The 72,089-nt window shown below is 44.5% G+C and overlaps 1 protein-coding gene across 1 annotated transcript; it reads right to left on the reverse strand.

Moving 5' to 3' along the window:
- Positions 1–44,025: 44,025 nt before the first annotated feature.
- LOC125508949 (protein argonaute 16-like) lies at positions 44,026–55,003 on the reverse strand. Its single transcript, XM_048673769.1, is given in 24 exon segments — positions 44,026–44,383; positions 44,385–44,503; positions 44,603–44,634; positions 44,739–44,833; positions 45,068–45,141; positions 45,245–45,356; positions 45,435–45,498; positions 46,339–46,404; positions 47,427–47,557; positions 47,791–47,928; positions 48,044–48,159; positions 48,232–48,397; positions 48,503–48,616; positions 48,700–48,762; positions 48,844–48,951; positions 49,025–49,141; positions 49,249–49,405; positions 49,817–49,914; positions 50,054–50,151; positions 50,235–50,371; positions 50,450–50,668; positions 51,334–51,536; positions 51,636–51,813; positions 54,827–55,003. Coding segments are annotated over 23 exon segments (2,664 nt in total). The 5' UTR covers positions 51,804–51,813; positions 54,827–55,003; the 3' UTR covers positions 44,026–44,314.
- Between the last annotated feature and the right edge of the window lie 17,086 nt (positions 55,004–72,089).

The raw sequence follows: 72,089 nt of genomic DNA on the forward strand, positions 1-72,089 counted from the left end.
TCCTTTTCTCCCACAAGATCTTGATCTTCCATGCCACGCACGGGCATCTTGCTAGTACTCCTACAATATGTATATTATTGGGAAAGTGCATATACACTGGCCGAGATTAATGCAAACACGGCAGATTTTCATTACATTTCGAACTTTTATAGGACAAAAAAATAAATAAACCCGACCCTAAACCTATTCTACGGCGGCGACCGACGTCCTCCATCTGTGATCTCCATGTATGGGGGCGGGGTTCAAGACCCGTGAAGTGAAGGTGCGGTCTCCGGCGAGGAAAAGTAGAACACGGGAGACGGACCGGCCAGTTGGCACACCATGCCCTGCCGCCTCCCATGCCCTACTCATCCTCGGAGGAGTCCCCGACCTCGGCGGTGCCGGACGTTGGACGGCGGCAAGTAGGACGCGTGGCTGATGGTGCTCCCGTCGTCGGCCACCAGCGTGGCCACCGCTTGTGCGGCGACTTGAGCGAGGGCAGCGACCTCGAGCTCCATCCCCGAAGACAAGCTCTCCCACAGAGCGTTCGCGCTTGCGGTCATGGCGGATGTGGTTCCAGGTAGGAGGACAATGCGCTATGGTGTGGAGGTTAGCTGGGCGTTGCCGCTTTAAGTAGCGCATTCCGGTGAGGCCAAGCGTCCAGGTGCGTCATTAAGTCGCCGGAGTTGGTTCCGCGGGCACCGAGCCTCTTAATGATGACATATGAACGGACGGCATGAATGCGGGCAGCTGGCGCCGGCTGGGAACGCACCGCGCGACGGCGCGAGGGACGAGGGTTTTGGTGTGCCAGGGTAGTCAGCTGCGGTCGTGGCAACGTTGGAGATGCCCTTCGCTCACATGCGATCCCCGCATCTCATTGAAAAAGCAAGATGACCCGGCATGGTCTTAGGTCCAGAGGATGCAGTTGGCCGCGCTACACCACTCCGCGGACGCGTCGCGGCACCCCGTGCATCCTCGACGAGCCGGGTGTTGGGGTGTGTTTGGATTGTGGCCAAAGTGCACCTTGCCAAAATTTTGGTCATGACCAAAAGATTGGTCTTTGTTTGGATGGTTGCCATTTTTTGTCATGCCAATGAACTCTAGCCAACTCTAGTTCATTTTTCTTGCCAATGTCGGCCAAATCATGGGCAACCAATACCTCAACCAAAATTTTGGTCATGACCCAAATATTGGTCTTTGTTTGGATGGTTGCCATTTCTTTGGCATGCCAATGAACTCTAGCCAACTTAGGTTCATTTTTCTTGCCAATGTCGGCCAAATCATGGGCAACCAATACCTCAACCAAAATTTTGGCTACCCAATGCTTTGATGGGGCAACCTTGGGCACAAACTAAACATACCGTTGGTCGTGCCACAGCACTAACGCCACCCTCGGCAAACTGAAACCGACCGTGTCTAGCGACGATATGAGCGTGTCGCTCACCGCGGTCGCTGTGTCCAGAGGCAGTGCTGGAGCTGCGCCCCGTTGTTGGCCCCAACGACCCACATGAACGGTTGTTGGTGGCGAGGAGGTCGTGGACCAGCTCCTCCATTGGACTAGTCTGCGCTAAGTCGTCCCGACGGGTGTGCCCCACATGTCTGTTTCCCTGTTTTCCCGGCCATATTTGAGCGTCAGTGCTCCGCGTTGTGCATTAGGCCTTTCACTATGTAGGCCAAGCGAGACAACTTATTGTTTATTTGAGCCGTTCAAGTATAATCATGTGGTGTTTGCTTATTTCTCATTCCTCTCCAACCCTCTTCTCCATCGATCATGTCGCCCTCCAGTCGAGTCCATCCTCCCGCATGCCTCATTTGAACATTCCGCCGAGTATCATTCGCATGTACCCACCCTAGTCCTCTTTCAATAGATCTCCGGACCCCGAGATGAAATCGAGAGGGAACGAGTGGGGGCAGGTGATACCTAAGGCGGATTCAAAAATTTGAACCGGTGATCATAGCATCCGCAAATCATATATAAAGGGTATTCAATGTTTGTTTCGTTTTTGGACGTACAATATACTCCCTCCTATCCTTTCTAGTTTACATATAAGTTTTATGTGTAGTCAAAGTATATCTACTTTAATCAAAAAGGTATCAACATTCAACAACGCCCAATCAATATTGTTAGATTCGTACGTACTCCTAGATTTGTACTCGAGATGGTTTCCAATTTGACTATCGACAAGATTAATAGTACATGAGATGTATAATGTGAAAATTATATCATTGGAAACTCCTTTCACATACGAATTTTTTTTGACCGTATGCTTTGTGTAAGTTGCATGTCATATATTATTACTCTAACATTTGGTCAAAGTTAGCCTCGAAAAACGCATTAGACCCTGTATGCTTTGTGTAAGTTGCATGCCATATATTATTACTCTAACATTTGTGTAAGTTGCATGTCATATATTATTACTCTAACATTTGGTCAAAGTAGTATAGTGGAAGTGGATCCTCTGACGTAGGTATCCCTGCCTTACCCTCCCTTTCGGTCACTTACTGGAGGACCCCATGCTTGCTAGGCCCCGCATGTCAGTTACTCAATGGGTTCGGCCACGTCAGGGGATCCTCATCTGTAGTATACTCCCTCTGTTTTATTTACTCCGCATAAAATGGAGGGAGTGGTGGTATAATAAATGACGCAGGCAGGGGAGGGGGAGAGACGTCGGTTTGCTCTCAACTGCAGTCCCACAAGCGAGCGAAAACGCAAGATGAAGCGCGTTCCATTCGGTGAGCGACGTGGAGGGTCCAGCATGCCGGGCTGCAACGCGAACGTGACAAGAGCGATGTACAGTCAAAACCGATTGATCGGTCGTCACCGGAACCACTATTCACACCGGAACCTTCGCTGCTCGGCCTACGCCAGCCACTGCCCTAAAACCACACCAAATCTCTAGCCCATTCCCCTACCTTTTGATCCCCTAGCCCGCATCAAGCGTCCCCTAGTTCGCCGGAAAGCCATGGTGCGCCGCAAGATCACTTACTACAAGATGCTGACGCCGGAGCGTCGCGCAGAAATCGCGGCGGCGGTCGGCGCCACAGACCTTCGTTCCCAAGCTCGCTTTGCGGCGGGCCAATCCCCGAGTTCTTTGGAGCCAAGCTACGAGGAGGAGGAAGCCGATCCAATGTTCATGGCGGAGGTCGCGGCGCAGAAGGCCCCCGATGGGTATGAGACGATGGACGTCGACTTCGTGCCGGCGTCCGAGTCCCCCATGGTGCAGGCGGACCAGCGGTTCAACATGGCGATACTAAAGGAGGACCGGGAGGCAGAGGCTCAACTCGACGCGGAGTGCGCGCATGCCGCTGCCATCGAGGCTCTCCTGTAGGCGGAACCGGATGCCGTGGATGTGAACCGGGCGGCGGAGGCTCAACTTGAGGCGGAGCGCGCGGATGCCGCTGCCATCGAGGCCCTCCTGCAGGCGGAACCGGACGTCCTGGACTTGAACCGGGTGGCAGAGGCTCAACTCGACGCAAAGCGCGCGGATGCCGCTCTCATCGACGCCCTCCTGCAGGCGGAACCGAACGTCCTGGACTTGAACCAGGCGGCGGAGGCTCGACTCGACGCGGAGCGCGCGGATGCCGCTGCCATCGAGGCCCTCCTGCAGGTGGAACCGGACGTCCTCGACTTGAGCCGGGTTGTGCTCTCGTCCGTGCAGAGCGCTCGCATGCTCCGCTTGAATGAGTAGCTGGAGGCTGAGGAAAACCACGGTGCGGAGACACACGTCGGCAGCGACGGCTGGTTCGCGCCGGCAGCCAAAGACGACGAGGTCGTCTCTTTCCGCGAGCAGTGATAGTTTTTCTTTATGTTGTTGTTTTTATGGATCTTTTGCTGTGTAGAAACATATATTTGTTATGCAAGTCGCCTGACTTGGGTCAGTCTACCATTTCAGGCGGTTGGATGAATATCCTACGTCTCCTAACCCTTCTTTCCTTCTTCCTCACCTCTTCTTCTTCCCCAACAGACCACCGCACGGGCCGTACGAATACTCCCCAACATGCGGTTGGATAAACATACTCTATGAACGAAAATTATGTGTCAGCGGTAGGATGGCTGAGTTTGGCGTGTTCACATGTGACAGCACGTGTCAGTGAGGGTGCGTTCCCTTGGTTGGGTTTGCGGCGTGCAGGAGCGACCGTGTGAGGGTGAGGTGCGACCGCGGCGTGCAGGAGCGACCGTGTGAGGGTGCGGTGCGACCGCGATAGCCGTGCGCAAGTGTACCTCCTTCTCATTTTGAAAACTTTAGGCAAGCTTGGCAAAAATGTGTGGCGAAGTTTGGCAATGCAAGGCCTAGACCCAAACAAGATAAGTACGTACGAACTAGGAGTACTAGTGTTAAAAAAGAAAGGTTGGGTTTTCCTTCGCGGGATTTAATCGATACAAATCCTCGTTTCACGTGTAAATTAATGCGTATTTTTTTCTCCAAAGACCAAAGAGCTAACCATGTCACTCCTCATCGCTTGATTAATGCAGCGCCATGCAAACCAACCTTCTCACTTCCGCATGCATGCAGGGGATATTAATGTCCTTGGTTGCTAACCCCATCAATTTTGCCTCGATTAGTGTTAGTGGCCCTTTGCAAATTGTAATTTTGATATACTGGCCTTGTGTACAAAAAAATTGGAGGTAGTAACTATATTTGACTTCCTTCCCCATTGCGGTGATGTCGACGATATTTTTTTGGTGGTTTGGCAAAGTGCGTTCGACGGAGAACACCATTGAGGGAGACCACGGTAAGTCATTCGCAAGTGCCGCCTGCAAGCCGAGACAACCGCCTTATTTGCATCCAGGAAGTCCTTTACTAGTACTACTATAACTAATGCGGTGAGATGGCTTCTCGAAGAAGACGATGGAGAAGTGGAGTCAGCGAAGAGTGAAATGATGGTTGCTTCGTCCGTGCTTTTGTGATTTGACGCCTCACTGCTTTGTGATTTGTGATAGAAGGGATAGGGGAGTAGACTCTGTGCTCTATACTGTACTACATGCGTCCAAGCATGGGAGAAAGAGGAGAGACGTTGCATTTTTATATTCCTTCAATCAACCAGGGAGCTTCGGTTCCATCTTTTTGGCCTTGGCAACACCGTCCACAATGGTTCCCACGATGCCAAAAGCTATTTTCACATTTGGCTACACATTGTGGATGCCCTTAACCGTACCACTTGGTTTTGCTCCTGTGTGCTATCTATACAAATCTCAATTATATTGATCTAAAAAATTATAGAATCGAGATTAGTAAAAAGGAGGTGATTTTGCCGCGCGGATGGCGGGGGAGGTTTCTTATTTGAGCAATGCTACATCCACGTAATGGTTTACGTAAAGTTACGAACTGATGTGATGTGGGACTATTTGATTGGATTAAAGGAGAGGATTAGGCCCACCCCACCTGAAAATCAGGGGGGCATATATAGATTAGATGGAAAGTATACGTAGCAGCTACGTAGCCCTTTGTAAGTCTAGGATTAGGCTTCTTATTTTCGGAGGACGTTGTCCTGGCGGTTTGCTAACATGCGGTCCCACGTGTCAGTGCTTTACCAAGCCGATCCGCGTCCCACATGAGGCAGAACAACGGTAGAAGCAACACGTGGTTAAGTTGAAGAAGATGAGGGAGAAGCGGATTCAGCAACGAGTGAAATGATGGTTGCTTCGTCCCTCCAACTTAACTGCGGGAAAGGTGCAGCTTTGTGATTTGACGCCTCATTGCTCATTACTACGCCGGCGCCATGACTGGGGTGCTTCACCCCGGCTGCTCTGCACTGTATTCCGGTATGGCACGTGGACCCGGTAGCTTGATGTCCCACATGTCGGCGAAAGGGACTAGAAGATTTATGAAAGCGAGCGCTCCACTCTTACGACGTAACAATATGATATCTAGTAAAACTAAAAACACATATGATTTATTGTGTTAGAGTGTAGTAGTAGTGCTGTATTGCATAGTTGTTAGATGTAACATGCGAGAACGTGTAGAGATGTAGTTTTGGAGGGCCTACAGAGAGAAAAGCGTAATACGGTCACTGAACTTCAGAATAAGCTGATTACAGTCACTATATACGTTTTGCGGTGATTATACGGTCACTTGCTCACAGCTTAGCATCAAATTGCACTCTGTTGACCGGCCAAATAGTCTGCGTGGCGCCATGTTGACTAGTTAAATTGACCACATCCGTTGTGGGTCCCACCTGTCAGTTCGCATAGGCAAAAGGTCAGATAAACACAAATTTACGCAGGCGCGACAAGGCTCCAACCCGTGCGCGGGAATCACCCAGTTGTGTATGTGTCTATCAGGGCCTGATGTGTGCGCATGCACGTGTAGGTTGAGCACTTGAGCATGAGAGTGTGTGTTGGTCGTGTGGTGTACTGGTGTGTGCATGCATGCGTGCGTGTGTGCGTGTGAGTGTTGCGTGCATGCGTGGCTGCTTGTGTACGTGTGAGTGTTGCATGTGTGCGTGGGTGCATGTGTTTGTGTGAGTGTTGCGTGGATGCAGTTCGTGTGCATGCGTGTGTGTGTATAATCACCACACCAGCTCATGTGTGTTAAAACAGACGGCTCAGCATACCAATACAAGGCCACCTTGTCCGCTGTGCCCGCGGTCATGACTTCGAACCACCGTCCAAATATTTTTTTGTCATTTGTTTTCATTCTTACTAGCAAGATGCCCGTGCGTTGCATGTAACATCAAGATGCATTTGTATGACTTGTTTATCTTGTGAGAGAAAAGGATGAACGAGGGAAGGCCTTATTTGCAAATGTGGAGAGGTGTGTGGGTACCTTTTTGCAAAATTGCCATAGTTTCTTTCCTATCCGTCAGATATAAATCGGACGGCCTATATTGCAGGATGGCAGGCACACCTTCATCACCAACTTTGTTTTTATAAGAGTGTATTTTATGTATTTTATAAGAGTGTAGATGTAGAGTAGATACAAGTCAACAGGTGGGCACGATGGTAGTGAGATAATGTGATGCAACACTAGAGGTGCCACGTGGAGCGTTTAACTGGTCAACTAGTCATGTCATGAGGAAATACAGAGTTGTACGGTGAGCCCGTGACTGCATCATAACCACTAAACGTAAATGGTGACCGTAATGAGTGGATTCTGAAGTCCAATGTACGTATCGTGCTTTCGCTTCAAATACAATGATCGTCATTGCATATATCGCGATAGAAAGATGAAACATGCGTGAATTTTCTGGGGGCTTACTTTTAGAGGACCTGGAGATAGTTTTGTGTGCATACGTGAAAGGGGCGTACAGGGGGGTATGCGATGGAGAGAGAGATACTCTTCGTTTCTCTTTATTATGACTAATTTTGTATATAGTACAAAAATATACAAATTCACAGTGCGGAATAAATATCATTGTGGGCACCATGCAATGCAAATTAGCGTTCGTACTCCTCCATATAACTTTGTAATGTTGTATATATGTAGAAACTCTAAAATAATTTTTTGGCCACACTTTATTCAAAAGGAATGTTGTATGCGAAATAAACGTGAAGAGAGGGCTTTTTAGATCAATGGGGTACATGATGTAACATGTGTGAATGTGTAGTTGATGCATTTGGCAGGGCCTAGAGAGGTATGTGTGTGTATTACGTATTCGAGAGAGGCATGGATAGAGGGGCCGACGGGGGGCGTGGGAGAGATAGCACGAGAAATGAGAGTGGTCTAGAGAGAGAGAGAGACGAGTATGACGTCACGACAAGAGATTCCATTCCCTTGAGTGTGTATATGCAGGGGGGAATAGAGGCACCAGGAGAAATTTTCTATGTGTGGTGTTTGTGTTGGTATGTGTGGGTGTGAGAATATAATGAGACGTGGGGGCAGAGGGTGTGTCACCGCGTGAGGTCTGGTGGGTCGAGGTGAGGCCCTTCGTTCTGTTCCGTACTGCGCCACATTGGTCGGCCCATGATGCATTTAGGAAGACCCATGGATGACTAGTCGTACAAGACAAAGATAGCAGAATTGTGAAGGACTCTGTGTCCACTGACAAAGTCGGCTAGGATTTGTAACCCTAGGTTCTCGGACTAAGGTAACCCCTTTATCTCTGATATTACTATTCATCCAACCTAACTTTAAGGGGCATCCTACAGAATGCTCTGCTAGAATCATACTCGTCGATTAGGAAGAGAGGTGTGAGACAATGCGTGAGAGACAGGCGTAAAGATAATGTGCGTACATGAGACACGTAGGCAGGTCCATGTATATAGAAAGGGTTGATGAGGATTGTGCGTGTGTATGTTTGCGAGAGGAAGAGTGCTTGTGATAAAGGTTAGTGAAAACAGTTGTAAATGGTTATGAGAGGGAGGGAGGGTTATATCTAGAGCATGTGTGTGAGAAAGACACCTCGGGAGAGAGTGTGTGAGCATGTATGAGAGACCACCGATGGAGAGTGAAACTACACGTAAAAGACTGCTCTACACATTGGTTAAAGATATAAATTGTATCCAAATATTAGGATGGGATCATGATATTTGCAATTTGCATAAGGAGCGGTCATTGATCCATCAGACATCTAGATTATATCGAATTTGAGCATGTCTATGTTATTATTCAACACAATTGATCCACATAGTTAGTATTTTGAACTCTAGACAATGCATCGCTTTAGCAATCGAATATAAACGTGAGTATAGTTCATGTTGTGTGTGTAAAGCACATTATACATACGAAAGTTACACAATGGACATTATAAATAGCTACTACCTATGAACTAGCATACATTTGAATTCAACTTAAGGTGGTTTAAAAAATTGAATTCAACATGAAGTCCATTCAATTATTTAAATTTAATATCATGGCATTTGTAAACCATACCTAAATTATGGGGGCACCAATCTTTGCTCTGATTTTGTACATAATAGCATATGTAGTCGTGTACAAAATAGATTCAAATTTAGCTCCTCCATTCCAACATAATCATAGTTATAGGATTTTCAAGTGTCAAAATTTCAAAAAGAAGCGGATAGTTTAATGAGGTTTTCAAACATACAAGGTCAAATATAACGTTGTATATTTAGGTCAATCCTCATAGTTCAAGAGTACTCTAAACGTGAGTGCTTGTGTTTCAAAATTTCGAACGAAGCGCCAAAAGAGCCTCTACTCACCCGAAACCGCATGAGACCAATGTTTGGTAGTACAAGGAAATTACTTTTCTAATAACTCCGACCCGTGAAACCTACCGGCCCGACGTCCAAAGGTCTAAACTGTGGTAGGTTTGTAGCTTCATCTAGACGCCACGCAACCGCATCTAAAAAACATGCATACACAATGGCCGCCTAAGCACACATGCGCGCGACCGAAATCGCTCCCGCCCACTATTTGGGACACCTGGGATTACCATACTACCCCGGACCCGCGGTAGGTCCGAAATTTAAGAGGAGGGAAAAGTTTGTACTTTCCCCAAATTTCAAACAAGCGCGTCCCATTTCTATTCAAAAAAGCCAAAAACAAGCGCGTCCCAGACCGAAACATGGTTCCCCCCCCACCCGTCCGATTCCCCATTCGTACTCTGTGGGCGCCAAAACTACCTCTCCACCAGCCGCGAAACCCTGGCGTCCTCCGTCCGCCACCCCATCCCACCCATCAACCGCCGCCCTCCTCCATCACACCGGAGACGATACCCCGACGTCGTCGTCCACTACAACGCCCTCCACGGCTAGTAGTTGAAGTCGAGACCAAGCCTTCCGTACCCGAGCCAGTTCAACCACGCCGTCCTGCGCCTCACCGCTGCCGCTCCAACTTCGCCACCCTCAACCGCACCAGAGTTGTTCCTGCTAAGCCGTCCTTCGCCGCCTCGGATCTGCTTCGTCTCCATCGACATACGCCCACATCAACACAGTCAAAAATTTGGCCATGGGTTTGTCCAAGCCTGCACCCTCCAGAACATCGGTTTCCCCGGTAAAAAGAAGAAAATTGGCGCGACTTGTGGAGGTGACCACACCGGCAACCGAAAAAGGTACTCCTCTTCCCTTATTCGTGCAAATCTTACGTCTCTGCTTGCACGGTATTCATCCCACAGAAGACACTAGTTGACCGCTTCTTCTTGATACTAGATGTTCCTAGTAACTCGCGATGCACAAGGTTTCTCCTCATATACTATTTCACCTTAGCTAGAGGTTCGTCGCCCCCCTGAATTTCAATTTCTGGCCACTTGATTCCCAATTAACGGAAGCATTCCCCGGTGTAACAGGCGCTAGTACGCCTATTACGCCAGGGAAGCAGCGCCTTGGTGTTTATCTTAGGGGCATGTGCGGCCTAGAGCTACTGGCGCCCGATCTGGAGGTCGGCCGGGATTAAAGGGATGGCCTGGGGGCGCTGCCAAGCACGGCGGTGGTGTGAGGTCGATGGGAGGGCGGGCGGCGGAGGCAGGGGTCTGGGCCGGTGGTCGCTGGCGGTTCGAGAAAGATCGTCAACAGTGACCGGCGGGAGGTAGACGAAGGCCATCTGCCCGTTCCTTATAGATCGGACGGTTCATTTAAAAAATCGACTAACCTATTTATTTTCAGTCGACTGTTATCTTAGATATGACCACATGTGGTGGTGTGCTAGAGGAGTACCTGCATTTCCTGTGCTCATATATTACAAAATCATACAGAGTAGAATCTAATTTTTTTGCCATGCAATGTTGTAGAGCTATCATATGTCTCCTGTCATTTATTTTTCAACCACCTGCTATCTGCTACTTTTACAGTGCACTAGTTCTGCACACACTTCACCCTTACTCTCACTGTTGTGTTTTTATGCAAGGGTATTTCAGACTCTGCTGCCATGAGAGAAGCCAAAAATAAAAGAGAGAAGTCGCTCCAGTTTGGTGTGCGGCTAGGCAAGACACGTTTTAACGCTTTAAAGGGTGTAGTGTCAGCAGATGGAGACGGGGAACGTAGCTCTGGAGTTGATGACCTCGCTCGCAATGAACCACCATCCAGGTGCTTGCTTTAACTTCGCGGTGTCATATGTGGTTGCATGTTCCATATGGTGTCTAGCTTGTATTCGAAAGGCCAAAGTTGGTAAGATAAGGAAAGATATTTTTTTACATGAACCACCATCCCGTGAGCACCAGAAGACAAATAGCTAGTCAGGGCACTGGCCGAGCTAGTGACAAGCCCAGCAAAGATAGGCATCACCTGGAAGCCAACTAAAAAGCTGCGGTGGTGGCGAAGCAGCCCACCTCCCACCAGGATCTTAGGTCCTAGATGATCATGCTCACCACTCCAGCCGGATGTCTAGCTTGTATTGCTTCCAATTTGGTTAAATTGCATTTGCTTAGCTTACACATTATACCTTTGAATATGACATGCCTTTCTGTTTTTGGTACATACTAGTACATCTGTGTATTAACCATGTTCTTACATCAAACTAATGTTCTTGTGTATCCCTCATCAATCACTTATGACGAGGCAGGCAGGCAAGGGGACTACTCCTCATTTAAAGAATGCAGCGTCAGCCTCCCGACATGATTCTCAAGAAACAGAAATGCTAGATGAAGATAGTGAACGTAGCTCTGTAGTTGATTACAGCATTTCCCCTACACTAGCATCGTAGGTGCTTGCTCTAACTTGGCAGCGTGATATGTGGTTGCATGTTGCATATGGTGTCTAGATTGTAATTCTTCCAATCTGGTTAAACTGCATGTGCTCTGCTTAGCTTATACATTATACCTGTTAATGTGACATGCCTTCCTATATTTAGTACATAGTACATCTGTCTATTAAGCATGTCCTTACATAAAACTATTGTTTTTTTGTATCCCGCATCAATCAACATGACGAGACACCTTTAGTATATGCAGTGCGATATTAGTTGCATCTTTCATATGATTTATAGCATGCGCTGCTTCTAATTTGTTGAAATTCCATTTATGATGGGACGCTTTTAACTTGGCAGAGTCATATTGGTTGCATCTTTCATGTGGTGTCTAGCTTGCATTGCTTCTTATTTGCTGGAATGGTTTCTGCTTAGTTTACACAAACAGTTGTGAACATGCCATGCCGTCCTGTTTTTCGTACATATTCCATCCTGGTATCATGTGTTTGCCTTACATCAAAGTAGTGATTGTCAGTATCATGCATGAGTTCTGAAGAGAGAATTTTATTGCTTTTTCTTGTCGGTTTTACTTGACAATTCAAAATCAATAAAGCGGAAGGAAGTTAGCAAGGCAGCGGATAAAGGTGCTCCTTCCGAACGGAGGACCTCTACAGTTTCTACTCCTCCACACCCCCAAGATGATTTCCAAGACAACACATGCATAGACACTCAACAAAGCTGTGTTTATGATGAGCACATCTCCCCTAGTGCAGCATCACCGGTGCCCCCTCTAACTTGGCACTGTTGTATGTGGTTGCATGTTATGTGTGATGTCTAGCTTGTATTGCTTCTAATTTTGTTGAATTCCATCTGCTTACTTTACACATTATACTTGAATAAGACACGTGTTCCTATTTCTAGAACATACAATATATGTCTATCACACCATGTTCTTACATCAAATTACTACTGTTGTGTAACCTGCAACAATCACTTATCATAAGACACGTTTGACTTCGGAGTGTGATATAGGTTACATCTCACATTATTTTCTAGCTTGTATTACTAATTTGTTGAAATGGCACTTATGACGAGACAGTTTTAACTTGGTAGAGTGATATTCATTGCATCTTTCATATGGTGTCTAGCTTTCATTGCTTCTAATTTGTTGAAGTGCCTTCTCCTTAGTTTATACATCATAAGCTGTGAATATCAATGTTGTGAATATGCAATGGCACTAATGACGAGAGACCTCTAACATGGTAGTGTGATGTTGTTTGCATCTTGCATATGATTTATTTCTTGTACTGCTTCACATTTGTTTAAACGCCATTTATGATGAGACACTGTTAACTTGGCAGAGCGATATTTGTAGCATCTTTCATATGGTGTCTACCTTCCATTGCATTGCTTCTAATTTGGTGAAATGTCTTCTTCTTAGTTTACACATCATAGTTCTGGTTATCTCTTCCGTCCTGTTTTTCATACATATTACATCCTCCTATCATGTGGTTGTCTAACATCAAAGTTCAGTTCATCTGCATCACGCATCAATTTGTTCTGAAGAACTAAATTGTTATTCGTTTTTCTTGTCGGCTTGACTTAACATGGCACAGAGAAAGAGGAAGAAACACAGAATGGCATGGAATGAGAAGCGGATGAATCCTGCAGATTCTGCTGGTACTGATGGTGCAATAGAAGGTCAAAGTCCAGCAGAAAATTCTACAAACACGGCATCCCATGCTACACGAGTTGCAAAAAAGACAAACAGAAACAAATAGCTGCCACCAAACAAGCAAAGACAGCCCTAGTTCTTGCAACACCTACCACAGTACTACCAGCTGCACGACGTACTCGTGCGTCAACCGAGCTAGCAACATGTTTCAAGCTCCCTTGCCACCTGACACTACTTCCCAAGCACTCTTGACACAAGACGAGTTGGCAATATCAGATGAAGCTTGTGAGCTTCAACAGCAAGAAGGTAGTTGCTGGAGTCAAGTTACAGTTGCATGCTTCTTTATATGTAGTCTCACAGTTTGATGTACACTAACACTTCCTATGTTTGTTGTTGGACTAGCACCTAGGCGCAAGAGGAAACAAACATCAGGGATAATGCTCGATAGGTTAACTAAATCTAGAGGAGGAAGAATGGAGATCCGTTTTGAGGCAGGTTTAAAAAGGCCATGTGATGCTACAGAGTCAGCCAAGTTAGTATCAGAGGCAGCGGTTGCTGTTAGGTGTCATGTACGTATCCTCCCAACATAGATTCAGTACAGGAATGACAAAGATGAAACCTAGTTCAACATCTTCCTCGACCATTTATCTGTAAGTATGGTTATGTATGGAAACTAGTAATATCGTCTTGCTCTGTCCAATACTTTCTAGGTTGCTGATAATGAGACTCCCATAATTTTCAACTAATGAGGTTCAAGTTGGATAGCCAAGATGATGCAACCAGACAAGCTTGCACCCATGTTTTCAAGTCTGCTCTGCGACAGTATCGGTATAACTTGAGGAAAACTCACTTTGAAGGCAAGGCTAACAGTGAACTTGCCCAAACATCTCCAGTGAAAAATATATCTGATGAAGATTGGAGAGGCCTTGTTAAACACCGGTCCGATCCGAAGTATCAGGTACATTATATATATGTCATCAGATCACATGTTGAAGTCCTATTTACGCATGTGCCACACAAATCTATCTTCTTGTAGGTGAACTGTTCAAAGAACAAGGCCAACCTTACGAAAGTGAAATTCCAACAGACGACAGGATCTCGTAGCTATATTGCACACTGCGAGGCTCTTGTATTAGCTGTTGTTTCACTCTTTTCGATGTACCATATTATCAGATCTATATTGACTTGTTCCAAATGCAAAGGAAAGCCCGCAAGGACCAAAAAGTACCTAAACCAAATGCTGTGGAAATCTTCAAGGACTGTCACACCAGCAAGAAGAAGGGCATAACTACACCAGTCAAAGCCACTGTTGTAAGTCCTTAATCCTCATGCCTTTTAACTACTACTTACTCTGACTTGTGCCTTGAATTGCATGGTTTGCAGCCAATGTCTATTACTCTTTTCAATTTTATACACAATTGTCTTAGCGTATCATTGCACCTTACAAGGTTTAAAAGAGAGGAATGATGTCCCTTTGATCTTGACCCGTAATCTAGTTCCATGCTGGACTTGCCCACACAACGTTACAATTGCATGTTTGTCTGTTCTCAGTTGTTTTGTGATATGAATGACGTCATACTATGCTTACCGTATTATAAACTTTGTCTCTTTATCCTTAGCCCTCAATACAATGTGAAGAAATAGACAATACATTAGCGATGGTACATGGTCATATGTTTGGAACCTGGTTTTATTATGTACTTTGCAATAAAATACAACTAATATTTTACATGGGTTCACCAGAATAAGTTCTGTATATAGACCAAAGCTATTTTGTTTGGTTTTTGCTGCCTCCTTAATATCTTCTATTCTGGTACTACTAATGTAAAACCTCAACTTTTCAGCGAGCTATATATGGAAAAAATGGTGGAACCGCCACCTTCTGAAGGTGGCGAGGCAACTATAACCGCAATGTCAGCTCTTGCTGCAGTGGGTCAGTACCTGTCCACTAACAGTGCCAAAAGCACGTTCCTGCGTAATACTGGGTTGGTTGTTAAGGCAATATCTTCCAAACTGCCTCATGATCAAGATATGCAAGCTCAAAGCAATGTTGTATCTGCGCTCCAGACACAAGTCCATTCCCTAACAGAGACCCTTTGTGAAATAAGGAGAAACATTGCTCAATGTCGTCAAGATATGCATGGTTTTGAAACCAGACTATCAGAGATTTGCTATGTTGTTCAGGAACCTAGGGGAAATGAAGGCGAGTGTTATGGTGCTCCATCGGACAATACAGCATGAAAACATAACAGTCAGGTCAAATGAACTGAGCTTCTGAACTTCTGGTAGTGCATTTATCTGCTAGACTCTTAAGTTTTATGCCAACCTTCCTTTAATTATATAGTTTTAATTTGTTTTGGTGCGATACAAAATTTATTCTTAACATGCAGCCACCACCTGAAGAAAACAGCAAGCCATTTTTGTATAGTGTAGGGTGTTCCCTATATTTGCACTGGTGGTGATCTTTGATGCCGAGTGGATGTAATCTGTGCAATCGCCTTAATAGCCTAGCGTTAGTTTCAGCCTTATTTATTTCCTAGTCTTCTTTTTCCCTAGTTTGCTAGTGGCCGCAACTACCATGGGCCATATACGGGCCGTCGGATAAATGGGTCTACATGGGCCATAATCGGGCGTAATTGGTATCAGCCCAGCACGGTAACAGGCCGTTAACAGGTCATAGGACAGCAAAGGCTTAATTCTGTCACAAGCATAACGGGTCGTTAATGGGCCAGAATATAGGACGGGCTGGAAACGGTGCAACGGGTTAACAGGCCAGAAACGAATCTTGCCATGGGCCGAATTTGGCCCATTAGGGTAACATGCCAGTAACGGGCCGACTCTTGCCATGGGACGAATTTGGCCCATTAGTGGAACAGGACAGTAACGGGCCGACTCTTGCCATGGGCCGAATTTGGCCCATTAGGGGAACAGGCCAGTAACGGGCCGGAAGTAATCGAGGGCCGAAAAGGAACCCAAGAACGTATGGGCCGTCAATAGGCCAAAAGCTAACACGGGCTAGAAACGGCCCATGTAAATCACGGGCCGTTAACGGGTATAAAGAAAATTATTGTTCATTATGGGCTAGAGTTACCGTGGGCCTTTACCTGGGCCGGCCTATTATGGCACACAAAAATCTTGTGGGCCTTTACCTAGGCCGGCCCATTATGGCCCGTGAAATCTTGTGGGCCTTTAGCTGGGCCAGCCCATTATGGTCCGCAAAATCTTGTGGGCCTTTAGCTGGGCCGGCCCATTATGGTCCGCAAAATCTTGTGGGCCTTTAGTTGGGCTGACCCATTTAAACTTGTTGGGCCGTGCCACGTGTCGACGTATCATAGGCGCCTTCTGTCCAGTGAGTGGATGACATCTGTCCCAACGATGAGACGACACGTGTTTCCTCTAGCCAATGATGATTTTACACATGGAAAATCCCCATTGGTCGGGGCTGTTAACGGGTTATCGGATCCAAAACCCGACCCGATAGCTTAACGGCGTTCCATTACGGTAGATGCCACGTGTCAGTCACCCTTGACGAAAGCACTTCTGTGACGCGTGATTTATCGTCATGGAAGTGGACACTTCCGTGATGATAATTTTGGTAATGTCATGGAACACTTCTACGACAGCACAGGTATGACTATCTTGATTCTGTCATAAATTTGTCATGGATGTACATGCATGACAAAAAAAGCGACCTACTGTGACAAACACGTATCATCACGGAAGTGTTTTTTTGTGAACACCATGGCAATTCTGCCGAAAACAGCGTCAGTCTGGGTTAGTTCCATTCAAATCATGCAAGTTAGAGTCCAAAACAAGGGCAAAAGTGTTTGGAAAAGTAGATACGACGGAGACGTATCAACTCCCCCAAGCTTAAACCTTTGCTTGTCCTCAAGCCATTCAGTTGATAAACTGAAAGTGATAAAGAAAAACTTTTACAAACTCTGTTTGCTCTTGTTGTTGTAAATATGTAAATCCAGCATTCAGGTTTTCAGCAAAGATTATGAACTAATCATATTCACAATAACATTTAGCTCTCATGTTTACTCATATCAATGGCATAATCAACTAGCAAGCAATAATAGTAAATCTCGGATGACAACACTTTCTCAAAACAATCATGATATGATATAACAAGATGGTATCTCGCTAGCCCTTTCTGAGACCGCAAAACATAAATGTAGAGCACCTTTAAAGATTAAGGACTGACTAGACATTGTAATTCATGGTAAAAGAGATCCAGTCAAGTCATACTCAATGTAAACTAACAGTAATGGATGCAAATGATAGCGGTGCTCTCCAACTGGTGCTTTTTAATAAGAGGATGATGACTCAACATAAAAGTAAATAGATAGGCCCTTCGCAGAGGGAACCAGGGATTTTTAGAGGTGCCAGAGCTCGGTTTTGAAATAGATATGAATAATATTTTGAGCGGTATACTTTCATTGTCAACAAAACAACCGAGAGATCTCGATATCTTCCATGCTACACACATTATAGACGGTTCCCAAATAGAATGGTAAAGTTTATACTCCCCCTCCACCAACAAGCATCAATTCATGGCTTGCTTGAAACAACGAGTGCCTCCAACTAACAAGAGTCCCGGGGGAGTTTTGTTTGCAGTTATTTTGATTTGATTTGCATAAAGCATGGGACTGGGCATCCCGGGGACTAGCCATGTTCTTGTGAGTGAGGAGCGAAGTCCACTCCTCTTGAGGATAACCCGCCTAGCATGGAAGATACAGACAACCCTAGTTGATACATGAGCTATTCGAGCATACAAAACAGAATGTTTATTTGAAGGTTTAGAGTTTGGCACATACAAATTTACTTGGAACGGCAGGTAGATACCGTATATAGGTAGGTATGGTGGACTCATATGAAACAACTTTGGGGTCTATGGAATTGGATGCACAAGCAGTATTCCCGCTTAGTACAAGTGAAGGCTAGAAAAATATTGGGAAGCGACCAGCTAGAGAGCGACAACAGTCATGAACATGCATTAAAATTAATCAACACCGAATGCAAGCATGAGTAGGATATAATGCACCATGAACATAAATATCGTAGAGGCTATGTTGATTTTATTTCAACCACATGCGTGAACATGTGCCAAGTCAAGCCACTCTAATCGTTCAAAAGAGGATACCACCCTATCATACCACATCACAACCATTGTAATAGCATGTTGGCACGCAAGGTAAAATATTATAAACTCCTAGCTAATTAAGCATGGCATAAGCAACTATAATCTCTAATTGTCATTGCAAATATGTTTTTTTCATAATAGGCTCCGGAACGATGAACTAATAATATTTACAAAAACAAGAGAGGTCGAGTTCATGCCAGCTTTTCCCATCTCAATAAGTTCATCATATAATCATCATTATTGCCTTTCACTTGCACGACCGAATAGTGTGGATAATAATAATAGTGCACGTGCATTGGACTAAGCTGGAATCTGCAAGCATTCAATTCAAGAGAGAAGACAAGGTAATATGGGCTCTTTGTTAGATCAACAATAATGCACATAAGAGCTACTCAACATTTTCATTATGATCTTCTCCTCTCGGCCCCCAAAGAAAAGAAACAAAACTATTTACACGGCAAAGCTCCCACAAGCAAAAGAAGAACGAGAAATCTTTTTAGGTTTTCTTTTTAATTATTACCACTACACGTATGGAAAGTAAACTAGCTAAAAAGCTACAACTAATTTTTTTTCTTAAGGTTTATCAAACACACAAGAAGAAAGCATAAAAAGGAAAATAAACTAGCATGGATATTACAGTGAAAAAGTATGAGCACCGACAACTAGCATGAGTGTGTGAACATGAATGTAATGTCGGTGAGAAATACGTACTCCCCCAAGCTTAGGATTTTGGCCTAAGTTGGTCTATGGCCATGGCTGGCCTGGCGGATATCCAAAGTTGTAGCTGGGGTCGTACTGAGATGCAGCGGCAATTGCCTGATGAGCTGCAACTTGGAGGCGAGCTGTCTCCGCCCTCCTCTCGTACTCAGTCGCCTCCCCCCTCGTTATAACTGTTGGGATCTACGGTAGGGTGCGTCGACTGCAAATTAAAATTTCCTACGCGCAGAACAACCAAGAACATGCTACGGGAGATGGATCACAGTTCGTTACCACTAGACGTGCAGTGCTGTGCAGCGGAAGAAGAGTTGAGGCAGCGCGTCCGCGTGGATCGTCTCCTCCTCGTCCGATCTCCCTCGTGCAACCGGTGGTCAGTTCCCACGTACAGGTTTGCCGGGGCGGCGCAAGTGCACCGCCTCTAACGATATCCGCACGTGCAGGAGGAACCTCGTGCGGCGGACTGCTAGGTCCGATCACACAACCGGCGGCAAGTGGAGGTGTCTATTCGCAACACATGCAAACCCTAGTGACAGCGCCGAAGCGATCAACCGCCTAAGTGTGCGGCACCTCCACTATATATATAGGCGTCCGTCATGGGCCCAACACTTGGGCCTCGCACGGACCCTAAAGCCCATAAGTCTACTCGGCCACAATCCGAATACAGTTCAGGTCACATCCGACCAGTGTCCTCGGATCCGACCTCGTAGGTTCCTTCCCTTAAGTGCGTGACCCCTTAGGTTCAAGTCCGCTTGGTCGCAGTTCGGATCAACTCCGAACTGCACAGTTGGTAGCGGCCTCTAGCAAGGCATGCCGAACACCAAGCAGACTATGAAGCTGGTTAGCGAACCTGTACATCATACTTCCATTCCTTTTGCCACACGATATATGTTGTCGAGCTCAAGGTGAGTCTGTCATCCTTGTGATAGCCCGACCTCTTTCTCGTTCCAGTGATGCCGACCACTATCCGGATTATCTCATAATCCTTGTCGCATGGCCACGCTTATCCTGGTCGGATCACACGAGGGGCCCAGAGTATATCTCTCCTGGTCGGAGGGGCAAATCCCATCTTGCTCGACCATGTCTCGCAGCATGGGTCTAGACAAGCCTGAAACCTACCTTTGTAACTACCCAGTCACGGAGTAGCGTTTGGTCGGCCCAAAGCAAGTCTGTCACCATCCCGAGTACATGCGTTAGCTCAGGTCTTAGGACGTAGAACATATGTTGTACTAGAGACTCACAGATGACATATCGCTGCGTCTCATAGTTGGGTCTATCCGACTCGGACCTTATCTCGACTCGGATCCGACTACATCGCATCCGACCAGATCCTTCCAAGTCCATATTATCCGGTTAGCATCCAATGCTCCATGGCTAGTGAGACCAAGCCATCAACCGTGTCATATGCTAGTCTAGTTGGCTGCGCGTCCACGCAGCCCTTTCAACTAGGGACCTTTTAGGACAGTCATCATACAATGCATAGTCCCACAAACAAGTCACGTACTTGCTGATACACATCATTGATAATGTCCAAGGACTATCTTTATTCATAAACACATAGGAAATATCATCATACATGATTGTCTCTAGGGCATATCTCCAACAATAACATATCTCCTCTTTGCCTGAAAGTCAAAGAAAGTAGGAGCAGGGAGAGCAACGTGATAGGTGCGTCTTCTGTCAAAGATTAGTCGGTACTGGAGGAATTGATCGTTCCTCTCAACAAACTGATGACGAACCATAGCATCATAATCTAGATAAGAAGGAGGCAACTCAATATCATCTCCACATATGGGTATCTCAAGAAAGTTAGCTATACGAGTTGCATAAATTCCACCAAAGAAATCTCCATGAATACGATTATTATGTAACCTACGTGCAACTATAGCCCCCAAGTTGTATTGCTTATTTCCTAAAACAGCACTCCTGAGAACGCTAAGATCAGGTACACACATGTGACATGCTTCATCTTTACCATTTATGCATCTACCTATGAAGAGAGCAAAATAATGTATAACAGGAAAATGAATGCTCCCTACGGTGGCTTGTGTTACATCTCTAGATTCCCCCATTGTAATACTAGCAAGAAAATCTCTAAATTCATATTTGCGAGGTTCACTTACATCACCCCACTGAGGGAGTTCACAAGCAGTGTTAAAATCTTCTAAGTCCATGGTATAAGATTTATCATAAAGATCAAACAGGACAGTTTGAGAATTGCGTGATGATGAGAATTTAAACCTTCTCACAAATGAATCAGTTAAATAGAGGTATTGACGGCACTTATCTGCCTCGAAGCTCTCCAGATCAGCATTACGCACATATGCATCAAATTCCTCTTTAATTCCTGCTCGGATCATGAAATCCTCTGATGGCCATTCACAAGGCCGCACTTGAGCGTCTCTTGGTGGTTCCTCGTCCGCATCGCGTATTGCGGGCATGGGTCCTTGTTTCCTTGAAGAACCACCTTGGTACATTTTCCTAAACATATTTATTCCTCTGAAAAATTTCTGAAATTTTAGTAACTTAAAATAAAAGTGAACCAAACTCAACAAAATTGATAGCAACTACTCCTACAAGTGCCTAGAGGATATATCATGCATTAAAACTACTTTTGACCATATAAATTTGACATGCAAGCTCAAGAATAGGGTCACCTAAGAAGAAAAAATTTGCAATGAATAAAGCACTAGAACAAAAACTAATTGGACCATTGGAGGAGTCACATACCAAAGAACAATCCCCCAAAGCAGTTTCGTGAATGGAGCTTTGAGCTAGGAGATCGAAAATGGCAGCAAGATGAGCTTGGACTCGGGTTTGAGCTGGCTAGTGATTTTTTGGGGAGGAAGGAGTGTGTGGTAGCTGGAATAAGTGGAGGGGAGCCACCATGGGCCCACAAGGCAGGGGGCGCCCATGGGGGTAGGGCGCGCCCTAGACCCTCATGGCCAGGTGCTTGCTCCCCCTGCTGTGTTCTCAGTGCCAGATATTCTCAAATATTCTAGAAAAAATCATATTTAATTTTCAGGGCATTTGGAGAACTTTTATTTTCGGGGTATTTTTTATTGCATGGATAATTCAGAAAACAGACAGAAAATACTATGTTTGCTTTATTTAATATAAATAACAGAAAATAAAAAGAGGGTACAGAGAGTTGTGTTTTCTAAATTCATCATCTCATGCTCATCAAAAGGAATCCACTAACAAGGTTGATCAAGTCTTGTAAACAAACTCATTCCAAATTGCATGAAACCGGAGAATTTTCGAATAACACTAGGTTACCTCAACAGGGATATGCATGTCCCCAACAATAAGAATATCATATTTATTCTTGACAATAGAAGAGAAAATTCAAAACCTCCAATAGTGATTGTTGAAATTTTTCCAATAGAACTGATACTGTGGACTTGAGGTTATTTCCTCGGAAAGTGTACCATATGCTCATTACCATTAACATGAAAAGTGACATTGCCTTTGGTGCAATCAATAACAGCCCCTGCAGTATTCAAAAAGGGTCTTCCAAGAATAATAGACATACTATCGTCCTTGGGAATATCAAGAATAACAAAGTCCGTTAAAATAGTAACGTTTGCAACCACAACAGGCACATCCTCACAAATACCGACAGGTATAGCAGTTGATTTATCAGCCATTTGCAAAGATATTTCAGTAGGTGTCAACTTATTCAAATCAAGTCTACGATATAAAGAGAGAGGCATAACACTAACACCGGCTCCAAGATCACATAAAGCAGTTTTAACATAGTTTCTTTTAATGGAGCATGGTATAGTTGGTACTCGTGGATCTCCAAGTTTCTTTGGTATTCCACCCTTAAAAGTATAATTAGCAAGCATGGTGGAAATTTCAGCTTCCGTTATCTTTCTTTTATTAATAACAATTTCCTTCATACATTTAGCATAAGGATTCATTTTAAGCATATCAGTCAAACGCATACGCAAAAAGATAGGTCTAATCATTTCAGCAAAGCGCTCAAAATCCTCATCATCCTTTTTCTTGGATGGTTTGGAAGGAAAAGGCATGGGTTTCTGAACCCATGGTTCTCTCTCTTTACTGTGCTTCCTAGCAACAAAGTCTCTCTTATCATAACATTGATTCTTTGATTGTGGGTTATCAAGATGAACAGCAGGTTCAATCTCTGCATCATTGTCATTACTAGGTTGAGCATCAACATGAGCATCATCACTAACATTATCACTAGATTCATGTTCATTACCAGATTGTGTTTCAGCATCGTAGAGAGATATTATTGGGATTCTCAGGTGTGTCAATAACAGGTTCACTAGAAGCATGCAAAGTCCTATCATTTTTCTTTCTCTTCCTTTTAGAAGGACTAGGTGCATCTATATTAGTTATCTGAGAATCTTGCTCAATTCTTAGGATGGCCCTCAGGATACAAAGGTTCCTGAGTCATTTTACCACCTCTAGTCACAACTCTAACAGCATTATTATTTTTCTTACTATTTAATTCATTGAGCAAATCATTCTGAGCTTTAAGTACTTGTTCTACTTGAGTGGTAACCGCATGTTTACTAATAAGTTTAAGTTCACCTTTAACACTAGCCATATAATCACTCAAGTTTTCAATCATATAAGCATTATGTTTCAATTGTCTACCAACATAAGCATTAAAATTTTCTTGTATAACAATAAAATTATCAAACTCATCTAAGCATTGGCTAGCAGACTTATTATGAGGAATATCACCTTCATCAAGTCTATAGAGAGAATTTACCTTTACTACCTGTGTTGGGTTATCAAGACCATGTATTTCTTCAACAGGTGATGAATTAAGACCATGTATTTCTTCAATAGGTGGTAAATTCTTAACATCTTCAGCTTTTATACCTTTTTCTTTCATAGATTTCTTTGCCTCTTGCATATCTTCAGGACTGAGAAATAGAATACCCCTTTTCTTCGGAGTTGGCTTAGGAGTTGGTTCAGGAAGTATCCAATTATTTTCATTAGTCAACATATTATTCAATAGAATTTCAGCTTGATCAACAGTTCTTACCTGAAAACACAACCAGCACAACTATCCAGTTAATCTCTGGAAGCACCGGTTAGTCCATTATAAAAGATATCAAGTATTTCATTTTTCTTGAGAGGATGATCAGGCAAAGCATTAAGTAATTGGAGAAGCCTCCCCCAAGCTTGTGGGAGACTCTCTTCTTCAATTTGCACAAAATTATATATTTCCCTTAAAGCAGCTTGTTTCTTATGAGCGGGGAAATATTTAGCAGAGAAGTAGTAAATCATATCCTGGGGACTACGCACACAACCAGGATCAAGAGAATTAAACCATATCTTAGCATCACCCTTTAATGAGAACGGAAATAATTTAAGGATATAATAATAGCGAGTTTTCTCATCATTAGTGAACCGGGTAGCTATATCATTCAATTTAATAAGATGTGCCACAACAGTTTCAGATTCATAACCATAGAAAGGATCAGATTCAACCAAAGTAATTAACTCAGGATCGGTAGAAAAATCATAATCCTTATCGGTAACAAAGATAGGTGAAGTAGCATAAGCAGGATCATATTTCATTCTAGCATTCAGAGATTTTTCTTTCAGCTTAGCTAATAATTTCTTAAGATCACTTCTATCATTGTAAGCAAGAAAGTCTCTAGCAGTTTCTTCATCCATAACATAACCCTCAGGAACAACAGGCAATTCATATCTAGGGGGATAATCTTCATCATCACTTGCATCAATATTATCAGTTTCAATAATTTCATTCTCCCTAGCCCTAGCAAGTTGTTCATCAAGAAATTCACCTAGTGGCATAGTATTATCAAGCATAGAAGTAGTTTCATCATAAGTATCATGCAAAGCAGAAGTGGCATCATCAATAACATGCGACATATCAGAATTAATAGCAGAAGCAGGTTTAGGTGTCGCAAGCTTACTCAAAACAGAAGGTGAATCAAGTGCAGAGCTAGATGGCAGTTCCTTACCTCCCCTCGTAGTTGAGGGAAAAATCTTAGTCCTTTGATCTTTCAAGTTCTTCATAATGATAAGAAGATATAAATCCCAAGTGACTCAAAGAATAGAGCTATGCTTGCTACCTCTTGAGCACTGCGTTGGTTTTCTCTGAAGAGGAAGGGATGATGCAGCAAAGTAGCATAAGTATTTCCCTCAGTTTTTGAGAACCAAGGTATCAATCCAGTAGGAGGCTACGCGCGAGTCCCTCGTACCTGCACAAAACAAATAAATCCTCGCAACCAACGCAAATAGGGGTTGTCAATCCCTATAAGGCCACTTACGAGAGTGAGATCTGATAGATATGATAAGATAATATTTTTGGTATTTTTGTGATAAAGATGCAAAGTAAAATAAAGGCAAAGTAAATAGTAAAGGAAATAACTAAGTAGAAGGAGATTAATATGATAAAGATAAACCCGGGGGCCATAGGTTTCACTAGTGGCTTCTCTCGAGAGCATAAGTATTCTACGGTGGGTGAACAAATTACTATTGAGCAATTGACAGAATTGAGCATAGTTATGAGAATATCTAGGTATGATCATGTATATAGGCATCACGTCCGAGACAAGTAGACCGACTCCTGCCTGCATCTACTACTATTACTCCACTCATCGACCGCTATCCAGCATGCATCTAGAGTATTAAGTTAAAAACAGAGTAAGGCCTTAAGCAAAATGACATGATGTAGAGGGATAGACTCATGCAATATGAAGAAAACTTCATCTTGTTATCCTCAATGGCAACAATACAATACGTGCCTTGCTGCCCCTACTATCACTGGGAAAGGACAACGCAAGATTGAACCCAAAGCTAAGCACTTCTCCCATTGCAAGAAAGATCAATCTAGTAGGCCAAACCAAACTGATAATTCTAAGAGACTTGCAAAGATAACCAATCATACATAAAAGAATTCAGAGAAGATTCAAATATTATTCATAGATAGACTTGATCATAAACCCACAATTCATCGGTCTCAACAAACACACCGCAAAAAGAAGATTACATCGAATAGTTCTCCACAAGAGAGGGGGAGAACATTGTATTGAGATCCAAAAAGAGAGAAGAAGCCATCTAGCTAATAACTATGGACCTGTAGGTCTGAGGTAAACTACTCACACTTCATCGGAGGGGCTATGGTGTTGATGTAGAAGCCCTCCATGATCGATGGCCCCTCCGGCGGAGCTCCGGAACAAGCCCCAAGATGGGATCTCGTGGATACAGAAAGTTGCGGCGGTGGAATTAGGTTTTTGGCTCCGTATCTGATCGTTTGGGGGTACGTAGGTATATATAGGAGGAAGGAGTATGTCGGTGGAGCAATAGGGGGCCCACGAGGGTGGAGGGTGCGCCTGGGGGGTAGGCGCGCCCCCCTACCTCGTGGCCTCCTCTTTTCTTCCTTGACGTAGGGTCCAAGTCTCCCGGATCATAATCTTCCTAAAAATCACGTTCCCGAAGGTTTCATTCCGTTTGGACTCCATTTGATAGTCCTTTTCTTCGAAACCCTAAAACAGGCAAAAAAACAGCAATTCTGGGCTGGGCCTCCAGTTAATAGGTTAGTACCAAAAATAATATAAAAGTGGATAATAAAGCCCAATAATGTCCAAAACAGTAGATAATATAGCATGGAGCAATCAAAAATTATAGATACATTGGAGACATATCAAGCATCCCCAAGCTTAATTCCTGCTCGTCCTCGAGTAGGTAAATGATAAAAACAGAATTTTTGATGCGGAGTGCTACTTGGCATAATTTTAATGTAATTCTTCTTAATTGTGGTATGAATATTCAGATCCGAAAGATTCAAGACAAAAGTTCATATTGACATGAAAATAATAATAATACTTCAAGCATACTAACAAAGCAATTATGTCTTCTCAAAATAACATGGCTAAAGAGAGTTATCCCTACAAAATCATATAGTCTGGCTATGCTCTATCTTCACCACACAAAATATTTAAATCATGCACAACCCCGATGACAAGCCAAGCAATTGTTTCATACTTTTGACATTCTCAAAACTTTTTCAATCTTCACGCAATACATGAGCGTGAGCCATGGATATGGCACTATAGGTGGAATAGAGTGGTGGTTGTGGAGAAGACAAAAAAAGGGAGAAGATAGTCTCACATCAACTAGGCATATCAACGGGCTATGGAGATGCCCATCAATAGATATCAATGTGAGTGAGTAGGGATTGCCATGCAATGGATGCACTAGAGCTATAAGTATATGAAAGCTCAAAAAGAAACTAAGTGGGTGTGCATCCAACTTGCTTGCTCATGAATACCTAGGGCATTTTGAGGAAGCCCATCATTGGAATATACAAGCCAAGTTCTATAATGAAAGATTCCCACTACTATATGAAAGTGATAACATGAGAGACTCTCTACATGGTGCTACTTTGAAGCACAAGTGTGGTAAAAGGATAGTAACATTGTCCCTTCTCTCTTTTTCTCTCATTTTTTTTATTTCGGCCTTTTCTCTTTTTTTATGGTCTCTTTTTTTGGGCTTCTTTGGCCTCTTTTTATTTTTCGTCCGGAGTCTCATCCCGACTTGTGGGGGAATCATAGTCTCCATCATCCTTTCCTCACTGGGACAATGCTCTAATAATGATGATCATCACACTTTTATTTTTCTTACAACTCAACAATTACAACTCAATACTTAGAACAAAATATGACTCTATATGAATGCCTCCGGCGGTGTACCGGGATATGCAATGACTCATGAGTGACATGTATGAAAGAATTATGAATGGTGGCTTTGCCACAAATACGACGTCGACTACATGATCATGCTAAGCAATATGACAATGATGAAGTGTGTCATAATAAACGGAACGGTGGAAAGTTGCATGGCAATATATTTCGGAATGGCTATGGAAATGCCATAATAGGTAGGTATGGTGGCTGTTTTGAGGAAGGTATATGGTGGGTGTATGATACCGGCGAAAGGTGCGCGGTATTAGAGAGGTTAGCAAAGGTGGAAGGGTGAGAGTGCATATAATCCATGGACTCAACATTAGTCATGAAGAACTCATATAATTATTGCAAAAATCTACAAGTTATCAAAGCAAAGTATTACGTGCATGCTCCTAGGGGGATAGATTGGTAGGAAAAGACCATCGCTCGTCCCCGACCGTCACTCATAAGGAAGACAATCAATAAATAAATCATGCTCCGACTTCATCACATAACGGTTCACCATACGTGCATGCTACGGGAATCACAAGCTTCAACACAACTATTTCTCAAATTCACAACTACTCAACTAGCATGACTTTAATATCACCATCTCCTTATCTCAAAACAATTATCAAGTATCAAACTTATCATAGTATTCAACACACTCATAAAAAAATTATTCTTGAATACCTAGCATATTAGGATTTTAAGCAAATTACCATGCTATTAAGACTCTCAAAATAATCTAAGTGAAGCATGAGAGATCAATAGTTTCTATAAAACAAATCCACCACCGTGCTCTAAAAGATATAAGTGAAGTACTAGAGCAAAATTATATAACTCAAAAGATATAAGCAAAGCACATAGAGTATTCTAACAAATTCCAAATCACGTATCAAGGACGAGCAGGAATTAAGCTTGGGGATGCTTGATACGTCTCCAACATATCTATAATTTTTGATTGTTTCATGCTATTATATTATCTGTTTTGGATGTTTGTTGGGCTTTAATATACCTTTTTATATTATTTTTGGGACTAACCTACTAACCAAAGGCCGAGTGTAAATTGTTGTTTTTGCCTATTTCAGTGTTTCACAGAAAAGGAATATCAAACGGAATCCAAACGGAATGAAACCGTCGAGAGAGCTATTTTTGGAACGAACGTGATCCAGGAGACTTGGAGTGGACGTCAAGAAAGAAGCGAGGAGGCCACGAGGCTGGAGGGCGTGCCCCCACCCTCGTGGGCCCCTTGCAGCTCCACCGACCTACTTCTTTCGCCTATATATACTCATATACCCTGAAAACATCTGAGAGCACCACAAAACCCTATTTCCACCGCCGCAACCTTCTGTACACGTGAGATCCCATCTTGGGGCCTTTTCCGGCGCTCCGCCGGAAGGGGAATCGATCACGGAGGGCTTCTACATCAACACCATAGCCTCTCCGATGATGTGTTAGTAGTTTACCACAAACCTTCGGGTCCATAGTTATTAGCTAGATGGCTTCTTCTCTCTTTGGATCTCAATACAAAGTTCTCCTTGATTCTCTTGGAGATCTATTCGATGTAATTCTTTTTGCGGTGTGTTTGTCGAGATCCGATGAATTGTGGGTTTATGATCAAGATTATCTATGAACAATATTTTGTTCTTCTCTGAAATCTTTTATGCATGATTTAATATCTTTGCAAGTCTCTTTGAATTATCAATTTGGTTTGGCCTACTAGATTGATCTTTCTTGCAATGGGAGAACTGCTTAGCCTTGGGTTCAATGAGTTTATCCCTCTACATCATGTCATCTTGCCTAATGCGTTACTCTGTTCTTATTAACTTAATACTCTAGATGCATGCTGGATAGCAGTCGATGTGTGGAGTAATAGTAGTAGATGCAGAATCGTTTCGGTCTACTTGTCGCGGACGTGATGCCTATATACATGATTATGCCTAGATATTCTCATAACTATGCACTTTTATATCAATTGCTTGACAGTAATTTGTTCACCCACCGTAGAATTTGCTATCTTGAGAGAAGCCACTAGTGAAACCTATGGCCCCCGGGTCTATTTTCCATCATATTATTCTCCCACCAACAAGTCATTTCTGTTGCCGTTTATTTTGCAATCTTTATTTTCCAATCTATACAACAAAAGTACCAAAAATATTTATCTTATTATCTCTATTAGATCTCACTTTCGTAAGTGACCGTGAAGGGATTGACAACCCCTTTATCGTGTTGGTTGCGAGGTTCTTGTTTGTTTGTTCAGGTACGAGGGACCTGCGTGTAATCTCCTACTGGATTGATACCTTGGTTCTCAAAAACTAAGGGAAATACTTACTCTACTTTGCTGCATCACCCTTTCCTCTTCAAGGGAAAACCAACGCATGCTCAAGAGGTAGCACACGCTCGTCGCATTCGCGTCGCACCCCCGATGGTCGGTCAGTCTGGCATGCCACTCTCCGAATGGAACGAGCGTCATATTGCATTTGCACACACATGTGGGACCACAATTGAGAACCGACCATAGGCACACTCCCCGGCCCCGCAAGTCGGGTGAGTTAATAGAAGAGAGAGAGAGACGAGCGATAGTACTAGGGAAGTGTTGTACAGACATTGGTGGAGGCCTCGACGCTGCTGCCTGGACAATCCCTGCATGACACGGAAGATCAGTTTGTCCATGCATGTGACCAGACTCCAGCAGACACGCCTGGATTGGCTATCGTCTACATATCGTGCAGGCTGTGTTGTACATGGCTGTAGTTCTGGTGAGAAATCTAAAAAAAGGTTTCTTGTCATCTCGCAAAATTAGGTTTCATGTGCTTCAGATCACTGCGAGGGTTGAACAGCGACAATTGAGTTCTTCCAAGGTGCTAGTCATGGGGGCCACATGCACGAAGACTACTCAGCTGCCATCTATGTCAAGCCGGCTATGTTAATTAGGGCATCTTCGATGGACCCCTTTTCTATGAGTTTATCTTTAATTTGAGCTTTGATCCTCGTCTAGTTTGTCCATCGGGATTCATGTTGTCCTTTGGGCAAAGGTTATGGTTTCTTGTCATGTTATAATCCGGTGCTTCTGATCAAAATGAGGACAACTGCGCCTCCGGGGCACATGCATGAAGACAATCATTGATGAGGTCAAGCCGGCTCTGGTAGACAAAAGAAAACTAGTAGTACTCCACTATATATAGGCAGGAGCCTCCACGCTTGCTTGCTAGTGTTGCTCTCTTCACACTATCTCGTCCTCTCCAGATCTAAACATGACAGCGGTGGCCACACTCTCTATCTCTTTGCTCACCGCTGGTCACAGATCCAGCCGGATCCTCTCTACCGGGGAAGGTGAGAAGGTGCAACGTTCACGCGGTCGTCCTCGGCGACGGCTCTTACGCACTGTTGGCGCGTCCCAATCAGCATGCCTTGCCATTCTCTCCCAAGCACCGCTGGCTAGGGAGGGCCTCCGACCCCTTCTTCCTCGCTATCGTAGTGTGGGCAGATCCGGCCTCCCGCCGCCCACCTAGCGATATCCCGGCGACCCTTAGGTATAACTTCCTTCGAAACCGGCCTTGCTCTACTTACCGAGCTCCTGACGTCGCTACATTTGTATCTTTTACTATTTCCCTGCCTCCCTTGTAGATACTCCCTCCGTTCCAAAATAGATGACCCAACTTTGTATTAACTTTGTACTAAAGTTAATACAAAGTTGGGTCATCTATTTTGGAACGGAGGGAGTAGGATCGATCGGCTATTCGAAAGCCACCTAAATATTTACTGTTAAGAGGTAAAACTAGTTCATGCACTCGAATCTAGTACTACTTGGTTAAAACAAGGAAGAAGGGGGGTGGGGTGGGGGTGGGGAAGATTTGTTACCTGAATCTAGGACTTGGTCAAAAGAGGAAATAATGGGGGCGAAAAGTAGCAGAGACTGGATATCCAACTGGTCTCTAGGTCTAATAGGGAAATAAAGGGAAATGCAGTACAAACTCAATATAAACCCGATCTATTGGTTGAAAAAGGAAAGAAAGTGGGGACTGGGGGACAAGTCAACAGAGTAAGTCCAGCACTAGATTTGCTAGTGTCACACAGTATAAGGTGGCTATACCGAACAAAAATGGGACCAACCCAGATATCCTGTTCTGATGTTTGTTGCCCCGAGCCACTCTTATGTAATGCCACTGGTAAAATGTAGCAATCGCACTACTAAAAGTAAGGACACGTTAAACCAATGTTGCTGGTAAAATGAAGCAATGGCACCATTAAAATAATGTCATATTTAACGGTTGTCATAGTTAATCCTAATTCCCACACTAATATCTAGCAATATTGTTGCTTTAGAAATTTCTATTGTCCTTGTAGGATTGCCATTCAGATAAGGAACATGCTTCTTTTCATTTGATGTATGTTTCATCACTTGTTTGTCACCCTCCTTTCCACCTTTTTTATGAAAACAAAGACATACATTTCATGCTTGATCTTAGTTCGTCTGGACAAATGATATCCAAATTATAGTTGAACATTCCAGGAGCTTCACAACCAACCTTGATGTTGCTCAATTTTATTGCAACTAATGAAGAAGAAGCTCTGTGGGTTTCGTTTTCTGATGGAAATGGAACCGAGGTTGGAGCCCTTTTCTTAAAAAATGAAGAAGAAGCTGCTAGCTCATGGGACATTGCTTCATTTTAGGTGAACTGCACCAAAAGGTCCCATGAATTGAATCATCCATGTTGGTGACTGGTGCCATCCCTTCTACGATGGCATTGACTGCAGACATGGTTCCCATCACGAGGTATGTTCCTTTTTGGTCTGACCGTTTGCCAAAGATCCTGCATGTTGAGTCTGCTCTTGTGCTACTATTTTGGCACTGCCATGATAAAGCAGTAATGTTATTATTTTCCACCTTAATCTAGTGGCACTATTAATTTGAGGCAATATTTTGGCACCGCTAGTGGCACTATTTTTTTATATATCGAAAGAGGGGGTTTCCTCCGATTTCATTAAACAAATCCAACCATAGAGAACCATTATCCGACAACATCTCAGTGTAAATGGGCAGTTATGCAACTACTACTAGAACGGACTGAGTACTAGCAGGAGACAAGTTCGCTACATAAGCTAGGCAGGTAGGGGGACGCAGCACCAGCTCGACCAAGTTTGGATTACAACCCAAATGCTACCACAGAAACATCAGAGGGGAAGATAGGGACTGAAAGAGCTAGCTTCAGCATCCTAGTCTAAGCACCCCCGGCCTCCATCCTTGCGACGCACGGTACACCTCGTTTGCCACCTGCTCGACCCTAGTGTAACTAATAAAATGAAGTAATAATACATTTAAAATAGAGCGAGTGTCCTCTCTATCATTTCATTTCCAATGTGGATAAATAAAGTGCTTCTCTTTGTTAGTATATGTTTCATCAACTAGTCCCGCTGTTAATGTTTAAGCGTTTCTGCAAACTGGGGTGCTTAATTTTAGTTGATCTGCACAAAAATAGAGATTGGAATGTCTCAAGGCCCCTCCTTGTACCACCGTTGTACACTGATGTTCATCATTGGAAGAAGGTGTATCGGGGAGACTTGGGTCGATTTCCAGTATGAGGCGTACCGTATGAGGCGTCGCAGGGCCCATCTCGCCCTTGTAGCATGCCATACTATGATACTATCGCAATATTTTCTTCTATTTATTAGTGTATATTTCATCAACTAGTGCCACTATAATGTAATCACGCCTTTTCATTATCTGTGCAAACAGGGTCATTCAGCTGCATTTTGGTGGAACTGCACAAATTTACGGATGGAACTGGCATTTATGCAGTGTGCGAGGTGCCAAGTAAAAATTACCGACACCAACCCTGCTCCATCTAAGCATTGGCATCCACCACCATCAGTGGGATGTGTGGCACTCACTGTGGACGGATCTTTCACGACAGCAAATCCTCTAACCAAATACTAGTATCTTAGACTTCAAAAAAAATACTAGTAGCTTATATTGGAAGTTTTCTAGTGTGTACTCTTTTCTGAAAGAAGCATCAATCTATTTTTCTTTATTTGTACACAGTGTCACAACTTTGACCCAAAGGTCCAGGGCTATTTTAGGGTGATTGGCGTAGTACTCAGAGACTGATTGTAAGCATGATTTTTATTAGTTGTCACACTGATTGTAAGCACGAGCAGATGGAAGATTAGGTTAGTGCGAAGCTTACCTTAAACCCTACCGACGCCATTGAAACGAGGCGAGCATCGAGGGAACCGTGGAGAACGGCGGGGAAGCGACGTCACGCCATCCGGCCTCCTCTTGCAGTGGGAGAGCGAATACTCCTGTGGCTCCGACTGGCTCTGCACCCTCACAAATGACACATCGTACTCGATCGATTCGTTATCCTCTGGGTGCTCGACCCTCGACATGTACGCCCACCACCTCCGCCTGACTTTCCCCTCGGGCGAATCTGTCTGCTCCATCGACCAGAGGAGATACTCGATGAACTCGAAGGACTGCGGCGTGACTGCCACCGAGGAGTACATCGCCACCCTCATCACCGCCGTCTCGCTCTTTCACATACATTGCCACATGGCCCTCACCGTCCTCGAAATCTCTCACTCATTGTCAAACCAAGTAAGGATCTCCTTCAACCTGGCTAACTTTGCCTCGTCGCCGCCAGCGATCTGCCTGATTCGCTGATGCTTCCTCTCCATACATGTCCTTCTGAGTGGTCCGGTGCTAGCTTTGGAAGATGGGAGGAGAGATGGTGGTCTTGCAATAGAGAAGAGGGAGAGGCGAGACGGTGGTTTTGGAATGGATATGATGGAGAGGAGAGGGGTGGTTTTGAAATGGAGAAGAGGGAGAGGCGAGACGGTGGTTTTGGAATGGAGATGATAGAGAGGAGAGGTTTCCCTGCCTTTCGGTCGCTGACAGGTGGGCCCCGCGCTTGGTGGGACCCATGTGTCAGTGTCTCAATGGCAGGATGGGCTACATCAGGGGATCCTCGTCCGAGGAGAGAGGAGGTGGTTTTGCAATGGAGAATAGGGAGAGGCGAGACGGTGGTGCTGGAATGGAGATGATGGAGAGGAGAGGAGGTGGTTTTGCAATGAAGAAGAGGGAGAGGAGCGTGTGGCAGCGATTTAGGTTTGGACGAGAGGGCCGGCGCGCTGTGACTAGATCAAAATCAAAATTAATTTACCCTTCAATTAAGAAAGCGGCCCCACATTAACTAGTCTTCCTTTTATTCTGGGTCATAATTGACCATAATTTTCACAAATAAAATATATGTTATACGTTGCAAAAATAATATAATTTGAAAGTACTTTCAGATACGAACCAAACGATACATTTTTGGTGACATGCATTCACATTTTACTTGTCAAATACAGTACATGGTCAAACTTTGACCCAAAATACAGAAAACAAAAAAATACTTCCAAGACCAGCGCCGCTCCTCTCCTCTTAAACCACCGCCGCTCCTCTCCTGTTCCAATCTAAATCCAGCGCCGCTCCTCTCCTCTTCCATTTCAAAACCACCGCCCCTACTCTCCTGTTCCAATCCAAAACCAGCGTACCTCCTCTCCCGTTCTAATCCAAAACCAGCGCTACTCCTCTCCTCTTCCATTCAAAAACCACCGCCGGCGAGTGAAGGTGCTGTGGAGAAGTAGATCGATGGAGGAGTACAACCGATACGTGAGGATCACAGACGGCGACCCTGTGAAGCTAGCTAGGATGTTGGAGATACAGTCTTGGTTTGACAACAAGGACCAACTAGCGGCGACGGTGACATCCATGGCCAAATATCTGCAATAGAGCGAAAAGGCGGCGATACTCCTGAAGGGAGTCGCGCGGGAGTACATAGAGCTGCTCCTCTGGGCCATGGAGCAAACAGATTCACCGAATTCGATTGTGGCGGTGGTGGGAGTACCGATCCCAGATGGAGCATCCACCAGAGATTGAAGGATCGATCATCTACAGGATGTCGTGCCAGAGCGAGCCGGTGGAGTCTTCATCGACCGAACCCAACTGCAAGAGGAGAAAAGCAGTTGGCCCGATGACGCTTCCCCGCCATCCTCTCCCTCGCCATTCACATCGTCTCACGGGGCGGCTGTCTGCCGCCGAGGAATAGGAGGGGACTGCCCCCCCCCCCAGCCCAATAGTCGGGCAGGTTGTGAATTGTCAGGAGGAGCTTAGGGTTGTCAGTATTTGCAGGTTATGAATTGTGTTTTGTGTTGTGTATTTTGAGAGTACTTCCAGATATAATGTCTTTTGAATTTTAGATTTGCAGTATTGAGCATATGAAGTATTTTATGAATTCTAGAGATCTATTTTTAGCATTTAAAAGAATGTAGTTTCATAGGAGTATAAAAGTGCAGACAATGTGATTCTCAGAGAAGAAACTGCGAGTTTTTGTTTCAGATAAGAAACTGCAAGTTCAGTTTCAGATAAGAAACTGCAACTTTCAGAGGCAGAGCATTTATATTAACACGGCCTTTTCAAACAGGGTTAACATCGTATTGGAAGTTTTATTCATGGTCGAAAATGGATCTACCAGCCAGTTAACATCATGCTGATCAACACTCATGCATAGCACATCTTCATCTGATGCACAGTCAAAAAGATATGCTATTTTCAAAATGGCCACACAATGTCGAGTGTGCGAAAAACACAGAAAACGAGGGACGAAGTTTTGGCAAGTGTTGGACGTGGTGTGCGTAGATGACAATGGGGACCCACATATCAATAATGGCAGAGGCAAAAAAATGGAGATATTTTTCCTGCATCAACTGGAATCGAACTCGGGCGGAACAACTGTCGGGTAGTGTCACTTGGCCACTAGGCTAGTTCAGTACTTTCGTTACAAATAAGGCACTGCCTTGGGTGGTCCGATCACCTCCTGCGCCTTTGTGCGCTCGTCGTGGCGCCGATGTATGCCGTTGTGAACATGGTAAACAAACGAGAGGAATTTGGAGAGGACTGTACGTGGAGAGGCGGACAGTCGGGATCCACCAGGTTTATGGCCGTACGCAAGCAAGTGCCTCATCGAAAAAAAAATCCTCCTAATCCTATACTGACGTTGAGGCCCATGGGTTTGTCAACATAGTTACATTTTTTAGGTGCTTCAGCGTAAGAGATAAATTCACAACGAAGCTGTGGAGCTGGCAGGTAGTATCATTTATTATCACTGGGGCAGCAAGTATCCGCTGGGTTTTGCGCTGCCTCGTTTAGGCTTTCTTTTTTAACATGCGCAGCCCACGACATGTCAGTTTGTATTTTTTTTGAAGGTCGTCATGTATCAACCGGTCTATGAACCTCTCATCCTAGGTTTTATTTTTCCTGAAACATCGGTAGCCCAATTTATGTATTTTTTTGAAGAAAACACAGAGGTCTATTTTATTTTTCTATGTAAGAATAGGAATGCCTGGTCCAACTTTTGTTTCCCTTCTAATTATATTATATATATTTAAATTATTTTATATGTTATTATATATTATTGTTATTGTCATCATATATTTAACAGATACTTACATATGTAAGAAAACAATATCCCACATCTTATTAACTTATAAAAATAATTTCTTAACAATAAAATACTGGATTTTTTTAGCAACGGAAATCCTGATGATTGTGTACAAAAGCTTGATAAGATTTAAGGACCAATGTAATAATAAATCACTTATTATTTAAATATATTTATAACAAAATGCTCAGACTCTGTTTATTTATTAATAACATTGTTGTGCCCAACCCAACATTATAATTAGAATCAGCCCAGCAAAATCATGTATTTCGAGAAAATGCAAATTGTCTGTCATTTTTTAGGAGAAAAATAAATGGACCGCATGGATGCTACATTATTTGTTCACCCAGCCCAGCAATGGACTGTAATTCTAAAAAAATCAAATTTACTGTAAATTCTGAAAAAATAGGTTGAATAAGTGCCACATTTTTGAAGGCTGAAATGTGGGCCAATAGGTCGAAGCCAACGCAAGTCGTTATCAACTTAGTCAACAAATGATTCTGACATCGTTAGCCGTTGAATTTACATCCAACGACCGGCATCCATCTTCAATCCCTCGTCTTCTTCCTCCAGCGCCGCCGGGACCACCTGCTCCCGCCTCCTGCTGCTAGCAGCTCTGCTTAGCACGCTTCGCTGTGAAGCGCTACCCCACCGTTGGCCAGGCCATCCCTCCACACCTCCTGTTCTTCTTCATCGACTGCCGAACCACACTGCACCAGAACCAGTTAACCCTCGTACACCTCTTTGTTTATGACTCTACTCCCACGTCTTCCCATCTCCGGCTCGTTGTTGTCCGGGGCCTCGCCGTCGTCCACCATCTTGGATGCGCTCGGCGCGGAGTAGTCAATGTGATCAATGAACGACATCCATTGGAAGTAGACTGTGCATGGAGAGGCTGACAGCTGGGTCCATGGCCGCACGCAAGGAAATGCCTCCTTATTACGCGCAAAATAATGATTCCTCCACCTGACAGCTGGGACCCACCAGAAGGGCCTCTGTATTTCGCGAAAAAACGTCCCCCCCCCCCCCCCCCCCCCCCGACAGGTCGGACCCACCAGCTATATCTTCGCACGCAAGGAAGTGCCTCCTTATTACGCACAAAAAATGAATACCCCCTGCTAGCTGGGACCCACCATAGTGGGATGCTGACTTGTGGGTCTACAAAGTTGACGGGGACGGAGGGCTTTGTCAACTTAGTCAATATGAACGATTCTAGCTCTAGTGACCGTACAATGTCCATCCAACGATGGTAGTGCTTCTTCAACCTCTGGTCTTGTTGCTCCAGCCGCCCAAACCAGCGTCGGTCGTGCCGCGTGCTCCTGCTTCCCGTGGCCGGCTGTGATGCCGCGGAGGCCTCATCGCCCCCTACTACTCCCACCGCTGGCCAGGCCCTGCGGCGACGGCAGCCTCACACCACAGCCGAACCAGTGAACTCTCGTACTCCTCTCCGCGTGGGCATCCACTGTCGCGTCTTCCCCGGCTCTACGTCGTCCCCTTCCTAGGCCTCGCCGTCGTCCACCGCCCTGGTGCTCTCGCCAGGGCGTGGTCAACGTGGTCAAGGAACGAATTCCATCGGAAGAGTACTATACGTGGAGAGGCTGACAGTTGGGTCCACGGTTGCGGCAAGGAAGTGCCTCCTTATTTCGCGGAAAATAATGATTCCTCCACCTGACAGCAAGGACCCACCGGACGGGCCACCGTATTTCATGAAAAAAAAATGTTTCCCCCCTGACTGCTGAGACCCACCAGCTACATCTTCGCATGCAAGGAAGTGTGTCCATATTATGGGCAAAAAATGATTCGCCCCCTGACTGTCGGGACCCACCAGCTACATCTTCACACATAAGGAAGTTTCTGACAGTCGGGACCCACCCGGTCGAAGCGTACGTAGCGTTATCATTCTGGTCGCGAACGTGTACGTACATACTGTTCGATGTAGAGGCATGCACGTGTGGTAGTAGAGGCGCGCACGTAGCATGTACACGTATGTACAGCGGTCAGGATGCAAGAAAGTAAATACGGCCACATACGTACATATGGGCGGGGTCTCAAACGCCTACTCGCGCATAAGTACGGCCAGGGCTCGTGTACATGGATGTGGCTGGGTCGGAACGGAGAAACTGCGTCGTCGTCGTGTTCATGGGGAGGCAAGGGAATGCGTCGTGTTCATCGGGAGGCAACGGAACGCGTGCTGTTTATCGGGAGCCAACCGGCTTGGACGGAACAGCCGATGGAAACGAGGCCTGGCGTACCGCAGAACGAAGGAAACGGCCTTGTGTTCGACCGGCCATGGTGGAAACGGGATCCTGTTCATCGGGAGGGGTCTGGCGTACCGCAAAACGGAGGAAACGGACCTTCTACGGTCGAAACGGGGTCCTGTTGATCGGGAGGGGTGTGGCGTACCGCAAAACAAAGGAAACGGACTTGTTTGGAGCGCTACGGTCGAAACGGGGGTTCTGTTCATCGGGAGGGGTGTGGCGTACCACAAAACGGGACTCCACGGGATATTGTTCATCTCCACCGTCGACCTCCTCCAGCCTCCACGGGCTACTGTTCATCCACCGGCGACCTCCTCCAGCCTCCACCTGCGACTGTTCATCCACGGGCTCCTGTTCATCCAGCCTCCACCGGCTACTGTTCAACCAGCCCTCTCCACAGGGTCCTGTTCAACCACCCCTCCACGGGCTACTGTTCATCCAGCCCTCCACCGGCTACTGTTCAATCAGCACTCCATGGGGTCCTGTTCATCCAGCCCTCCACGGGGTCCTGTTTATCCAGCCCTCCACAGGGTCATGTTCATCCACCAGCTCGATCGATCGGGGTACTGTTCATCTAGCGGCAACGGCCTCTACTACCACGGGTTCCTGTTCATCCAACCCCCACCGGGAACTGTTCATCTAAATCCCCCAACAACGCTCATTGTTCATCCAGAGGCAGTGTCGATCGGCTTTAGTTAGCAGCGGTAGCGAAGGAATAGCTCGATCGAGTTCAGTTAATAGCCATTGATCGATCGCTCGGGTTCAGTAACGCGTAGCCTGTAGTGCAATCGCTCGGGTTCAATTAGAGCCCAACGTCTCGCTCGGGTTCAGTTAGAGCGCAACGCCTCGCACACACGCGCGTACGTACAAGAGAAACGCGCATCGCTCGGCCTCGACCACCCACCGTAATCGGGAACTCCCCATATTTTCCTCGCCGTCGCTTCTACCATGGTTTTTTCGTTATGGACGGCCCAAAGAATATCATGCAGCCACGTCTCCGGCCCGCCCAGGATGAAAAGCCCATTTTCTGTCATGATTTTTTGTCATAGAAGTAGGACTCCACCACATCTATGATGATACCGGGTTTTGTCACAATTATCGCCATAGAAGTGTCATAAGTATGACAGAAAAAAATTTGTTCGGCCCAAAATGTCATGGATGTGTCTTTTTTTGTAGTGTTGGCCGTGTGCGGTGCCCCCCTCCACAGAATTCCACCTCGGTCATATCGTTGTAGTGCTTAGGCGAAGCCCTGCATCGGTAACTTCATCATCACGCCGTCGTGCTAACGAAACTCTCCCTCAGCCTCAGCTGGATCAAGAGTACGAGGGACGTCACCGAGCTGAACGTGTGCAGATCGTGGAGGTGTCGTGCGTTCGGTACTTGATCGACTGGATCGCGAAGACGTTCGACTACATCAACCGCGTTTCATAACACTTCCGCTTTTGGTCTACGAGGGTACGTAGACATACTCTCCCCCTCTCGTTGCTATGCATCTCCTAGATAGATCTTGCGTGATCGTAGGTAAATTTTTTGAAATACTGCATTCCCCAACAAAAATGCACCATCAATTTCACACTTGTTGTTCGTTGATGACTCCTTAATCCTCATGAAAGCTGATTTGATTAATGCAACCTCATTGAGACAAGTACTTGATCAATATTGTATGAACTCTGGTCAACTCGTTAGTGATGCAAAGTGTAGCATATACTCCAGCCCAAATGTGGATGTCCAATTAAAAGCTGATATTTGTGTTAAGCTTAGTATTACGGCTGAAGCAATGGTTGATAAATACTTGGGGCTTCCTGCTATGGTTGGTGTGGATAGAAGTGATAATTTCTTGTATTTGGTTGAAAGAGTGATCAACATGGTGCAAGGTTGGAGGGAAATGATCCTATCTTTAGGGGGAAAGGAGAACCTAATTAAAGGTATAATTCAGTCTTTACCAGTGTTTGCTATTTAAGTGTTCAAGATTCCCAAGAAAATCTATAAGGAAATCACTGATGCTATATCAGGTTTTTGGTGGGGTGATACTGAGGAGAAGAATAAGATGCACTGGTGGGCATGGTGGAAGATGTGTATCCCCAAGAAGGATGGGGATATTGGGGTTCAGATATTTACATGCGTTTAATCTTGTGATGCTCGCAAAGCAGGTTTGGAGACTGTTATCAAATCCTGACACTCTATGTGCAAAGGTTTTGAGAGCTAAATATTATCCTGATGGAAATCTCTTGGAGGCAGGACCGAAGAAGGGATCTTCATTTATGTGGCAAAGTATTGTTGTCGGTCTCCAGACTTTCAAAAGATGGCATATTTGGAGAGTGGGGTCAGGAAGTAATATCAATACCTCGGATGATCACTCTGAGTAGTCCATCCAGGAAAGTTACCTCTAGAAAGGGTTTTTTGCCTTCTGGATAGTGTTGATGAGTTGATTAATCCATGGATAGGGAGATGGGATGAAGATCTAATTCTGGACAATTTTTTTTGGTTGATGTTGAAAGAATTTTTAGGATCCCTTTGAGCACACAATTAACTGAGGATTTCATTGCCTGGCACAAGACTCGGACATACTCCTTTTCAATACGGTCCGCGTACTATACTGATTGGGACACCAATTTGGTGCGAGAATCAGAAAAGATGAGGTTGGACAAGTCTAACCAAGTTTGGGAGATTCTCTGGAAGCTTCAAGTTCCTAGTAAAATGAAGATATTTGGTTGGAAGGCTTTACATGGGATGATACCGGGTATGTCAATCCTTGTGAATCGTCATATACCGGTATCTGTACAATGTCATGTTTGTAAAGGGGGAGTTGAAGACTTGCGACACCTCATGTTTACATGTGTTCGAGATAAAAAAAAGTGTGGAAAGCTTTGGGTCTTCAGGAAACAATCGCCCAAGCCCTTGTTTCGGTCCGATCTGGTGGTGGCGTGCATGAGAGTATCCTCAGAGATCAAAAGTGTAATTCAACTACACTGGAACATCTCAGCTTCCAAGAGTCCATCTTAATTGGAGATTGGTACATCTGGTGGCGGAGAAGGGAAGTTGTGAAGGGCGAAGGTGTGGCCATTCCTTCCAAAACAGCACCGGCCATACATGCGATAATGACCAATTGTACTAGCTCTAAGAGTGCAACTAGTGTACATGATGTTAAATGGTCTAAACTGCTCAAAATCTTTATAAAGTGAACGTGGATGCATGTTTCATGGAAGATGGAAGCGGAGCCACAACGGCCGTTCTTCAAAACCACCGGGGCGAGGTTCTTACTGGGTTAACAACTCTCTTTACGCATGTGCTTGACGTCGCTGCAGCAGAAGCTTTGGCGATGGTATGGAGCTAGCCGACCAGCGGGGATGCTCAAATGTGATCTCTAAATTTGATTGTCTTGAGATTATCCACAAATGCAAGGGGAAGTTGATATCCTGAGTCCTTATTCTATTATCCTCACTTTGTAAGGGAAGGGAATAAGGTGGCACACAAGCTTGCTAGGAGTTTCTATGATTCTAAGGGCAATTTCGTTTATAGGATTCAGTCGTCCGTTTGTTTTGTTTTGAATTGACAGTTCTTTTGCTGGCTTTTTTGGAACTTTCAGAATAAGCTGCCCACTACCCAGCTTATTATAAAAGTTGAACCATTTTTTTCTTTTAGAAGCCTACTAGTCAAGTCTTAACTATTGGGCTTCTAAAAAATGATTTTAGTTGGGCTTCTAGAATAAACTGGGTAGGGGTAGCTTATTTCAGCTTATTCTAGAAGCTAGCAAAAGAACTGGCCCTAATTTTGTAATTTTTCGGGCGGGTGATCCTCCGCAGATTATCCTAGTTGAACTTGTTAGTGATGTAACAATTATTTGATTTGAATAAAGTGTGCCACAAGTTCAAAAAAAGCTTGATGATAGATTACTTTCGTCTTTTTTATGGAACAAGTTCAAAAAAATCTTGTTTGCATTTATAAAGCAAGTGGCCGGCAACAACTAAGGTTAGCCCAGCTCCGGCGAGAAGGGGCAGCAGCGGGGCACCATCTGTCTGGGTGGAAGACGATGGTCGGCTCCATGAGGACTTTGTTGTATTACCTATCTTTGTTTAAGGGTTTGTAATGCCTGTTCCTGGTTAATAGATCCAATGCTTTTTCGAAAGAAAAAAAAAGTCGGTCACAAAAAATACTTGCTACAAAACCTCCGCAACAACCACTTACATAGAACTTATTTTAAAAAATCATCTAAATTGCAAACTATTTTTCAACTAATGAATCGCAAATTACTCATGATTCATTTTCATTCCGTGAGACACTTGGTGGTAATGAAAGCATACTGTCAAGTTATTTTCAATTATTAGATACTGGTCCTGAATCAAACCTACAGTCACCTGTCCAGTATAAGGTTTCTTGACAGGTACAGGTTGCATCTATAGAGTACTCCCTCCGTTCAATATTATTCAGAGCTGATTTAGTACAACTTTGTACTAAATCAGCGACGAGTAATATGGAACGGAGGGAGCACATCACAACAATTAATTTTAGGCAAGTACCAGCGCAAGATTAAACAAGATATCATCTCGCAAAAAAAACGATTAAACAAGATATCTCAATTAAAAGGACAGCTTGTAGTCAAAGCCCGAAAGAGTTTGGCATATGCCAAAAGTACGCGCTTACAAATGGAGCAAAGTTTGAATCTGGAATTCACATCCATAAGCCTTCTAGCGATCAAGTGTCAACTGCTACTACTATCCGAACACGACCATCCTAACCACGGACACTATACCATCCAAAAAATTGCTCCCAGCCAAACCTGTGTTGTCACCTATCCAATATCAGGTTTCTTCACTCACAAAAAGTCAACCCTGCTGCACAACGATCTGACTAAAAGCCCACGTCAACAGAAGAACATCGAACTGCACACATCAGCATGCAGCCGTGGCAGTTCCGGGACTGTTGCTGCTGTTGACGACGAAGGGACACCACTCCCAGATGAGGTATCAGCAAACTCCTCGAATTTTATGAACTGGCTCATCTGCGCTGCTGCAAGGTGGGCGTAACAGATAGGTGCCACTGGAGAATATGAAAAACACAGCATTGATCAAATGTCATGACACACTTAAAAATACAAAAGGAAGTACATTGTGATATACTACTACAATGTCAACATACCCACAGATATTGCAGTGGTGCTCCTCTGGTACCTGAGCAACAAGCACAAGAATAATATCATCAACCAAACTCATAAGAAAGTAAAGAACCACCACGTACTGTACAGTAACAGATTGGGAAATAGCCGTGTACTTACACATAGGAAAGGGAAAGAACTAGACTCTGGAGTTCATCTGCTGTGAAACCAATCTGATCAAGCAAGACATGATAATGGGTGGGCCTTGAGGTGCCCTACGAGGGAGCAAACATTTCACAGTATTTAGGATGCCAAATATACACAGCACATGAAAAGTCTGACACACAATTAGGCAATTGATGGTAAAATGCATAACCAGCCACTAATTTTACAGTATTTAGGATGCCAAATAAAGCCTGACAGATAACTACGCAATCAGCAGTCGAATCACAAACTGCTAGAAATGATGCAATTTCCAAAATATTGGGTTGGTAAGCAGGGAGACTTACTATAGGTCCCGCATGAGCACACATGTAGAAATCATACTGTTTCGGATGAACAATACCCGAGTCCACTACAGTCCCTGTTCATAAAGCCAGAATGCAATTTAGTTCCTTAAATTGTTCTCTTTTCGTTGGTGCGGATGCGAAGTGCTCCGCTATGTTTGACATAGGACAATTGCATACCAGCTGGAACATTATCTGGTGCGTCAGCTTGGAACAGTTTCGTGTGGTGATTCTTTTGAGCAATAATAACTGTAATCTTTGGAGGTGGCCCCTGACCCATATTCTGGTAAGCCTGCATCATTAAAATTCTGTAAAAAAAAAGAACATTTCCAGAAAAAGTTTCCCAAGCCAAATAAGTGCCAAGGACAACCTTTATTATTTGATCAACCTCAAGATTCAGTACTTGGCTAAACTGAGACTCACTCACACCATCCCTGCATATGTTGATCACATAAGAAAATGATGGACGAATTCAGAATACTGGTAACTAGTTAGTGCAGAAAACGTGCAGCTGAAACACAGGAGACAACAAAGACAAAATTCTAATTTATGATGTCAATGCATTGAACAATGCTATTGTTTCCACATACAAACAGCAAGCTAAGCTTGGACTTTTGCATGTAGAGGGAAATAATTCGTTCACAATATCGAGTTCTTGTGTGGAATACCATGACTTCTTAAAATTATATAAGTTCAAACAAGATGATGATTACTTAGAATGTAGCCTCTGTGGAAGTAAAGTCAACAGTCGATCATGAACTACAAAAACTGGTTGTTTTTAACTTTTAATAGAAAATAGGTGTGCTAATACAAAGAAAACGTAAATATAGGAACAAACACTAATAAATAAATATATATCCATTTTTTAAGACAAAAAAATGGAATAAATAATGCAGCATATTTATCATAAACTTCTACATGAGATTTGTGCATGTCATTTTGATATGTTTCATGGGTGCCACATTACCACTACCATACTTAATTCTTGATTATAAAAGAAAATAAATAGAAGGCAGAAAGAAAAAATGGTTTAGTAGTTCCAGTCCCTTTTTCTGTACATAGATAACTGAACGCTTGTGTGATGGAGATCTCTCTTTGTCAAACAGAAAAAAATACTACCAAATGTGTCTTTCCTTTTTAAGGCTAAATCAAGCTTTGATCATCCGAGCAAATAATTCTATGAGAAAACTTAACATACCTAAGGCCATCAGCATAACTATCAGAATGTAAATTCCAAAATATCTATAACATGTCATGCCAATAATAAGAAATACCTGAAGATGATTATCTGCTCTGGCTTTCTTTGTTGACTGGTCGTGTAGAAGTCTAGTAGAAGTTCCCTGGAAAGCAAAGTGAAAGCAAAAATATGTGACAGGCGTAGAACAACATACTCCCCCCGTCTCAAAATTCTTGTCTTAGATTTGTCTAGATACGGATGTATCTAATACTAAAATGTGACTTGATACATCCGTATTTAGACAAATCTAAGACAAGAATTTTAGGACGGAGGGAGTACATAGTACTACAATAGAGAGAAGTGCATTTTTCAACCCCGAACTCTTGCCCTAGTCTAATTTACAACCCTGAACTTCAATACCATCTAAATTACAACCCTCAACTCTCAAAACCGGTCAGAATTCAACCCTCCCCTCCTTGTTCACCGGTTTTGACCAGGGGTGACCAGTTTTGACCAGTCAACAGGTCCAATCAGCATGCCACGTCGGAAAAAAATTCAAAATTTCAAGAAAAATATAAATAAAAATCTGTAAGATCGAGAAAAAATCAGGAAAAAAAACAAATTTCCAAAAAAAAGTTTGCGAAAAAAATTCGGAAACTTTTTCCGTGATTTTCGGGGGAAAAAATCAAAAAATTGAACTTTTTTGGAAATTACTTTTTCTAGATTTTTTTTCTATTTTACAGTTTTTATATAATTTTCTTGGGAATTTGAATTTTTTTCCTTGGATTTTTTATTTTAAGTATTTTTTGGTTTTTCATGGAAATATCGATATTTTTGTTTTTTAGAAATTCGATTTTATTTATTTTCCCTGATTTTTTCCCGGAAATTTGATTTTTTTTATTTCTTTTCCTGGATTTTTTTATTTTACAGCTTTTTAAAAATAATGCTGATGTGCCATGCTGACGGGACCCGTTGACCGGTCAAAACCGGTCAACAAAGAGGGGAGGGTTGAATCCTAGCCGGTTTTGAGAGTTAGGGGTTGTAATTTAGACGGTATTGGAGTTTGGGGTTGTAAATTAGACCAGGACAAGAGTTCGGGGTTGAAATATGCACTTCTCTCTACTACAATATAACTAAAAGAATGCCAGGTGTAAACAGAAATAACAGGTGATAAGTCTACAGTACCTTATTATACCATCATCCTTTCCATTATCCAGTGGCTTAAAAAGAGAATCAATCATCTCAACCTTTGGAGACTGGGTCCGTACAGATGCCCTGTAGCGTGATATTAGTGGCCAACATCTAGATCCAACAACCTGTAGCATATGCAGGGTAAATAAAAATCCCACAGATGTTCAAAATAGTGATTCAAAAGTGATGGATTTTGCTATTGTTCATTGAATGGTGCAGACCCTTTTTATAAATTGTACAGACTATTTGTGCTACATATCCGTCTAAACTATGCAGCTACTTTTAGGAGTACTCAAAGGGATGGAAACACAAGATATTTTCTTGATGCAAGTACTGCAAGAGAGGGAAGAAGACATACAGCAGCAATTGATGGTATATCTGATCGACCTGGAGAACCATGTGAAACATCCATTCCCAAAATTATTGTGGGTATCTTATTGATAACTGGAATCTTACGGCTATGCTCCAGTGCCAGCTTAGAGTTCATTCCACCAAGCTATTAACAAAAATAAACATGTTAAGAGTTCATCCTACCAAGCTATTGTAAGTGAGGTAAGACAGTTGGGTCAAACCTAACAGGCACAATCAGATAAAGAGACAAGTATATGTACCTTAGCATTGATCTTTAGAAGAACATTGGTGAAGTATTGATCATTCATCTTAGCAGTAGGAACAATGCATTGAGTGACAATACCCATCTCATGAAGATTTTTCTTCTTCCATGGGCCTTCAAGAGAGTAAAAGAAGATTGTTACATGAAGATCCACGAACAGCAAAAGAATATTGTTTAACATATTACCATAAATATCACAATTCTTCCTCTCTGGTAAAACACATAGCAGAAATTCCGGAGGACCAGGAAGGTTTGCTTTAACTTTTTCGAACATCCTTTCAACTCTTACAATGGGAGCACATCTCCTAGCTTGGTTATCTTCATCCACCAGGCTGTAAGGGCCTTCAATGATCTACGCAAGACAGGAGGTATAAAATATGCCAACAGATGTCATTACAAGACAAGCTACATGCTGTCATGCTTTACTGCGAAATAAAGGAGTCATGGAAGAACTTACAATGCCTTTGGTTCGTCCACAGTTTATCAGCTCTCTTGAGATCCGGCTCATGTCACAACGAGCAGAGAAGTTCACAATTGCCCAACGCTCAATCCTAACAGGCTCAAATAGTTTCTGCAATAGTAATAAATGAAATTTAAGTTCAGTACAAAATACTTTTATTAGGTGTGCTCTGTCACATGTAACCAAGTAGCAACCTTGTTATTATAATTCCACCTGCCCTTGAATGGAACACAATCTTGACTATTTCCCACAACCAACTGGAATAACATATCAGAACAGTTTGAAAAGATTAGTCATGTATATGGAAAGAGCAAAATGTAAAATAGATTAGGTCTAACCATTGGTGCAGACAGAACACGACCCTCAACACGCGTCAGTTGACTATCAATTTTAATGCCACAAGAAGAAAAGATTGGGTCATCATCATATCTGTTACTTTTTACTGCCTGTAAATTGCATGTCAGTAGCTAAGGAAGAAACTAGAAGTTGTAACATCTCAACAGAAGTCAACAAACCCACATCAGTAACAACTCTCATGCGATCCTGAGGTTTCTGTCGTGATTTTTCAACTAATGTCGTTCTTTGCTGAGAAGACAGTGCCTTCGTATAACGTTGAAGTGATATCATGTTCGCCAGCTGCACCATCAAAAGGAAGACATATATCACAACTTGGACTTTGTGTGCAGCCAGCAACTAAAACTGGTGAGACACACGTAAAGTGAATAAACAGTCAAGGCTACAACCTCAATTGGGAGATAATTCGGGCGTTTCGGCTTTCCCACATCAAGACATGGCAGATAAGGCTTCTCCAAAAACACTTGCTTGGATTTAAAATATTCTTCAACAGTAATATCAACAGTTTGACCTTCACTGCTTCCACTCCGAACTTTCATTGGAAATCTGCGGATCAATTTAATTTCAACATGACTAAAGCAGGTTGTAGAATTGTAGTGACTATTAAATAAACTAATATCTCCAGTAAAATAACGTTTGTGTTCCGAGTGGCTCTAAACATTTGTTTTTGCATTATGTGGAAAGGTCATAAAAGTATACATTATACAGACAATTGATGTGACAACTATATTTTTTACATCATGATTTCAGTCTATATATTTACAAAGATATCACTGCTGAAAGTTATACAAAATTAACTGTGTGAATCCTACAGCATTATGTTCTTATAACTGGAGGAAGAAAGTCAAGGCAGGTTGGACAAACAAGATTTAGAAATGGAATAAGGATAGATGTGGAATTGGGGAACCCGTTTGTGAGAAAAATAATGAATAACGCAATGCAGGAATAGAACCATACGTCTGTCTAGAGCAAGGCTGATCACTAAGCCCAATGATCTTAAATTCCATGTTGTTGTGTGTAGCTTTAACTCTCAGATTTTTCAACATTCTCTTTGCCTGCAAGATATATATAGATACAAGTTTGTGACAAGTTCTAGAAATATGCATCATGAGAAGAAAAAAATAAGCAAAGAAAATATATGTTCAGTAGAAAAATAAAAGCTGGGATATCAGGCAGTGCTATAATATCATGAACCTTGGGCCAGTCAATGTCTCTAATGTCTCTGACATTTTGATTTGTAAGGAGGAAGTTGACAACAGGTCCAGGGGTCACAATCATAGTAGTCGAAACATCTGTTTAACATACATGTGCCACATCAGTTTCTCATGATTAGCAAAGTGGATCAAAATACACAAGTCGACCGAAGAACACATACCCATGTTCAAAGATAAACCATTCATTGTAGTACGGAAGCTAGAATGGAGTCCACGACAACCACTGACTCCACCAGTTAAATCAACTACATTTCTACTGTCATCACTAAAGAATGATTGTCTAACAAGTAGGCAACCTCTGGATACAGACAAACAATAATTACAATCAGAATGAGACTGAAGAGGTAAACAGAGTTTAAAACTACATTATCCATACCGCTTAGCCTGCTGTTGCCTTAAAACAATGTCAAGGACTCTCAGAGCATCCTGGGCATGATCCGAGTCGCTTCCTTGAAGCGCTAGGGCAACTGATCTGAGGGGAATCCTTGCTGCGTAACTTATACCCACTATGAACTGCTTTGGAAGATGTGACCTCTTTACTCGTTTCTTGTCACCCGGGCCAGGGCTTTCATGTCCTGGACTCCCACCAACAGCCCTGAAGAACAGATGAAGTTTGGGTAAGCTTCCTATTTGTATTTCTTTATCTATAAAGTGCCTTGAGCATTAACAAAATATATTATCCATGTTGCCATTCAAAAATTTGGGACCTTAATGAGTATGATACTACAATAAATATCACTAACAGAACTAACAGCTGCATAACAATCCTTTGTGGCTTAACCAAGATATATAGCAAATAAAACTTCAACGCAGCAATCCCATGGGGGGTTAACCATTTCAAATAGGAAATTCAACACAGCAATCCCATGGGGGTTGCCCATTTCAAGTAGAAATTCAACACAGCAATCCCATGGGGGATAACCATTTCAAGTAGAACTCTGTCAAATATAGGATGTTTTCCTCACTTTGGTTACCACGAGTATTTATGTGTACAAAAACAGACACAATAAAAAAGCTAGACTATGGATGAGGACAGTTGGCTACAAATCTCAAAAAAAATCAAAAAATCCTGATAGTTGGAACTGAAATACCAGTAAGCGAACAACATGACAGCAAGAACAGGGAAGTAGGCAGTGCGGACACTAAGAACAAGAATGGGTTTCCCATAAAAAAGAACAAAAATGGATCATTATCCAACTACTTGCACTTGGCAAATTCATCAGCTCACATAGTTTGCTATGATCGACGGTACATACGTACCTTGCAGATGTTTCCTCCATGATAACAGTGAACTCGAAGTTGTTCTGTGGAAGAGGTCCAACAGTAAATAGACATTTCTCGCCATCGTATGCAAAATCCTTTCCAGCAAGCTCAGAACTGTATGTTTGCAACATTTTATCGATGACCTTCCGGCCAATGCCCTTGCCTTCAACCACCTGATCGTCATCAGATTTGATGGACACCTGCAGCATAATCACAAATTTCAGAACAGGCATTGAACGATAATTATCAAATGCTTGAGAAAAGAATAACAAATGCAGAAATTCAGAATTATTCATTACACTGTATTGGTAGAAAACCGCATCAATCCCACTAAGCTTCACAGCAAAGTGGTTTGACAGCAACCTAATGGGCTTTCCTTCACGGCCCGAGCCATTCCGTGCCATTGCTGTGCGTTTAACAGTGTCATTCTTATGCACTTGTACAGCTCCACCCGTTTTAGCCGCCATAATCAGGTACCTGAATGAAGTCAGTTCTAAGGTCAATTGATGCAAAGAACATGAAGCGAATAGAAGTGGGACATAAACCATACACAATTTTTTCTTGGAAACTATTTGGGAAAACAATGTTGGCCATCCAGGGCAATTTAAAAGGTAGGATCAAAACATGACAATAAAGTGATAAAAAGGTAACATCAATCATGACAAGCGCAAGGAGAAATTGGCACACACTAAATTGAATCTGAGAAATTTAAACACATTGTGTTCCATACAAGGCAGAACAGAGCTGTACACAGGTTAATTTTATAGTAATGTTGTTATATTCTTGATAAAAGCAAACCATGTTGGGCTCTTTGATTCACAGGATTCTGAAAATGTACAAACTGGGAAAAAAACAGGAATAGGAGGATTGCATGTGCAAAACAGAAGCTTGTAAAAACACAGGAATTTTGCAGAATTGGGTGTTTGACTCACAGGAATAGTAAAAGACACAGGAATTCTAAAAAAGCATAGTCAAGTGTCAAGTCAAGGTTAAACATATGCAAAGGTAAGATTAGGTTGTTATTATGCAACTTATGCCTTTGCCCTTGTTCTTTGAGCAAAGAAATGAAAAAATGAGACAGATGTGAGTGGATTGTAAAATTCCTTTGTTTCTCCTCTGAAAGTCAAACCAAAGGAAAATGTGTCACCAAAGGAAAATTTCCTATTCCTATGTTTTTCCCTCCACTTCTCCTATGAATCAATGCCAAAAGTTATAAGTCAGTGCTACATTACTCTTTTATTATTTTGTATGAACCTATTTTAGTAAAATAATTGTAAAACAAAAAAATTCAGTACCGGAAATAAAAAACTAAAAGAAGAAATACAAAGAGGCAACAAGCACAGCAGCTTCTTGTTCTGGGTATTTTTCATTTTCAAGGGGATACTACTGCAGCATATGAATAGAACACTGAGGTTGTCTATTAATAGTACTAGAAGTAGCTTAACAGAACTGAAACAAAACATATCATAACTGGTCTAAGAACTTCACCAAGCATTAGCCCTTAACATGCAGTGCTCCTGCGTGGTCTCGGGAAAAAAGAGAGCTCTCCAAATTCAGAATGTTTGTACAACCAGCAACACGAGCAGATATTTGAATATTTTCTGTCGACATATAATAATATACTTGCATCTAGATCTAAGATCTACTCCCTCCGTTCACAAATATAAGATGTTCTAACTTTTTTCTGAATCGGATGTATACAGACGCATTTTAGTGTGTATTCACTCATTTCAGTCCGTATGTAGTCCATATTGAAATATCCAAAACATCTCATATTTGTGAACGGAGGGAGTACTACATTCGACCCGAAAAACTATACTAACTGCTATCATTAGTAATAGCTTGCAGTGGTCTTCCACTGTAACACTCAATCCTGGCATGTCACTAGGTCTACCGTCAGCCATTAATAAACAATGAATGGTATGTTTGTGCCCACGTATTAGCATGCAGAAGGAACATGGAATGAATACAGCTGAACTTTTAATACAACTACAACAACATGTACACATAAACTCAAGTCCGTCCAAGTAGCAATCAGCACTTCAGGACCAGTTGCTGAGACATATGGTGGAGCACCCGGGAAAAGGAAAAGATAGATCGTGCAAAACGCCTACAACAGTAAAATGGCAGTGAACCAAAGCAATTTTGACAAAACTCAGACCAAATAAAACACCTCCATATATTGCTGTTTAAACCATGGGAACAGTGGTGCAGGATAGAAGCAGGGTATAAGAAAGTTCCAGAAACACACTACAATCATTGGAAAGTGTCCGCTAGTCCAAAAAAGTACATCCAGAACACATCAGCATCACAAAAATCGTGAACGAAATACTATCTTAAAAGCACTGTAACAGTATTGTTCGCGACTACATAACTGTAATCTGAAAATGGTGGACCTGCTAAATCGGAACTCTACATCCAGACCAGAAACAGCATCGAGAAACGATCTGTCAATCTATCATGAAGCACAAACGGGGAAGAAACTGAATCAACTTGGCTATTTCAAAAAAAAAAGGGGCAACCAAATCCACCGAAACAGGAGACCGGGGGAAATCAAAGCCGAATCCAAACCCTCACCACGCAAATAGAGCAAACTAGTACCAATCCAAGCCAATGTTCATATCGATGCAGAAGTAGGCAGCAAGTGTGGAAGCGGAGATCTATGCCACGATAAAGCAAATGCCATTTGCTGAGTTGCAAACCCCAAACAATCGAAACTCGCGTGCACCAGCAGAGCATGAGATTATTGCACCCAGACCTCCCGGGTAAAGCAGTTCGGCCACGAAATAAGAACCAAACACCTAACCGGTCATGAAGAAAAGAACCACGCAGAGAGATGCTTCTACTCTACCTCCGTACCAACAATCGGACGCACGCAGTAACAGGACGGTTCTAAATAAGTCACAGGACGGCCTGACGGCCTCGATCGTCTATCTAGAGATGAAAAATCGCTAGGATCAGGGGCAGCGTCTGCAATATCACACAGCAATCTCGAATCAAACAACCCGGAACCCCTAGCCCCTGACCAATCACATTGGGCAGAACCCAAATCCCCCAAAACGGTCACCGAATCGAACCGAACACGCGCCGTGGAACGGAGGGAGCGAGACCAGCACTAGCACCGGGCCCCGGAGATCGATCACACGAACCTCTCGACGCAACCGGCCTCGAATCCAAAGCAAGGCAGAACCCCCGAAACGCCCGCATTGCGCGGAACCAAAATCCCCTACCAGACACGCGCCGTGGAACCGGGCGAGCGCGACGAGCACCAGCACCGCGCTCAGAAATCGAATGCACAAACATCTCGAACCCAACTACCTAGAGTCGGAGCAACACGAAATCGAAATGCACCTCGCGTTTCACAGAACTCCCCCAATCCCACCCCCAAAACCCCGCATGTGCGAGCCACAAAAACCCTCAAAACCCCACGCCGGATCGAACCAGGCGCTGCGGAACCTAACGATGCGAGCGCGAGCAGACACGAACCCACCTTCCAGAGCTCGCCCGGAGATGCGGAACCCTCTCGCCTCCGCCTTCTCCGCCTCCGCGCCCTTGGGAGGTGGATGGAGGGGAAGGGAAGAGGTGAAAAAGGAAGGCGGGGCGGAGGACGCCAGACGGCGGGGGGTGGGATTTGGGAAGAAATGGGAATGGGACCGGCTATAAGTTGGCCTGCGCTTCGGGCCTTCTTCCGCATCGTGAGCACGCGGATCTGGTCCGTCGGTTTGAAGATAGACGGCTGCTTGCGGTGGGTTTCTCCTCTTTTTCTCAACGGGTTTTCGGGGGCTAGTTTTGTGAACCGGATATGCTAAACGGCTGAACCACAGCGGGGCAACCAGCCAAGCTTGTTTATTCGGAAGAAGAAAGAAGAAGATAGAAGAAAAAAAAAACGGCATGGCGCAAGCGTGTCTCGCTGGGCTGAGACGCGATGGTGCGCGTTTGCTGGTGGAAGCCTTTGGTCGCTGACAGGTGGGCCAGGCCAGTGACGTCGGTCAGAGGAGGATCCAGTTTGCGGGTGGGGCTCGACCGATGGCCAGGGATCCACTCCACAGCACGGCAAAATGGGCGGCGCTGTTGACGCCTCGCACGACCGAGCAGAAGTGCATCCTTGGCCAACTGCGTTGACCCATTTCTTCGGTTATTTTCGTTTGGATCCGTGAGGACGAAAACCACGACTCAACGTGCTGATGCGAATACAAATTCTTTTTCTCAGAGCAACTTCAACGTGCCCACGCATTTTATGCGCGCGCGTTCATTTGGGTTTAAATGAACAAAAAATTACGATCCAACGCGCTGACGCAAATGAACAACTATCCGTGTTTTTCGTCGTCTGTGACCCATTCCTGGCCAAAATTTTGGTTGGGTTTGTGATGGCGCGGACGCACGCGACGGCCGCCTTGTCCTCCCCCTGGCACGTCCGTCGGGGCACAACGCCCGACCCCCCCCCCTTCCCTTCGCAATCGATACCTTCGGCCACGCCGCCATCGTCGTCGCCTCCCACTTCATGTCGCACAGACGTTGATATCCATGGTACCTTGCGTGCGAAGTGTCGAACACCTTGTGGGCAGGCAGCGGCGTAGTCCAGGTGGTGGCATAGCCGTGGAGGTGCTACGACGGAGGCAAAAAGAGGCCACCAACGCCGCCAAGTATGGGCATCGGATGCGGTGTCGAGGTGGGGGAAGTGTGTGGATGCGGGCGACGACCTAAGTCGTTTTTTAGAGTAAGAATGATGGCGGAGTACTCGGTGAAAGAGGATGAGGTGTTGTGCGATGCGTGGTTGGCCGTATCTGCTGATTTCGTAGGCAGGAGCAGAAAAGGGGGGCCTTTTGGCACAGCGTGCATGGTTGGTTTTATGCGCGAAAGCACATTGCGCCCTATGGCATGCACATCATCTATGAACGCAATATCAAGTCTCTAGTGTATTGACGGTACACCATCCAGAACTCCGTCACAAAGTTTTGTAGAGCGGTTGATCAGTTGGAGGCAATATGGCATAGCGCCTGGTAACCATGGAGATCGTAAGTTTTGCTTCTTGTTGCTCTCCACGTTGCGTAGCCTGTACGCGCTGCCGCGGTATTAAATGTCAGAGGGCAGACCATTCATGCACATACATTGTTGGATGAAGTTTAGGGGACAATATTTGTGAGGTAACATGATCTATCCATAAAAAACTCGGCGAACAACTGGTTAATCTCATTGAATTTGAATTATCGTTGTACTGCACATATTTGCATGCTATTTACGGATGATTTGTGTTATTTTCTCGTGTTTGATATAATTTGTCCGGTTAGTCAATATCTGATTTGAAATGCATGTGGCTACGATTGATGTCCGGCTCTCGCATCTATGTGAGCTCTCCGGTCGACGGACTAGTGCAGTGTACGGTTTGGGGCCAGCTTCGAAGATGCCATAAGGTGCTTGCTATTTTGAGGATGGCGTGTCAAGGTGGCAGTGGCACAGAGATCACACAAGCTGGGAGGCTGCTTCAGTGCCGTAACGTTACCTGCCTTTGTGTGTTTGACATATGGGCCAGACACCTATTGGGCCCACATGTCATTCACCAAAGACACATGCGAAGGGAGCATGCAGGTACTAGGGGCTTGCTATTTTGGGGATGCTTTTTTGAAGGTGGCGCACAGATCACAGAGGCCGAGACTCTGAGAAGTGATGCCCGCTCAAAGTAATTGAGCAGATGTGGCAGCTCACTTAGCAAAAATATTAGCTAATTATACAAGTTTTGGGAAATAACTATGTGTGTTTTCATCTTAGCCACATACTACATACTTCCTTCGTCCGAAAAAGCTTGTCTCTCAAATGGATGTATCTCGTGCTAGATACATCAATTTGAGGGACAAGTTTTTTCAGACGAAGGGAGTACATCGAAGGTCATATCCGTGATTGCCAACTGGGCAGAGTGTAAAACGATATGGGAAGCGTAGAACCTTGTGTCTGGGGCCGCATGTATATATTGGGCGAAAGCCTTGACATACAAGTTACAGAGAAAGAGATCGAGAGATGACCAGGAAGGTTGTTACAGAGAGATTGGGGAGAAGAAGAGATAGAGATGAGGTACATAATTTGAACAAACTCCTAACCCTATACATCTCTTATACGTTTATTCTAACACTCCCCCTCAATCTGAACCTCAAGAAGCTTTGCTAAGGTTAAGATTGTACTTAAATTCATTCAACCTTCTCTCGGTAAGAGGCTTCGTAAACCCATCCGCAAGTTGATCTCCTGTGGGAATAAACCGAATCTCAAGAAGCTTCCGAGCTACTCTTTCTCTGACAGAATGAAAGTCAACTTCAATGTGTTTTGTCCGTGCATGAAAAACAGAATTTGCTGAGAGATAAGTTACACCAATATTGTCACACCATAATCTCGCAGCCTATGGAGCCTTAATTCCAAGCTCGTAGAGTAATGTCTATATCCACATTACTTCAGTTGTAGCATTAGCCAAGGCCTTATATTCAGCCTCTGTGCTTGACCTGGAAACAGTGGCCTGTTTTCTTGCGCTCCATGACACAAGATTAGTTCCCAGAAACACAGCAAAACCACTTGTAGACCTTCTATCATCAGCACATCTTGCCCATTCAGCATCAGAGTATGCAGTGACAAGGATAGAAGAGGACTTGGTAATTTCAAGTCCAAGACCTTCCGAGAACTTGAGATGCCTTAGAATTCTTTTAACTGCAGTCTAATGAGTAGTTCTAGGTGCATGTAAATACTGACATACCTTGTTTACTGAATAAGATATATCAGGACGTGTAAGTGTTAAATACTGCAGAGCACCTACAACACTCCTATAATTTGTTGCATCCTCTGGTCCAAGAACTTCTCCACTTTCCACTGTAAGCTTTTCTGAGGTAGAAATTGGTGTATTGACTGGCTTACAATTCTCCAACCCTACTCTCCTGAGAATATCAGTTGTATATTTTTCCTGTGAGAGAAGTATTCCATCTTTAACTTGCTTTACCTCTATACCAAGAAAATAGTAAAGATCCCCCAGGTCCTTGAGAGCAAATTCCAACTTGAGATCCTTAAGCAAGCAAGTAGTGGCATCTGAACTTGAACTAGCAACAATTATATCATCAACATAAACAAGCACAAAGATAGTGACATTGCCTTTATTAAAGAAGAACAATGAGGTATCTGCCTTGGATGGTATGAACCCAAGATGTTGCAACTGCATACTCAATCTGGAATACCAGGCTCTTGGGGCCTTCTTCAAACCATACAAAGCTTTATCCAACTTACAGACATGTTGTGGTGTGTTGGGATTCTCATAACCTGGTGATTGCCACATGAACACTTCTTCCTCAAGAACACCATGAAGAAACGCGTTCTGAACATCTAGCTGTCTTAGACTCCATCCTCTGGAAATAGCAATAGACAAGACAAGTCGAATAGTAGTTGACTTAACAACATGACTAAAAGTATCTTCATAATCAATCCCAAACCTCTGTTTAAATCCCTTGGCAACTAATCCAGCCTTATATATGTCTATGCTTCCATCAAACTTCCTTTTTATCTTATACACCCATTTAAAATCAATAACATTGTCATACTTTGGTGGAACCAAGTGCCAAGTCTTATTTTTCATAAGTGTGTTATATTCATTGTCCATGGCTTCCTTCCAATCCTTATTAGCAAGAGCGTCATACAAATGAATTGGTCCACCAGTAATGGTAAGGAAGGCACGTTTGATTTTATCATACCTTATCGTACCATCATTTGTACTATTTTTCCTTGTCAATACCTGACTGAGACCGTGTTTTCCGAAGAGAAGATGTAGGGGGCACAGGAGCAGCCACTGCCATAGACGATCCGGCCGGCTCCCAATCCGATGCGGGCGACAAACCAGCAGCCGGCTCCTAATACAAGGCGGGTCCATGCACCGAATCAGTCGAGGGACCGGGCGCGCACCCGCGACCAGCCGTTTGGGGTCAGGCGCGCACCCATGGTCAGGTGCTATGGAGGCCTGCGTAGACGTGGCGACGGGTGACTCCCCCCCCCCCCCCCCCGCACATGGGCTGGCAGGCGGCTCAGCGCGTGGAGACGTGGCGCGAGGTGATGCGGCAGGACTGACGCGAGGCGACGCTGCGGGACCGGTGGGCGCCACCCAGTCGGCGCGGTCGGCCACCAGACCGCGTGAGTCCAAGCACACGGGGGGATCCTCCTGGGATCGCGCGCCGCCAGAGACAACAGGCTGGGCAGGCGAATCCGCCTGGGATCACGCGCTGTCAGCCGAATCAGCAGCAGTCTCTGTGCCCACCTTGTTTGTTTCCTCACATATAAAATGACAACGTGAATTAGCACAAACATCAACAGAATCAGAATTTCCTTGGGATTTTTGTACATGATCAAGTTCAGTTAATTCACCCCCGTGATCAGGTGGTGTGGCAGAGTCTGAGAGGAGTGCAATTTCTGCACGAAGCAAGGCTCCCACATTGGGGTGTAGTTTGGCAAAAGGAAAGAGAGTCTCATAAAAAACAACATCACGAGAAATATAGATGCGTCCAGTAGAGATTTCAAGGCACTTATAACCTTTATGAAGATTACTATAACCAAGAAATACACATTGAGTGGATTTAAACTCAAGCTTATGGTGATTGTATGGACGCAAATTGGGATATCAAGCACACCCAAATATTTTAAGATAGTTGTAATCAGGTTTTTAATGATAGAGACGCTGTAATGGAGTGGAGTTGCCAATGACTTTGCTAGGAAGCCTATTAATGAGGTAAGTGGCGATAATGAATGCTTCATCCCAGTACTTGAGAGGCATCGAAACATGAGCTAAAAGAGAAAGGCCAACTTCAACAATGTGGCAATGTTTGCGCTCAGCGAAGCCATACTGTTGATGAGCATGAGGACAAGATACATGATGAGCTATCCCAATGCTACGGAAAAAAGAGTTGAGTTTCTCATACTCCCCTCCCCAGTCACTTTGGACTGAAAGGATTTTTCTATCAAATTGTCGCTCAACAAGTTTCTGAAATTCTTGGAAGATAGAGAAAACCTCAGATTTATATCGAAGCAAATATATCCAAGTGAACTTGCTCTAATCATCAATAAAACTGACATAATATTTTTTTCTACCAAAAGAATCTCGGGCATGACCCCATACATCACTGAAAATAAGTTCTAACGGAGCATGAGACACACTAGTTGACTTGGGATAAGGAAGCTGATGGCTCTTGGCACATTGACAAGCTTCACGGACAGACTCACAAATTGTACTATGAGACAAAGAAAGATTGTCTTTATTGACTATTTGTTTGACAATGATCGACGATGGATGCCCTAATCGTTGATGCCACCGTGCCAAAGAGGGCTTGATGACGGAGTAGACTTGACGACGCTTGTGACCTAGGGATCCGGATGGAATGGGCTAGAGCCCTCAAACGCATCTACTGTGATGAAGGAGTTCCCTCGTTGCCCGATCCTTAATGAAAAAATAACGAGGGTGAGTTTCAAAGAAGACATTATTGTCGGTGGCTAAACGAGACATGGATGCAAGGTTCTTGTCATCTTGTGGAACATGAAGCACATCTCTAAGAACTAGATCACGTTTAAGTGTAGGGGAATTAATAGAACCTTGACCGATGTGACAAATATCCATACCTCCACCGCTGGCGGTGTGAATCTGGTCATTGCCATGGTACCGCTCACGAAGGGCAAGCTGCTCGAGCTCATTGGTCACGTGGTCCGTAGCGCCAGAGTCCACGTACCAGACACCATTGCCGCCCTGTTCACGCATTGAAGCAGCAACATGGCGGGCGTCAGGCACGTAGTCCTCATCGAACCGATGCCAGCAGTCGATCACCTTGTGGCCAAACTTTTTGCAAAGCTGGCAGCGAGGGAGACCATGGGAAGGAGGGCGGCGACCGTTGTTGTTGTTGAAGCCACTGCTTGAAAGATCGTGGATGTCTCCTAGAGGGGGGAGGGGTGCTTTAAAATAATTACGGTTTAGGCTTGAACAAATGCGGAATAAACCTAGCGGTTAATTTGTGAAGCACAAAACCTACAACAACTAGGCTCACCTATGTGCACCAACAACTTATGCTAACCAAGATAAACTACTAGGTGATAGCAAGATCTATGACAATAATCAATATGGCTATCACAAAGTAAAGTGCATAAGTAAAGGGCTCGGGGAAGAGATAACCGAGGCATGCGGAGACGACAATGTATCCCGAAGTTCACACCCTTGCGGATGCTAATCTCCGTTTTGAGCGGTGTGGACGCACAATGCTCCGCAAGAAGCCACTAGGGCCACCGTAATCTCCTCACGCCCTCGCACAATGCAAGATGCCGTGATTCCACTAAGGGACCCTTGAGGGTGGTCACCGAACCCGTACAAATGGCAACCCTTGGGGGCGGTCACCGAACCCATACACTTTGGCGACCCTTGGGGGCGGTCACCGGTACCCGTCAAATTGCTCGGGGCGATCTCCACAACCTAATTGGAGACCCCGACGTTTGCCCGGAGCTTTACACCACAATGATTGAGCTCCGAACACCACCAACCATCTAGGGCGCCCAAGCACCCAAGAGGAACAAGCTCAAGGGTACCAAGCACCCAAGGGTAATAAGCTTCTCAACTTGTAAATTCCATGTATCACCATGGAGAACTCAAACCGATGCACCAAATGCAATGGCAAGGGAACATGGAGTGCCCAAGTCCTTCTCTCCCAAATCCAACCAAAGCAACTAATGCTAGGGAGGAAAATGAGAGGAAGAACAAGAAGGAGAACACCAAGAACTCCAAGATCTAGATCCAAGGGGTTCCCCTCACATAGAGGAGAAAGTGATTGGTGGAAATGTGGATCTAGACCTCCTCTATCTTTTCCCACAAAAACTAGCAAGAATCCATGGAGGAATTGAGAGATAGCAAGCTCGAAGAAGGTCAACAATGGGGGAAGAACACGAGCTCAAAGGATAAGGTTCATTGGGGAAGAAGACCCTCTTTTATAGGTGGGGAAAATCCAACCGTTATGCTCATAGCCTGCACAGAGCGGTACTACTGCTCGTCCTCATGGTACTACCACTAGGGGTAGCGGTACTACCTCAAAGGGTAGCGGTACTACTGCTTGCAAGCGGTACTAAAAAAATACATCTCTGCCTACCATCACTGGACTTGAGATGATTTTTTGGAGCGGAACGGAAGTAGCCACAGAAGTAGTTGCGGTAGTACCGCTCCCAAGAGCGGTAGTAAAAAACTACATCCCCTCTAAGCGGTAGTACCGCTCCCATAAGTGGTAGTACCGCTACAACCTTTTTAAGGACACCAAAACTGACACAACTTCTGCAAACGGACTCCGAATTCAATGAAACCAAGTTTGTTGGAAAGCTAGCGACAAGGGCTAACACAATCTTGATAGAAATAAAAATAAGAAGGAAATTAGAAAAGGCACATAAGAAAAAGGTGAGAACCCTTTGTCGGTTCTATATCTGGCATATCTCATAGTAGGGGTCCTAAGCTAGGCGTCTTGGAGCGATGGTAACATGGACACGGGATTTTACCCAGGTTCGGGCCCTCTTGATGGAGGTAAAACCCTACGTCCTATTTTTGATTGTATTCATATGGGGTGTAGTACAGAGTACATGTATCTACCACGAGATTGTTGAATATTAGATGTTCTCTATTGACTGGCCTGGCCTCAGTTTATATAACACACCAGAGGCCTAGGGTTTAGGAGAGTCCTTGTCTTGTGTGCCAAGTCTTGTGGGATCTCCCTTGTATGCGGCATGGGCTGCCGGAAGTGGCCCATGAGTGAACCGCCATGGGGGTCCTCGACCCGATCCAGCTGGTCGGGAGACGACGTGGTGAGTGTTGGGGAACGTAGTAATTTCAAAAAAATTCCTACGCACACGCAAGATCATGGTGATGCACAGCAACGAGAGGAAAGAGTGTTGTCCACATACCCTCGTAGACCGAAAGCGGAAGCGTTATGACAACGCGGTTGATGTAGTCGTACGTCTTCACGATCCAACTGATCCAAGTACCGAACATACGACACCTCTGAGTTCTGCACACGTTCAGCCCGATGACGTCCCTCGAACTCCGATCCAGCCGAGTGTTGAGCGAGAGTTTCGTCAGCACGACGGCGTGGTGACGATGATGATGTTCTACCGATGCAGGGCTTCGCCTAAGCACTGCTACGATATTATCGAGGTGGATTATGGTGGAGGGGGGCACCGCACACGGCTAAGAGATCCAAGGGATCAATTGTTGTGTCTATGGGGTGCCCCCCTCCTCCGTATATAAAGGGGGGAGGAGGAGGGGGCCGGCCAAGAGGAGGAGACGTGCCCAAGGGGGGGCAATCCTACTCCAAGTAGGTTTTGCCCCCCTTTCCTATTCCAACTAGGAGAAGGGGGAAGGAGGAGGTGGAGAGAAGGAAGGAGAAGGGGGGCCGCGCCCCTCCCCTTTCCCAATTCGGATTGGGGCAAGGGGGGCCACGCGCCACCTCCTGCTGCCTCTCCTCTTCCAGCACTTTGGGCCCATGAGGCCCAATAACCCCCAGGGGGTTCCGGTAACCCCCCGGTACTCCGGTATATATCCGATAACCCCCGGAACCATTCCGGTGTCTGAATATAGTCGTCCAATATATCAATCTTCATGTCTCGACCATTTCGAGACTCCTCGTCATGTCCATGATCACATCCAGGACTTCGAACAACCTTCGGTACATCAAAACTCATAAACTCATAATATAACCGTCATCGAAACGTTAAGCGTGCGGACCCTACGGGTTCGAGAACTATGTAGACATGACCGAGACACATCTCCGGTCAATAACCAATAGCGGAACCTAGATGCTCATATTGGCTCCTACATATTCTACTAAGATCTTTATCGGTCAAACCGTATAACAACATACGTTGTTCCCTTTGTCATCGGTATGTTACTTGCCCGAGATTCGATCGTCGGTATCTCAATACCTAGTTCAATCTCGTTACCGGCAAGTCTCTTTACTCGTTCCATAATACATCATCCCGCAACGAACTCATTAGTTGCAATACTTGCAAGGCTTAAGTGATGTGCATTACCGAGAGGGCCCAGAGATACCTCTCCGACAATCAGAGTGACAAATCCTAATCTCGAAATACGCCAGCCCAACAAGTACCTTTGGAGACACCTGTAGAGCACCTTTATAATCACCCAGTTACGTTGTGACGTTTGGTAGCACACAAAGTGTTCCTCCGGTAAACGGGAGTTGCATAATCTCATAGTCATAGGAACATGTATAAGTCATGAAGAAAGCAATAGCAACAAACTAAACGATCAAGTGCTAAGCTAACAGTATGGGTCAAGTCAATCACATCATTCTCCTAATGATGTGATCCCGTTAATCAAATGACAATCCATGTCAATGGTTACGAAACTTAACCATATTTGATCAATGAGCTAGTCAAGTAGAGGCATACTAGTGACACTCTGTTTGTCTATGTATTCACACATGTATTATGTTTCTGGTTAATACAATTCTAGCATGAATAATAAACATTTATCATGATATAAGGAAATAAATAATAACTTTATTATTGCCTCTAGGGCATATTTCCTTCAGTGAGTACCCCCTAGTCCAGGACACTGTCAGTAGCCCCCTGAACCGGTCTTCAAGTTGGGGACGCTCCTCGATTTTTTCGAACTGTTCTTCATCTTCGGTCGTTGGTCTTGAAAACTGGTTCAACAAATCTTCTCATCTTCAATCTTGAGGATCGCCGAAGTGAATCCGAAGAGTTTACATGTCGGGTATCCGAGGAGCCCCGTTAAGTTATCAGCCTTTATCAATGCCTTGTTATTTTTTGTGCCACACCTCAGGTTTGAAGTTGGTCCCGTGCGGCGGTGTCCTCTTGCATCCAAGCTCCAACACCGGACTACATACGGGGTATCTTTTGCAGCCGAGCACCAACGCCGGACCGCTTCCGAGCTCCAACGCCGGAATGTATCCGAGCTTCAATGTCGGACTGTATCCGAGGTGTCATAAATTACCTCGGTCTTGAAAAAGTTAAAATGGTTCAACCGAGCTTAATGCCGGAGATGCCCTCTATGGAGCCAACCACTTGCAACTGAGCTTTATGCCGGACTGCTTCCGAGGTGATGCACCACCTCAGGCTTGGGCTGATTGTTTGTGGATTTTATTTCCGATTGATGCAATTTATTTACTAACAATATATATAGCTAGTAGCCCTCAAGGTGTGTGTCGGCCTAAAATCCGAGATGCACATTAGAGGAGATAGTGATCGGCGGACGTGCCCTTGAGAGAGGGTCTCGAGAAGTCGCCGTAATATATTAGCTTGATGCCGGATAGGTCCTAGATAGTTCATATTGTTACCCGAAGATGCGTTTGCCCATAGTTCAGTCAAGCCGAACACTGAGCACTTTGAATTTGCCGTATTGAATAGGCAATGCAGTAGCCCCCGAGACATCGGTCGGGTGGCAACACCAGATCAGGGGATCGATGTGCCCCTTTAATATTAGTAAATGATAAGCGCGAACCCCAGTAGCCCCCGAGCCTTAATGTGGGCACAAGTGGCCGAATTAAGGATCGATATCCGGAGTAAAATCACAAATTATGTGTAATGATTCTATGTATCCAAGTACTCTACATCATTAATGCTCAGATCCGTACTGTACAAAACTTTGTTGATCGACCATCGGCTTCAACCTCCTCGGCTAGTAGCCGGTGAGTGTTTGTCCCACTTTATAAAGCCTTTATGAGGGCAAAGATTTACGACAAAGAAGGCCATCCGGCCATACGGTTTTATAAGCAAGGGTATGCAAAGAGAATGTTATATTATTGTAAGAAACATCTTCCAAAGAAAACAGTCCCGCTATCGGTTCCTTTCTTTGGGTTGTCATGCCGACCATGATCATGAAACCTCACCTCCGATCAATGCAGGAGAAAAATATTGAGGATTTAGTTTGGGGAAAGTTCCTGAACTATGTGGTCTTTAGTGAACCTAAATTTTCACTTCCGTCGTTGCCGACCAATTATATCCTTTAAGATCGCTAGTTTTCGGCTTCACCCAGTCTGAGGTACCAACTCGGATGACCCGGTAGTAACAATCACAGAGGTGCTCTCTTTACCGCCTAGCCGAACAATCGGGAATGTAGGGGTAAGCACAGGAGCCAGGAAACCCAGCTTGGCCAAAATCTTAAGTCAAATTAATGCATATTTATGGCTTTATAACGATGATTATGGAAGGCAGCCCTCGTATATTAAATAAAGGACACCGATGGTATGTTTATTTTGACTCTGTTGCAGCCGTTTATCAGTTGAAAGTGGCCCATCATCGGCTTCCACCCCCTTGTAGATTCTACGCGGGGTGTTTCCACAATAACAAAACAACCCTTAGCCGACGTCTCGGTGCCCAAAGGCGGTTGTGTTAGCGGAAGCGAGGCAATCATATATGTGGGCTTTATAACTTTCACTTAGTCATAGGAGCTTTAAACCGGGGAAGCTAGCTATGAGCCCCCGGTTAGTGTTCGGCACCAACCGAAGTCTAGCCATAAACACTTCGGCCAATGTAAAGAAAGGCCCATCGTTTAACATGGGGTAACCGGTATTGATCTATAGTTTGACACCGTCATCGGATTGCTGACCAGTTTACGCCCATTGTGACAGTCAGTTTTCGGCTTTCTCAACTGAGGTGCTTAACCATTCGAGCTGGGAGCACAATCGCAGTGGTTCTCCCTTTGCACACCTAGCCAAACAAAGCGGAACGTAGGAGGCAAGCACAGGAGCTGGTAAACCCAACTATTGACCGAAGACACAATTTGAAACCGATGCATATATAGCAATATCCGAGAATGTTTTTGCCGAATCTCTAATGGTGTCCGGCGTTGCGCTGCGAGACTTATGCTAGAAACACACAAATAGTTTAAAGGTGCCATAGGCTTGGAAAACCAAAAAACTTCAGTAAAAACTTTACGCCCGAACTAAATCGAGTCATTTGGTGCCAATCCGAAAATTGGTCTTACTTTTGTGCTTCTGTCGTGCATTAATATGACACATCCGATCTCAAGACTTCAAGCGGGTCAGCCTACGGCTGCAACCTCCTATCCCTAAGGCGGAGTACTACTCGTTAGGCCAGTTTAGCGAACTAAACTTGAGCGGCATTAGAGAGAAAACAGGCTATCTGGCTGTTGACCACACACTCGAGTCGAGAAAGGAGTGGTAGAAAAAGACTTTGCAACGACTAGGAAGAAAACAATTATTATAGAACGGCTCGTGTAAATTTAAGAGCCTCCAATTAACATGGGAAAGGAAGTGTTTTTAACAAACAACGTGTGTTGACAAACTAAGTTTTTAACACAAATATAATGTTTGGTCGAACCGAACAAGCAAAAAAACTGAGCATGGAAGCGACTTAGCTGGTTAATGTGCTCTATGTCGATGCGTGGCCCGAGCTTACGGCGGGATGAGGTCCCAGCCCCCAAGCCGGTCCCAAGGTGGCGGAGCGAAGAGCTCGGCACTCCGAAGTGGTGACATAGTGTCACGCGCAATATGCGACACTATCCTAAAGGGACTCGAGGGTCCCACCAAGGATAGAACCGCATATTGACACGCTTTTGCAAGGTGGATATCAGCACATCGTACCATTACATAATATCTGGGATACATACAAAAGGCATACAATGTCACAAGAGTACATCAATACATCATACATAGAACAACATCCGACTATGGATGAAACACAAACAGAAGCTCAAACGACATCCAGCCTGCTAGCCCAGGCTACCGACTAGGAACCTATCCCCTGAACGAAGAAGAAGTAGAAGAATAACTCCAACATAAGCAAACGTCGCTCTCACATCATGATCATCGCATTACCTGTACCTGCAACTGTTGGTGTAGTAAACTGTGAGCCACGAGGACTCAGCAATCCCATAACCATGCGTATCAAGACTAGCAAAGCTTAAAGGGTAAGGAAGGGGTAAGGTGGTGGGGTTGCAGCAACGACTAAGCAAAATATGGTGGCTAACTCACGAGTACAAGAGTAAGATGAGAAGCTACGCAGACGGTCGCCAACTAGTAATGATCAATAAGTGATCTTGAACTACTTAGTTTTAAACATAACCCAACCATGTTCTCTTCTCGAACGTACCCGAAAAGAGACAGTCATGGCTACGCATGCGGTTGGTGTATTTTAGTTGAGTTTACTTCAAGTCCACTACAACCGGATATTAACAAATTCCCATCTGCTACATAACCGCGGGCATGGCTCTCGAAAGTTTAAACCCTGCAGGGGTGTCCCAAATTAGCCCATGACAAGCTCACGATCCGCGGAGACAATCCTCCATCGCGGGACCCTCCGATCAGACTCGGAATCCCGGTGCACAAGACATTTCAACAATGGTAAAAAAATCCAGCAAGACCTCCCGACGTGCCAACACCCTGATAGTAGCTACGGGTATCTCGTCTCAGGCCACGACGGATGAGCTAAGCGTACTGGTACCAAAATACTCCCTCCGTTCCTTTATATAAGGTGTATTTGTTTTTTGATAAAATTTCACAATGTAAGGTGCATTTGTTCTAATACCTCATAATTCCGATCTTGGCCCTCCAGAAAAAGGAAAGTATCTCTCCCCTGATTGCATGTATCTCTCCTTGTAGAGAAAGAAAAGGAAACTATCTCTCTCCCGGTTGTGTGTATCTCTTCCTTTCGTAGCCTAAATGATTTACTTGCCGCTAATCTACTAATTAGATAAGGGTAATTTCGTCCTAAATAGTCCATAATTATGTGCCTTGGTTAATGTGCTGAAAATAATACACCTTAGATAAAGGAACGGAGGGAGTACCCCAAGTTGCCAAGAGGCGGTCCCGCACGGTGCTCTAGTTTGAGACCAACACCATCAGCACTGCCCCCTGCTATGTAGAAATAAAACTCGGGTGCATGAGACCCTATGCCAATTAATTATTTAGTTCAAGTATTATTATGGCAAATGTTAAAACCAATGTTGGGCCTTGCTGGAAGAGTTTTATTCAAAGCGAACTGTCAAGAGGGGCCCATAAGCCCTCATCGTGTTAGGGACGCAAAATCAAGGAACATAACACCGGTATGACGGAAACTAGGTCGTCAAGAGTGGAACAAAACACCAGGCATAAGGCCGAGCCTTCCACCCTTTACCAAGTATATAGATGCATTAATTAAATAAGAGCTATTGTGATATCCCATGATATCCATGTCCCAACATGGATGGAACAACCTGCAACTAGCAACGCTATAAGAGGGGTTGGGCAAAGCGGTAACATAGCCAAACAACGGTTTGCTAGGAAGGGTAAAAATGTTAGAGGTTATTTCATGGCAATTTGGGAGGCTTGATAAACAAGTGGTAGGTAGCGCGACATAGCGATAGCATCGAGTCAACTAGCATAGCAAAGATAGTAGTGAGATTCAAGGTGGCGGTCATCTTGCCTGAAATCCCGCTAGGAAGAAGAATGAGTCCATGAAGTAGATGAACCAACATAGTCGATCGAATCCTCACAACCGCAATGTTACCGAAACTATCGACAAGAAGCAACACCGAAAAGAATCAGACAACATGGTAAACCAACAAGCATAAACATTGCATGATGCACAATCAAGTTTGATGCATGTCCGATTTAAGGATTCATGGCATGGCAAAGTGCAACAAACAACACTACAAATTAAGTGGAGCTCAATATGCAACGGGTTGCATATTGGAGAAAGACCACGTTTAATTATTTAGTTAACTATTGTTTATGTACCCAACAATATTAAATGTTATTAAACATGGCAAGGGGTGAAGCATAAAGAAACTATATAATTAGGCAAGTTTAAATGAGGCCGAAAATAACAAAGAACAATTCCGGAAAATCCTCACAGGTCATTTAGCGATTTTAATGCAAGCAACAATTTTAAGCATTTAAATGTTGTTAACATGATGCGGATGACATAAACAAGTTTTATGTAATTTTTTGAAAATGTTGACATGAACATGATATGAAGCACTTGTCGCCATGACAGAATGAAAGGGTGCCATGGCGACAATAATAGGAATGGTGCAACGGCAACATTCCGATGATCCGGCAACTCGATTGATATGTCGGTGGCGAAAGAAAGGGCGTGAGCGAGTTGAGCAAGATGGTGGGGTGCTCCCGACTACCGGGTTCCCACGGGTTAGTGGCATGGAAACGAGTGACAATTCGGACACAGTGCAAACATACGGTTCATCTCATACAACATGCATTCGTCCATAAGTTGTCGTCTCGTCAGTTATACCTTCGAAGCGTGCATTTTCGGGGCGGAACGACTTCGATGCGGTGTAGAAGGAAGTAAACGTTCTCGCGGTGGTAGTGGAAGTAGTGGTACACGTCTCAGAGAGGGACTTGACGAATCCAACATCTTCGGGGTGACGGTAGTTGTACACGGCAAAGGTAGTGGTACTATGCGTCGATTGTCGTAGTACTAGGGGTCTTCGAACTTGCCGGTCTTGACAACTCAAAGGGGTACTTGGCATTTTTCGGTTCCATATCCAGGGTCGTCATGTAGTCGTTCTCGGCTATGGAGTCGAGCATGGGGATGAACGTCGGGGTACTTGGCAGTCCGGTCTTGGCGACGATAGTCGTTCACGTTCGTTCGGAGAGGTAATTGATGACTCCAAGCCCTTCCCGGTCGATGGTGGTAGTACTTGGCGCAACACCTTGTAGTCGTTTGGGCGTCGGTAGAGGTACTTGTTGCATCTCCAGGCGTACTCGACCTTGGCGTATCCAAGATCTTCGGTGCTACGGTACTTGGCGGATCATCAAGTAGACGTACTTTCGAGAGGAACTTGGAGCATCCAAAATCTTCGGGGATCGTCCTTGACTTGCGGTGTTAGTCTCCTCGGGTCAACAGTGATGTGCAAGGGACAAAATAACCGGCAGCTTGGGCGGCTCCTCAAGGCCATGGAGACGATAGGCAGCAGGAGGCTGCTAGTGGAGGCAAGGTCACGATGAGGGCCCGTAGGGGATTAGAAGGAGGTGCTCGCGAGAAGAGCCTCGCGGTGGTGCAGAGGTTGCCGATGGAGCAGATGGTCAAGGAACGGGCGGTGCAGGATGGCAGTACGGTGGGCTCTGTTGCGGGAGACGGCTGCAGGTGAGACAAGGGGCGGTGGAGCGCCATGGGGATGCATGCAGCAGAGGGCGCGGGCGTGATTTGAGCGATGCAGCAAGGCGCCACGGCCACCGGAGGCAGAGGCGATGCGCGATGGCTGGAGGCCGGGGTCGATGGACGAAGCAGCAGCGGGCAACGGCGGTATGGGAGGCGCCCACGGCGTCGAGCACGGGAGGAGGTGACGTGGGTCGTCCTCCTCGCCCTAGACATGGCGAGGCAGGGGAGGTCTTGGCGTGGGAGCAGTTGACGTAGGGCGCCGCGGCGGGGCTTGAGCGACAACGAGGCGTGGGACGAGGAGAAGGACAGGGAATCAAGAGGAGAGGAAATCGGGAGGGGGAGGAGGTCGAGCGGGTGGCGGCGGAGTGGGGGACGAGAGGGAGAGGGGTGAAGGGGATCGGGCTAGATTAGCTAGGGTTCGGAGGGGTGCGGGCTGGGCTGCAGATGGCCTAGGTGGGCCGGCCTAGCTACAGGTTGCGGCTGGGCTGTAGGAAGGCTAGGGAGAGAGAAGGAGATGGGCCATCCTGGAAACCAAATTGGTCTACCATTTATAAAATAGACAGAACTTTGAAGAAAATAAAGAGAGAGTTAGAAAAATAATTAGACCAACGGAGATATTTTCCCTA

Source organism: Triticum urartu, chromosome 5, assembly GCF_003073215.2.
Source record: "Triticum urartu cultivar G1812 chromosome 5, Tu2.1, whole genome shotgun sequence".
NCBI lineage: Eukaryota > Viridiplantae > Streptophyta > Magnoliopsida > Poales > Poaceae > Triticum > Triticum urartu.